Source organism: Micropterus salmoides, unplaced genomic scaffold, assembly GCF_014851395.1.
Source record: "Micropterus salmoides isolate LMB-PRFRI ecotype aquatic unplaced genomic scaffold, ASM1485139v1 Ms_hic_scaffold_20, whole genome shotgun sequence".
NCBI lineage: Eukaryota > Metazoa > Chordata > Actinopteri > Centrarchiformes > Centrarchidae > Micropterus > Micropterus salmoides.
The window spans coordinates 8,851,232-8,912,179 of NW_024041151.1; the positions used below are offsets into that span (position 1 = coordinate 8,851,232).

Genomic DNA, 60,948 nt, shown 5'->3' on the forward strand with positions numbered 1-60,948 from the left:
GTAAAACCCCAAAAAGTGAATTGATTCTCAAAAAAGAAACTGCAAAACAACGTTCAATCAATATTTATGCTATCCCATTTGTTTTTGCAATAAATATTCTATTATTATGCTCATATTTGCTCAAGGCTTTCCATTCAAGTGATGACTTTAATATAGAGTTTGTAAGGGCACGAGGAAACCCGCGGGTATCATGGAGTAACGTTAAGTTACACTTGCATGCAGCATGTTAAGTTAACCACAACGTGCCTTACTCTAACATTACACTGTTACCTGCTGAAATGTCATGGTTCCTACATGTTAACATATAATTTAGATAAATAATGAAGACATGTCAAACAAAGACACAGATATGTACAAGACCAAAGTAAATGTCTTTTCGGTTCCAGTGTTCTTAAAGTCTCGCCCGTTGCTAGCTGAAAGGCCGAAGTTGTAACTTATCCCTCGTTTAAAAATGGCGGATGTGTTTATCGCGAGATCTGGCAACTGATGTATCCTAACTTTGAGGTCTCGCGTTGCCAGTAGTCACGTCTCAGTAGGGCTACAGCTGCCATCTAGCGGTTGAAAATAATAATTGCATTTTGTTTTAAATTAAAGTGAAAGATAATGTAGTGAACGTCACTTGACTTGGACTTGTTGGTCCTTGACTTGAGACTTGACTCGGACTTGCCATCATGATCGGTCTGGACTTGGGACTCGACTTGGGACTTGAGTGCTAAGACTTGAGACTTGACTCGGACTTGTAAAACGATGACTTGGTCTCACCTCTGGTAATTCTGTATTGCATCTCTAGCTTCTTTTTTACTTTTTAGATTTGCAAAGTGACTGAAATATTGTTTTTCCTTGTTGATATTGCAGCTTTCACTTGTGTTACTTAATTTTCACTTAGCAAGCAATTTAATTGGCTTCTTTACAAAACGCTCACATAAACAGTCCTTTATAGATATTTTTACCCAATCCTCAAGAGCTCCCCATTGACCCCAGGGCCCTGGGCACATGCTTAATTTGCCCATGAGGTATTCCCTCTATGTAAACCTTTCATCCCACTAAAAGTTGCACATTAATTGAAAAATACGTTTTTCAGGCGTTTCCACGTGTTCATGGAGCATTTGCTAAAGTGCACATTTTGGCTACCCACACACATGAATGGGATGACAATACTTTACTGATACAGCTCTTCGAAACTTTTAAAATTTTATTTGACCTACAAAAACACAAATTCTGATAATATAAAGTCTGTGGGGTGTTTGTGATATTCAGAAAAAGTGTCATCATTGTACAATTGTTTCTTTGTAATGCTAGTGTTCGTGAACTAAATGTTTTTGTGCCAGTGTACTTGAAATTCTGACAGTGGGCACTGCACCAAAGTTGGCTCACAGCCTTGCTCTGTTCCCGGGGGCTATGGTAACATACAGTTGAACACAGGAGCTCCCTTTCACACAGACTCTTGTGCTACCTTCTTATTTTTCTCTGGGCTCTTGTCATTTGATTGTCTCAAGTTTTGCAAATCAACAAAACAATGGCCTTTCTTTCAATGCCAAAGACAAACCTAGTTCATCAAATAATATCTGGCATCTTCTAGCTCCACATCCTATTCCATTCTATCTCAGCTACTCTGTTTCTGTCTGCCTCCTGAACTCCACTGCACCAAACTTCCCCTCTCATCAGGATTGTGAAGAAGATGTTTGTATTCACCACTGGATTCTCTCAATGGGGTTCATTTTGATTTTCCTGTTCGCTCATCACCATCACATTCTGTATCTTCTGTGATGATTGCAATGCTGATGACACCCAACTCTAGCCTTCTTTTCCTTTTTAAAACACTGCTCACCGTGCACATCATGCTTCTGTGGTCGACATCCCCAGCTGGAAGTCTGCCTTCCAACTCAAGCTCAATCTTGACATTACTGAGTGGCAATTCCTCTGTAGATAAACATGCCCTCTGCTCTTACTCACCATTCACATCACCACGATGTCTCCTGTCAAGACTAACAAGTGTGTCTGGTGGTGTGCCTTGACAACTGTCAGGGGCCAAGAAATTAGGTTTGAGGAGTTTCTGGTAGGGTAAAAACAAAGATGTCATTTGTCTAGAAGAATCAGTAGTCAGTATTTCATCCAGGATTTTCAGTCAAACTATTTGAAGTTGGTTTCACTCACTTTTATTGTTGATGAAACCAACATGTCTTAAAATCAAGTATTCAAGCACATGAGTTAGCATGTTCCATTATGTTGGATGTAAACATCATCGCAAACATCCCAAAAAGGGAGAGACTAGTGTGTTTGAACTTACTTCTAAAAAATAAATGATTGGCCAAAGTATGGCCATATGTTGTGAAATATTATACTATTTACTTCACTTGAAATATTGACATGATATTTTAATATTATTATATTAATTTTTTTTTTTTTTTGTCAAGTCAAATCAATCTTATTTATATAGCACATTTAAAAATACAGGAGTTGACCCAAAGTGCTTTCCAAGAACACAACACACACAAATCCAATATAAACGAAGAACAAAGAGTATTAAGCCTTAAAGGCAACACAAGTATATACATTGTGTATCCAAATACACAATAAAACACTAGTACACAAATACACATCAATAACAGGAATATGGAGTACTCGGTAAAAATTAAATTCAAAGAAGCTAAAATGAAATGAATAAGAACAACGTCAGATTAAAATGGTGAGAGAGAACCATTAAAAATAAGGGACAGAATCAGGTAAAAGCCAGAGAAAAAAGGTACATCTAAATTAGATTTGGAGTTATAAATGGTGTGGCAGGACTTGATGTCAGACGGAAAACTATTCCAAAGCTTGAAAAAAAAAATCACTGTTGGAAGAATCAACTGGGGCAATTGATTCTTCCAACAGTGATTTTTTTTCAGTGGTTTTTATAAGGTACAGGATATGCTTGATGTTCAGGAACACATTACTAACATTTTCACAATTAAGTAATTTATAAATCTTTTATGTATCTGCTCGATGTACAGATTCAATGCAATTCTAGAATAAAAGACAAGAAGAAGAAATAATATGAGGTGTTAAAGATAATAAGTATGTGCTTGTATGTGCTTTCTGAGTGTATTTGTTTATACATTTTCTCCTAAATGTTCTTCTGTGTGTGTTACATGTTGTCAAGAACACACACCTTCCTGTATATGTGGTGTGAGTATCGATGTCCCATCAGTCCTTGAACACTGACCCAATGTCCTGTACATGAATTGGCCATTTCTCCAGGCTCTGACAGCTGGGGAGCAGGCGTATAGCTGTCTGCGCCGGTAGACAGCTGCTCCTTTCCCTCGTCCTACCCTCTAACAGTAGAGCCCTGTGCTGCATCCACCTCTCCTGAATGTCAGCACTCATGTAACTACCTCGCACTCACATCACAAGCTCTGTGCATTTCTCTTCAGCCCCTCCACTCACACTCTTTCACCCAGAAGACAGGCCTGTTTATCTGTCGCACATTTGCACCTCTCCTTTGTTTATGTTTCCCATCGTCTCTACTTTCTACGGCTGGCAGGTTATAAACTTCCCTACTGCAGATTGAGAACTTTGCTGTATGGTAAACATCTTGCCAGATTCCCACATATGCAGACATGAGTCATAATTCATCACCTTATATTATATACTAAAACATCACTCTCAAAAAACAACCAAGTCTTTCATACTGTAACTATTGATTTGAAACCCTTGCTTTCCTAAAGTTATAAGTGAAGAAAAATATGTAGAGATACAGAATTTGTCTTTAAAGATACAATGAAAGCATTTGTGTTATTTGGTGGGTGTGATAGTCTAACCTCATAGTTAGGAATGCAGCCTGTGTGTATTTTTGTTATGAAGGAAAATTATCTTGTGGGCGTAAATAAGCACCTTGGACATGGTTGAACTTGCGCTCAGAAGAATGACACCATGTCAAGTCCAGTCGAGGTATGCAGAGGAATGCTTATGCAGGAGGCACCTCAACTAAGTTAGGCTCCCACATCCTGACACGGAGGAAGGGTTGATCCTGTCGGCTTGTCTTCACAGGAGAAGGCTGGATGAGCTTCAGTCACACTCTGCTTGCAACATGACTGATCTCAGAGGGCAGAGGGCAGCGCTGTAAAGGCTCTGAGTGGAATAAAGATGCATCAACGCAGCAGTGTGGATTGATTTATCCTTCTGCATTAATAAGGAACAGTGAAAGAAGCAGGATAAAAGAAAATGGAAATATCAATCAGGCATAATAGAAACAAATGAATCCCGTCACATTAAAGGTGTTTTTTCAATTATAGCAAATGATCAATTAATGTATAGTAAAGTCACTGATTAATACATACCTCCATATATAATAAGTAAGACATGACTGCATGTTTAACGGATTAGATATATGTCTCTTGGCAAAATATGTCTGATGTTGCTGTAGGATGGCACAAAAGCTAATCCAATTAAACATTGCCAAACATATTTGCTTTTATGCATGAGCATGTCTTTCATCTTTTCATTTCATTATTGGATGTTACATGCCTCTTTATAACATGGTGTGTCACAGAACTGTGCAGATATTTCTCAATTTCTCACCACAGATATTTGGTTTGATTTCACTAATCAACAAAAATCTGCTGCAATGCAGACACAACCTACACCCAGGTTTACTTTGCACTAAGGTTGATATTAAAAGCTTATACAGCCAATTTCTCCTATCCAGACTTGAAACTTTCAAACGGAGATTGTGAAGCACTGCTTTACAGCCTGATGTTAGGCTACTGTCCAAATATGATCTGAAAGCTCATTCTTTTGTTTTTAATTGCTTTATTTGGAATTGGAATGCTGCAGTGCTGTCTGTTGCTGTGAGTTTGCTAGGATTTTTATCAATGTTAGCATCGTGCCTCTAGGCATGGTTCGAATTACGTGGGGGATTGGGGGGGTCTGACCCCCCTGGTTAAGACTTTAACCACCCCAAAAGAGACAAAACCAACAGTTCAAGGGGGTCTTTCTTACCTGTGTTTGTAACTATTACAATATATTTCCCATACTCATGCCTTATATTCAAGAATCTTGAAATACGATTTCTGACCGTGCCATTTTCTAATATTGACATTAGTTGAACGTCTTGTCTGTCTGCATCACAGCTGCGCCAGTCCAGTGCAACACACGCTAATGGAGACGCAGCAGGCTAATGTCAGTAGTTAACTATCTAGCTGCTTTAATACACTTAACTTTCCTACCTTACTTAAAATGAGCTATCTGATGTTAGCTAGCTGAGAGCGCACCCTATCATTTCATTATGTAATTTCATATTTTATGTAATAGTCAGCTAACACTGGTGTTTAGGCATGATCAGTGGGTTTTGGGGATTAGTTATTGTAGAGATACATCAATATAGAGTTAATTTTTTCATTTGAAGCCTTTTGTGAGTCCTTTCACAATAAACATGGCATTTGTTTAACTCGCTTTATTGGATGCAGATTATATCATTCACAGTCAACATGAGCAAGAGGAAAGGAGATTTTTGCTAAAAACAGTAAGTTGAAACTGTAAATTTGGGAATTTAGGAATTAGAGATAATAATGCAGACTTTATTATGTGTCTTTAGTTCTGTATCAACACTGTGTGGGTTTGTTTTGAGCGGTCATGATGGTCTGCTGTTGTATGTCTGACTTGCTGGCAGTTTTTCTCTAGAATACTTGGTGACCTCTGACTACAAATGTTGTTGTGTGGTAAGGGGCACCCATGAACTGGTGTAATGAATTTAATTTATCATCATCTACAGTCTGATGACATTAGTTAAATAAGGAAGATATTGTAAGCATTGTAAGATTTTAGTTCACTGAAGCCTGCGCCTGTGCTGTACTGGGTTTTCTTTTGGACCTGGAAAAAACGTTGGGGGAGCCTCAAAAGGAGTGGACTGAGGCTGGAGTTACTGCATCAAGAGCCACCACACACAGACGGGTCCTGGACATGGGCTTCAAATGTCGTATTCCTCTTGTCAAGCCGCTCCTGAACAACAAACAACGTCAGAAGCGTCTTACCTGGGCTAAAGAAAAAAAGAACTGGTCTGTTTCTCAGTGGTCCAAAGTCCTCTTTTCTGATGAGCAAATTTTTGCATCTCATTTGGAAACCAAGGTCCCAGAGTCTGGAGGAAGAATGGAGAGGCACACAATCCAAGATGCTTGAAGTCCAGTGTGAAGTTTCCACAGTCTGTGTTGGTTTGGGGAGCCATGTCATCTGCTGGTGTTGGTCCACTGTGCTTTATTAAGTCCAGAGTCAGCGCAGCCATCTACCAGGACATTTTAGAGCACTTTATGCTTCCTTTAGCAGACGAGCTTTATGGAGATGCTGACTTCATTTTCCAGCAGGGCTTGGCACCTGCCCACACTGCCAAAAGTACCAAAACCTGGTTCAATGACCATGGGATTACTGTGCTTGATTGGCCAGCAAACTCGCCTGACCTGAACCCCATAGAGAATCTATGAGGCATTGCCAAGAGAAATATGAAAGACATGAGACCGAACAATGCAGAAGAGCTGAAGGCCGCTATTGAAGCATCCTGGTCTTCCATAACGCCTCAGCAGTGCCACAGGCTGATAGCATCCATGCCACGTCGCATTGAGGCAGTAATTCATGCAAAAGGGTCCCAAACCAAGTACTGAGTACATATGCATGATTATACTTTTCAGAGGGATCACATTTCTGCATTTAAAATCCTTTTTTTTTAATTGATTTTATGTAATATTCTAATCTTCTGAGATTTTGAATTTGGGGTTTTCATAAGCTGTACGCAATAATCATCGAAATTATATCAAATAAAGGCTTGAAATATCTCACTTTGCATGTAATGAGTCTATATAATATATTAGTTTCACCTTTTAAGTTGAATTACTGAAATAAATGATATGCTAATTTTTCAAGTTTCACCTGTATATCTAAAAAAACTGTTAGATGTTTTGCAAAGAAAGACATGCATGTCCGCCTCAGGATAAATTGTCATGACTTATGTTGATCCCTCTTCATTTCATGTGGCACCATCATCAGCTCAGTTTTTGGAGTTTGTCCAATACTAGTTCAAAACTAATGACAAAACTAATGACATTCCCACCAGCCTGCACCAGTACCAACTGTTCTTTGTGTACATACTGCAAATAGAAAGTGTTTGCATACTAATACACTAAACTAAGATGATGAACATGATAAACATTATACCTGCTATCTGCATGTTAGATTGTCATTGTAAGTGTGCTAGCATGTTGATTTAATGCAAAGCTCCTCTGTGCCTAACTACAGCCTCTCAGAGCCGCCAGCATGGCTGTAGATTTTAAACTGATAAAATGTAGATCTGTCAGCAATTAAGTATATATTACTGCTCCTGAATAATTAGGGCATTTAACACAGTTGGTAAATTATCAAATAAATAACACATAGTATTAGCAAACTTGAATTCACAGTTTTCTTGTGTTTCTGGCATTGTTGTCCCCTTGAACATATTCAAAACCCATAATCTTCTAAATCAGCAAAACACACATACATAATTTACATTGTCCCCTGCCCACACATAAAGAATGATTGAAGAAAAATGAGCACTCACAACATTAAAAATGCTTGTATGTCAGGCTGTGTCTTTAAACCTTGATCTCATATGCAAATCCTACCCAGAGGTCATGTGTCTTTCACGCATGTGACAGCATGTTTCCTCAATTAGAGCTACTTCGAATTCTTTAAAATGAAGATATCTTACGTATGTGTGTGGTTGTGTGTGCAAATATGTGTGAGACAGTGATTTCTTATTTTGTTCGGTGGCTTTGTGTGTGACAGTTTAGTGATTTGTTTGGTGCCAATAGCCCAGTACCAACTGGTTGATCCAGCTTTTTTAGATCTCTCATTAACAGGAAGTGCTTTTATGTGAGCATGACACACTGCCACAGTACTGGCTTATCCCTTTCAAGTGTGCACTAAAACCTTCATGTGTAAATGTCTGCATTGGTGTGAAAAAAACACACAGGTCATCATAATTGTGTGCAAGATTTCCAAGATGATCGTGATTTATTGTGGAGGCCATTTGACTGCACATCCCCCACTCTTTAATTTTTCTTTTTGCACTCTCTCTTACCCTGCATGGCCCTAACTCTCACGTGTGAATTTGGAATGTAAATGATCACTCCCGTGAGTCAAAAGGAAATCGTCATCATTTTCATGCAATTCTCAATATGCAAATTTCAAGGCAAATATCAGGATCTTCCAGCCAGCAGACACACAATTAAGCAACTTAGATTCCTCAATGGACTTGGCAGTGGAAAAAGATGATAATTAATTTTTTTTAATTTCTGAGAATGGATCTTCTCATACAGTTAGTAATATACAGTAAGTTTTAATGAAGCACATAATGTACTTGTAACTATAAAACATTCTTTGTTTTTGCCTCCTGAGAGTGAGAAATGAGAACTCATTTTTATGGTACTGCAGCCGAAGGAGAAAGGATTGAATGCTTGTGTTTGCTGTCACTTGTGTTTATGTGCTGGTGTGAAGAATGTCTTGCTCCCTGGTCAGTGTAAGTCTCAGGTGCAGGGAGGTATGTGGTTATGTGTTTATGGAGCTTCCTGCTGAGTAGATTGGGGTAATTACACATCTAAAGCCCCTCATATAACAACACGCTCTTTGTCCTGCCAACAGGGTGCCTAGCTGGGGATGGGGTCATGAAGTGCACTCAGACAACAACAGTCCATGGATCAGATTTAAAAGTCTGCCATTAGATTCAAGACACACAAACAGAACAAACACCATGTGAGTAAACATAAAAAATGTGTGGAGGTGCTTTATGTGTACATAGTGATGCGGGTAAAAGTTATTTTTTGTTTGGTCGGTAAAACTAAGTTTAAGAACCAGTTCCCTCTTCTCAGTTTTTCTTCCACAGGGTAGGAGTACTATCTTAAAAGGGTGATTTCAGATCAGTCGATCCATTGTAAATTTTCCATTAATGCATAACATTGTCTTTGCTTTCTGTCCTGGAGCCCGCCAGTGGGTGGCATTCGAAGAGCAAATGTCAGAGATGGGGGTTGTATTCAAAACAGGAAAGTAAAAACATTGAGGAATTCACTGAAAATGAATGATTTTAGTTTACATTCCCCAAAGACTTTACTTTTTTTTTTCTAAAAGGTCAGGTTAGCACTGTAGAAGGACATGTCACGAAGTAGCACTTCAGTTTTTCCCACCATAACAAAACACACTGTCAGTGCTTGGTTGAAATAGACACTCAGCCTACATCCTGACATCAGCTATAGCACCCACCAACAAAGCAGAAGCACAAACCCACATGGAATCACATCGCTAAGTCTGATGATTTGCATTTGTGAAATTTCATGAAAACACAGCAAATGCATTACTGTACTGAATCCATTTCAATCAGGAGAGACGAGTTTGCAGATGATAATAACTCACTGCTGTCTGTTATTCAAGATTACATTTCAAGATTACATTATATTTTATTATGGCCCATTTAGGTTGCTTACTAATGAATGTCATGTCACTTGCTTTATGCTTTCAGTACACACTATAATGGCATCGATAATACTGTCTATCTATGGAAAATGTTTGACAGTGACCCTACATCAAAAATAATTACTGCACCCAGAAAACTGCCTCACCAGTACTACTATTAGCATCCATTCACAACCAGAAAAACAGGAATTATACTACAGGGTGATGCTTTAATATCTGCTGTGGTACATAGCCAGATAACTGTTGGGAAATAGAATTGAAATAAGGCTGAAGGAATATAAATATAATACAACTGTTGGCTGAAAATGTAGTCATTGAATGACACAGGGCAACAAAGACGAAGACGCAACAATGTTATCCAGGCAATATGAACATTTCCTGCCGGCTTGTAGCCCTCTGATAGTGAGGGGATGAAGTGTAAAAAAGACTTAATCTGACACAATGCCTCCTTAACTATAACAGTGAGCTGATGCAGCTTTAAAGCACCTTCACCCTCCATATCATCTCCCTGAAGTGCAACAAAGACCAGCGCTTCCTGCACAAAAAGCTTTACCCTCTGCCATCATGGAGAATGCGCAATGCAGTGCATTTTGTGCATCCTTAGCTCTGCATTCATCTATACACAAGCGTATTTCATTGATTGTCTCTGCATGTGAAATGTGAAAATGTACATCGCATACAGTATGCATTAGTGGGTCTGCAAAGGGCCATGTATAGAAAGCATGTAGGCGTCAGCAAACAAAAGTATTCGATTTGCAGATGGATGCATGGAGAGTGCCTGTGAAAATGTGACTCCAATTTTGGTGATTTTCATGTTTTCACTTCAATCGAAGAATTACATGCTCCTCTGCGGCTTTAGAAACCTCTACCACATTTGGTCTTATGAAACCCTTTGAAATCCCACTGGATAAACTGGAAAATATGCTTGGTGTTCATGCTTAAAACATGACAATTTTTCCTTACTCCTGAAATGTTTGATTTTTGGAGAGTTTTCCCTCAACAGCAGTGTAATGTGCTATTCCAAGCTCTTTAAAATTGGATGAAGGACATGTATGAACTGATAGTTACTGTTAGAACATATTTACAGACAGAGACAAATGTGGCACGCACAGAGAAATGAGACAGAACATGACTTTCTGTTTAATACTGTACGTACAAGTTTAAACAGAAAAAAAATCAGAAATTAGATTTGTGAGAAAATAAAACAGTTGAGGATATTTGTTTAATGATTGCAGGCATCCTGTTTCACCACCCTTCCAGCTGTCCAGTGCATGGGTTGTTATGACAAGAAACATGTAGAGTTACGTCAGCAGTCCAAACTCGATACCATCATGGTACCTCTAATGGAAACACAATGATGCCCTTGCAATCTACTACACAGCTCCAAGGTCTCAGGTTTTAGGGTCAGTAGGTGAAAATGGTCCTGATAGGTTTTGCAGAAATGTAAGAGCTGATGAGAGTAGATGAAAATAAGAGGAGAGCAAAAGCAATAAGAAAGTAGAAAAGAAAAGAAAAGAAAATGGGGCGATGGCGTTTACTGATGTGGAAGGAGCGATCTTCGTATTCATTACCCCCCACTTCTGGGCAGGTGGCTCTCACAATAAGACCCGCTGAGTGAAGTACTTGTGTGAGATTAATAGTTGTGATAAGGCTGTAATGAAAGACCGAAGGGGGAGCAATAAAAAGGGGGGGGGGGGGGGGGGGGGGTGATGCACTACGAGAGAGAGGGGACAGGAGAAAAGGGGCAGACATTAAGAGGGAAACCCACCTGGCCGCCCGCCAGCAGGATGTCAGCGGTCTTTAGATTAGTGGCTATACATTACCCCAGCCTATTAAAATATTACGCACACTGATTGATGCTGACAGCCTGACCAGAGGGTGGTGACTGTGTGGGCAAATGTGTCTGTCTTCATTTAGGCCCCGGTGCCTCCAAATCCCGTGTCTATTGCCAAAGTCCTGCACACAACATGACTGTGGATTTCTTGAGTGTTTCATAGACAGATGTTTATGAGAAGCACTCTTAAAATCAACAAAGAGAAATTACATGACTGGCGTGCTTCCCTTCCCTACAAAGGAGATTAATTTCTTTGTGGCAATCAATTTGCAAGCACATCGTCCTGCTTAATCACTGCGGTTCCTCTTGCTGTTAGGAGCTGAAGTCCTCGGGGATGCTGGCACTGCAGCAACTCCAATGACACATGACCGTCCTCTCTTATAATAAACTCTAGGGATGCCCTCCATCCACCACCACCGTTATACTTACACACACCCGTTTGAACTTGAAAGCTCTGTTGGCCAGATCAGTATAATTACAGGCAGCCAGGCAGGCAGCGTGGTAATTGAATGCACAGCAAGTTGAGAAATGGTGATGGACAGATTCCCATTAAGTAAATCCACTATATTGCAGTTCTCCCTAAGGCAAGTTATGTTCAAACAGAGCCAAATCCACCTACAGAGTAGTTTGACGCCCACACTGACAAAGTAAACCAAAAGAGTGACAGTATCACTCAGAGCAAGTTTCCAGTAAGAGTGGCCGGCATCATCCTTTCTGTATCCTTCATCCTTGATCAGACAGATGTCCCCTGCATTAGGTGAATTTCTGCTGAGGGGGTATGTGCTTGTGAGTGTGCCTTAGTACCGAGAAAGTTGAGGCTGAAGGAAGCAGTGCCCTCCATTAAACACAGACACCATCTTCAGCGCACCCCTTCACTCTGAACACTTTAACATGTCACCGTTTGATGAGATGTGCTTGTTTGAACCTCCGACCTTGTCCTGTGCGAATCCATTCCAGCTGAGTGACCCCGCTCAAGGCTAGGTGGTTCAAGGGAAGGCGTGCAGCACATAGAAGGTGCTGTCACATCGGCTGTGAAGGGCATCTCATTTACCGCTCCACTGTAGATTAAATTCTGGGGCCTGTCATGTACAATGGCTGTATTATAATCTAGACAGAACGTTGATTAATGTGAGACGAGACCAATGGAGAAGAAAGCCCAATTTGATTAAAGATCCAGTGGGGGTAGACAAAATAATGCACACCACAAAAGTGGGTCATATGTCAAATACAATCAGATTTGTCAACATCTTCTATATGTGATATCTCTGTTTTATCTTGAACTGTTGTTCCAGTTTTACAATGCAGTTGTGTTGCCTGCCTGTGAAAAAAAAACAAGTTTCAGGGACAATGTCCTCACCAGAAAAACAACAATATTGGTTGTTAAGTCGATCACTAGGAATGACAAAGGTGCTGTGGTGTAGTTTTAGTGTCATAAACTTAACCAAACTTTAACAATTATGGTGGCAAATAAGAACATGTCTTAAATAAATGCTGGATCAGAAAATGATCAAATAAGTTGTTTTCGAAGACAACAGCCTCTTTAGTTGTTTACGTTGGTGGACCTTTTGGTTTCAAGACGGTTTTGTAGCTGACATGCTTCTGACTTACTTTCGTCCGCTGATTAACTTACCTCAGTGTCCCTTTTCTTGAGGTGTTACAGCACATTATTTTCTCCAGCCTGCGTTAGTCATATGTGGTTATCAGGAAGGTCGGTATCTAAAAAAAAACCTCAATGGTTTTGTTTGTTCATATATGAATATGTGTGTGGTTAAATATACAGAATGTGTCGGTCTACACACTTGTGTTGAAACCCACCTGTGGAGCCTGTCTGAAACTGTATTCCAGTGTGTGACAATAGTAAGGTGATAGTAGTGAGTCTCTCCTGTTTCCCTGTGGGTCCCATTTGAAGCGACATCATTAAACTCTTGAGCAGCCACAACAGAAGCTCAACATAACAAAATATACATTAATTTGATAAGTTTAGCATGTATTTTTCCTCATCCTTATTTTGAGTATTGTTCTGCAAGTTGTCACTCATCCCTTCCATCGGTAACTTAACACTCATCTAATTATGTTAAAAGCAGCTGCTATATTCACAGTAACAGAAATCAGTCACTATTCCAGTTAGAGATTACTGATTAGTATTGTGAGCCGCAGAAATTGAAGTTTCATATGTGTGTCTGCAAGTTTATTATGTATATCTGTGTTTGTGTGACTGTGTGAGTATCCATGTTTGTGTATGTGTGTGTTCCTGTAGAACAGATGCTGTTTCCTCAGACTGCCTTGTGTGTCCTATGGGAGTCCTTCATGTTTATTTCAGCAGTTCTAGTATTGCAGAAGTATCACCTTACATAGTCCTTGGGACACAAGAGTCTTACACTTACTTCACTGTGTTTTTCATTGTGTGAACACAAACAGAAGCACGAGACATTGTGCACAACAGGCAATGATGGAAAGTAACTAAGTATAATTTTCAGGTAGTTGTACTGTACTTGAGCATTTTTTTCTCTGCTATTTTATACTTCGATTCTATTACATTTCATAACTTTAGTTACTAGTTAGAGATTCAGATTAATGATAAAATATTAATCCCTGGGGGGAATTTCACAAGCTGCCCAGCAGTAAATAAAGTAATTAAAAGGAGACCTCCTTTACTAGCTTATTATTAAATGAACCATTCTACATTATGAGTACTTTGAGTGTGTATCAGAGTGTTTCTACATTGTAGCATTCCTACTTTTACTTAAGTAAAAGATCTAAGTACATTTTCCCACTTAGTGTAAGAGATCACTTTTGGCACAAGAAATGGAAAAATGCCTGCAGTGGTTCTTGATGACTGGCCTTTGCTGAATGTTGACATGTTTTTTTAAATCGTGCAAGATGTGAATCAGGTGGACCTTGGAAGAAAGGGCTCTAAACAAAAACACAGATGAAACCTAAATTCCAAGCATAGCTCAGTCATTTGCTCATGAGTCACCACAGTGGGTGCGCACACATTAAAGGCTACAGTTAAATCCCTCCTTGCCATTCAAGAGTCTGAGCTACTGTCACGACTCACAGGGAAAAGGGACACGCTGAATTTTAGCTTCAATGTAGAAACTGCATTTAATTCAGAATGTCTGTCTCATCATCTTAAATCATGACATAGGGCCCTAAAGAACTTGCCTGATTGAAATACTGCTGAGGTTTCAGCACAAAGTTAATTCTATAGTTACATAATGCTGGAGATACTGCAGGAAATCTTTTATTCACAGAGAAGATGACAAAGAGCATTTAAAGACTATACAGGTGATTTTGCAAGTTCAAGCTGTTCCGTACACTTTAACTTCAAACTGAAATTTGCTTTTTGTAATTAAATATAACCGGTTCATCGTCAGCTCCTGCACAGGACATTGCTACGTTGTTATTGAGGGGTTCTAGGAAGGTTTAAGCTGGCTGTCTTTCATGGGTCCAGTTGTCGACACAACAACACAACAAATGACCAGACTGTAAAAACTTACATCAGAAGTCTTTTAATCTCAGCACTCCGTTCATCACCCCCCACAGAGAAACACTGAATGTCATCACCCACCCCCACACAGATATAGCACCAAATTACAGTATCAACATTGTCAGTCGGAACCAAAACATTCACTCCCCTGAAATACTCTGGTGTAAGAGGCGCTTCTTTTACAATTACAAATGACAGAGACGCCATTCTCCCTATTATAAGTCAGTGTACCATCATTATGATTTTGAAGCTGTTAATATTTTAATATAAAAGTACTACATAACGTTGCTTTAATCAATTTCTCATTATGTTTTTCACAGTGTCCTAGTTTGCCTTCTGGGTTATTGAGAACGTAGTTCATGAATGGTCCGCTTTTCTGCAGCCTGCTGCTTTGCAAATCTCAGGTGCCAGAGTGTCCTTGAACACATCAACAAGGAGAGTGTTTTTTTAAATGGCACCTGCTTGCAACTTCATTAAAAAACAGAGTGTTGACTTTGATAGATTACCTATACTACAAGCAGAGTTCAAGGAGGTGCAGGTTGTTTTTCATAAAAAGTATGATGTGGAAAGGTTCTGCAATTACTATCACGTATCATTTACTGTCGTTAAGCTGTTTATTTACTTGTGATGTGATGACCTGTGACCTCTGTCATTTGTGGCAGTCCAGGTATGGTACATTATCACCTTGTGCAGTTTTAGCTAGTAGACTTTATCTTAAGAAGTCAGTCCCGCAGAATTAAGGAAATGACATTCAGTTTCAATTTTCGTAAAATGTTACACCACTTACGTAAGTTCTTGTACCATCTCACCCACTCTTTACATGTCGGCTATGAGACTATATTGCTTCAGCCTGGATTTACTTTAGTGATATTTCATGTTTGAGCTGTCTCTGTGAGGCCACTGTGCATCTGCTCTGTCTGTGTTTACCCAGATATAGAAGAGAGCTACGGTTAACTATCTGGAGACATCTGCTCCATTTCCAGCCAACTCAATCAGGTCAGAAGGAGTTTGCACTCCAAACTTGCGGGGGCCCTCAGATAGCAGATCAACTTCTACACTATACCTGAGGGACAGACAGGAGGAATTCACCCGAATTCAGACGACTCTAATTATAGTTTTTTTCCCTGAGTGGAATGCGGACGATGTGACCAAGTGTGCTGCTACGTATACTTTTGGTGACCAAAAAAATTAACATGGGTGAGCGGGAGACTCGAGGAGAGGGAGTGACAGAGGCAGGAAATGAAGGAGGGACTAAACTGACATAGATGAATGTGGGAAGCCTCCATTCATCTCTTATCCTTTCACTTACACATCCACTTGAAGACAAAGATAGAGAGAGGAACAAAGGAGATACGATTTGCCTTGAGTTTGGGAAAGCAACAAGTAACAACACCATATACACCATAAAGCATTTATTTTCATTAGCTTTGTTTGTTCACTTAAAATCACCAGACTGTCTACAATGACACCAGAGACAGCTGTTCGCAACCCGCCTCCTACCAGCTGTCATTGTTGGTGTCTTTATATCACGACCCCAATGTTTTTCTAAGATCTCAGATCAGATCTCTTTCATAATAATGATTTTAGTTATATGGGTCATTTTGGAAAGCAGAAAAACATCATCAAAGTCATCCTGGCACCAGATCAGAAAGTTTCATTTTTTCAAGCAATCCCTTCATATGGAGACTACAATGTTAAAAACAGGAGACAAAATCCACAGTCTGTCACTATCTTTGGAAGATACCTTCGAACTATGAATTTTATCCACCATTTCTTACAGTGTAGTGACTCTTCAAAGAAAGATTGTTGTGTGGCCAGTATGGACAGTACGAACGATTACAGGACCCATAATTCTTTCCATGTACAAACGAGTATATAAGTGTTATATTAAACCAGCCATAATGGGGGTTTTTTGCCACTTGGGGCAGCGGAAAATAGTTGTGCATTGACATACTTTTTAAGCTGATATGGCAAACTTTGCTTATTTACCCATCCAGCAGAGCAACATTATAATTCATTTAGGAGTCGTGTTACTGGCCATCTTTCAGGTCTGTTTTTCTTCTCTACCAACTCCTGAGAGAAATATCTGGCTCTTTAGCAGCTAAATGCTCCACCATGTTCACCAGCTAGACGGTGGGTTTCTCAGAGCTTGTTTACTGAAAACAGCTGCCTGTAGAGTGACAGCGAACCAAAACAGTAAAGTTGTGGACTTGACAACAGTGAGCTGAAACTCACAGCAAAGCAAGGAAGGTAGGTCATCATTGCCTCTTTGACCGCTTTCGCTTTGTCACATTGCTTTCTCATTGTCAGTTGATACACTGTAATAGTAAAAATATTGATTATATCCACTGTAAGATAGACTTGAAATAATGTGAACGAGTTTTTTACTTTGCTGTTCAGGAATGGCATTGATTAAACCCTTCCAGTTTATATTCTTTATAAACCAGCAGTAAACTCGGGCTTTGATTAGGTTTTGATTCTTCCTGCGTGTGAAGACTAGATGCAGCTGCTGCAGACGTGAAAGAGTAAAAGCTACATGATCTTTTTCTATACACTTTTTCTCTCTCTATGTATAACACAACACCTACACACCAACATCAGGCCCGCTGTACAGCTCAGCTTGTTTACTGATAGTAAGATGTTACAGAGAACATTACTGGGTCTCCTCTTATCTACCTCTGCTTTATTAGTATTCAGCCAACGCCTCAGTCTGGGAAGACCAAAGTGAAAGGATTATGTTGGAGCTTATTAGATTGAATCAGACTTAACAGGTTGTGTTTTGCCGGTGTCTTTGAAGACACAATACATCCTCAAAGATTCCCTGGCAAAGATAAGGCTGTTTTTTGCCTACTAAATTATCAATAACCTTTCATATCTGATCTCCTTCCAAAATGGTTGTTTGTTTTTTTAACAACACAGGCTCTGTTCTCTAACCTCACTCAACATTTCACATTTCACACACATTTCAAACACCACTCTCAGCCATAGTGACTTTCTTCCCATCAATAACAAAGCATTTTTTGTTGTGTTCCTGCTCTCTCTGCAGCTCTGTGGGTGTATGACTCTCTAGTGGCAATGGTTTATGTGGCCACAGTCTTCTCCTAAATGATATGAGGCCTGCCTTCTACAGGAGAGGCAGATAAGAGCTTAATGCATTACCCTGCAGGGCAACGTCCAGCGCTGGTCTCATAAATCACATCATGGTTATACGTGAGACTATGTGTTTGTGGTGGTGGTGAGTGTGTGTTGGGAGATGGAGGTTTGGTGTGATCACAAAACACACACAACACATTCACATGCGTGACGATATATATCGCAAAACACAGATGACGCTGTTTGTTGATGGTGAATTGATTTTTTTCCCCGCAGCTTTCTTCATCACAGTGGCATTGATGTGATTTGTTTTACCTCTGCAGTACACACTGAAACACATTGTCGGCAATGAATTAAAACAAAATATAACCTCTTATATAAATGCCCATGATGGTTGTCAGACCATCAATTATCACAGATTTCTACTGAGAAAAATATTTGTGTGGCCACAAATGGTCACAGAATCCATAGAAGACAGAGGCAAACACTGACGACAGGGCTGAAATCGTGGCCAGAAAAGAAATGAGCTAAGTGACAACAAGGGGGCTGACAAGCATCATCTCTGTCTTTGCCTAAAGATTTGTAAAGCAAAATGTCATTCAGAGTACAGAAATCATGACAGCAATGTTCAGACCAACTTCAGTCCTACATGAAAAAAACAGCAAGCACATTCCTTTTAGATTACTTTGTTATTTTTACTGTTTATCTTGAAATCTGCCATGATTAAAGATAAAATTATTGCTGTTTTGCAAGTATAAAATCTTGTCTTCAGAGTATACTTATACTATGTTGTTATAATGGCATTATTACACTTACAATTACATCAGTAATCTATATAAGTGAAAATCTGCTTGGTTGGCAGATCTGATCAGCTCTTGCTTTGTCTTTTCAGCTGGTTATCAGTAAAGACTCTTCTTGCCTATTGTTTGAACCGCTTTACCACTTATGACTTCCATAAGGATGTAGTTTCTATACTGTATGAATGTGGAGTAAAGTGTTATGACACAAAGAGTGACTCAATCCACTTAATCAATCTTTTTTTGTTTTCTGGTGCGGTTACCTTCTGGCCACGCCAAAGAGTCTCCTTCCCCTGTCCTGTCCAATAAGAGTCAGCGACCTTGGTGATCCTTTGAGGCAGACATCATCGTTCATGATTGTTTTAGTTCCGCCATCTCTGTCGAACGATCCTGTGTTGAAGTCCAGTATGACTGGGTAGACTTACAACTTCATCATGTTTGATTAAGTCAAGTGTCTCCACCCTGGCTGCATGCCAGCAGAGGTCAGGCTGGGCGGCCTGCCTATGAAAACACAACAGTCTCTCCTCCTCTCTCAGTTACTCTAACAAAGAAGAGAACTACAGGGAGAGGAGGGTGTGTTTAACTAGCGTGTGGAGTTTTCAAAGATAAGTATCTCTAAAAGAGGCCCATGCTCAATTCAAGTAGGATTGGCTAACCACTTTCATGTATGTGTGTGTAAGTTTCACTGTGTGTGTGTGTGTGTGTGTGTGTGTGTGTGTGTGTGTGAATAAAGATTTACCAGAGTCTGTCGGAACTGTCATAACCATGTCAGTCTGGGTTGAATCCATCTGCAATCCCTATCGCCAGCTCCACCCTGTCTATAAGGAGTGATCTCACCTTCCAGATGGCTGGTTGTTCTCACAGTGCCTGTCTTGGGCTCAATCCCAGCCCACAGTCAACACTTTTTCTATGAAGTTTGCATGAAGATCAAGGCAACACCCTGAAAAATATTGTATATTATTCAAAGGTCTTATTCTGAGTACTTAATCTGAGTTAAGCTAATAGTGCTTTTTTTTAGCCTATAGTTAATTTATAGTCATAAAATATCCACCAGAGGGACATCTGTACAAAAGCTATACTATCAGTGAGGATGAATTGAAAAAAAGAAATAACATTTTTAGTTTGGAAATCTTCTATCTTTTTAGAATTTAATAGATTATACATTCTGAATTATTAAAAATGTCATTACAGAAAAGTCCTTCTTGTTGCTTGCATTTGGTGGTAATAAGAATGACATGTTTTCAGTAAGCTACCACACACCTTTACTATAGTAATCGTGTTAATTCAGGTTACTATGGAAATCAGATTGCAGTATTTTGAATCCTATAAATGTGTTCACTATCACCTTAATCTTGGTATCTTTTTCAGATACATTGTTCATTTGAAAACAGGAGCTGGCTCACACTTTATCTCAAAGCATCATGACATTGTTCAAGTGAGGAGATATTCATCTTGAGCTTTTTATAGCAAGATGAGGTTTCAATCAGCAACTGTGAAGTGTGAGCATCCGCTATCTGCCTTGCTCGACTTCACACAGTTCCTCATGAGAAGAAATTTTTAAAAAATGCCTTAGACAACCCCTATCTATCCCCAAAAAAACATTCGGTCATAACCTTTTCACATGAGTTGTTCCTGTTTTAATCATGTGTTCATGCCACTCATTCCATTCAAACCCATAAGTATAAAGTAAACACAGTTTGCAACCTGCAACCAAAAATCAGTTTTCCCACAATGGTTAACATGATGAGGCGAGTGTCATGCAACCACACAGCTGCCTGGCAGCCGCCTGATAAGGTGTCTGTGTTTGTGAGCATGGGAGAAAAAGCTCTTATCTGTTCACCTTTCCATTGCAGGCAGCTGTGTTTCTGCACCTTCAGATTGTTTGTGGAGAAAGTCAATTTTAAACAAGGAAGTGATATGTTAACAAAAAAGTCAGACAGCCCGGCATTATCAGTTTTCCATAGGAGAGTCAACACTGTAGGCACACATGATTGTCTCTCACACCTACACCCTGAAAGAGCTATGTTTATTATATTCTGCATCCATTAAGTGGTTTAAGCTCTGCACACTTGTCACACAGTCAATTTCTAATGAATTCTCTGTGTGAGAAATGGAGGCAATAAACGGGAAGTAAATGAGAAGAGGACACTGTGCTGTGTGCAGCCTAAGGCGTAATTAAAGCAGGGATATGTTTAATGTATTTTCCCCTGGCCATGACCAAAGTCCCCTCTCTGTATCATTTTTATGGCATGATCCTTCTTGGGTGCCACTGCTCGGCCAAAGGAGAATTCAACTCAGCAACACCCAAGCTGAGGGATTACATAGGTTCATGTTCTCTCTCTCTCACCTCAGATTTCCATCACGGCTCTCTCTGTCACCATGCGACAGTATTCCTCTTTTCTCACCATCCCTCCTCTCTCACCTTGTCATCTCCTTCTCTTTCTCTCTACTTTGATTCAGCTCATGTAACTCATTCATGCATTTTTGTTGCACTCTCACAGGATTTTTAACACAGGGAGCATGGACAGAATGGTAAGAATAAGCAAACACAGGCTATAGTATTTCATTAGCTCACTTTTCTTTCTACCAAAAAAGTATAAAACCAAAATTTGCAGTTGTTACTGGGCAGACTTTATCTTCAGTCTTTTATAAAGACGTCAGTAACTAACATTAGCATTAGCAGTAAAGTGTGGAAAAACAATGGTTCCCTGATTTCAGACAGAAGCAGACAAAAGCTGATTTTTACGAATTTTGCCAGCATGAAATTAATTAGCTATTTGCGTGAGCGCCATTAGTTGGAAAATGCTGTCTCATTTTGTTTTAACATAACCGTGTTTGGTTGCTTGCATACTCAATGTCGATGTGTTTGACAACCATAAGGCTAAAACCTCGGGTGATGACTTTGGCTGGGGTTGCTAACTTTGGGAACCCCAAATCCGATGAAGAGCAGGACTGCTAATATTAGCCTATTAGTTTAGTCAACATATTATATGCTAACTCTTGGCCTTGGACTTCGCACTGGATTAGGTTAAAGAGGTAAGATAGCTGAACATGCTAACGCAACCTTATGGAAGAGAAGACGAAAACAGTGACTGTTTCTCAATCTGCGTTCTTGTCTGTACTTTTGTTCTAGTGAACTTGTGAAACGTCATCAGTCGCAGCCAAAGTACTGTTCCAATTCAAAAGTCTGCATCTAGCCAAGTACAGTCAAATACCTGGATGTGTTCTCGCTCCGCCCGTTTTACCGAGCCTGCATCAGTGGTGACTGGTGTGGACTTCGGATAGCCAGGTATCCCATAATGCATTTCACCTCACAACTGTAAGTTATAATACTTCTGTTCTTGTGTCACATATAGTAGTTTTAAGAGTTTTTTTATGAAGGAATATAGTTGTTTAAACTCCAAATATGTGGTTGATTTGTCAAAACAGAGCTGATTTAAAAATTTGCCACGACGTTTTCGGAGATGTGAGGTCCCGCCGGCTAACGGGTCCGGCTGTCATGAAGTCTGCTGCTGTTCCAATTGCTGAATGACGGACTGCGTGCCCCCATTCCTGGGAGTTTGTACTCCCAAGCCGAACTTGCCAAGTCCAAGCTTTAAAGTACACAAGTCCGAACTTGGCAAACTCGATATTGAGAAACAGCCAGTGTTTAGTCCTTTCCTTATACATTTGCTTTTGTATTTTTAATTTTGGGAAGGCAAAAGAAAAAGATACACTCCAAACTCTTTAAAAGCCAAGTATTGCCCCTATAGCTTCAACATGGGGAAAAATCCAAAGACTGTTCAAGGAGTTGATTAAGGAATGTTCAGTTAACAAGATTTAGGCGTCCGCTCCTTCCTGGTATTACATTTTTATCTGTTTAATTTAAATGCATGATGTAGAATTATACCATTTCTTCAAGTCATTTGTCCAGTGCAACCAATTTCATTACAGAGTGCCTTTTTTGTTTGAGGATGAAATTAACATTTCCTGTCCTGCTCATTCATTATATTTCCATTGTCATCTTGCCTTCTCACAATGTTCCCTCTCTGGATATGTCCTTTTGCCATTAAAGTCATTGCACTGAATGGGTTTGATTCATAGTGCATAGTGACAGAAGCAGTACTGTATTCCTGTGGGGCTGAAAATATCATGTTCTTCCTCTATCTTCTCTCCATTCTCAATCTTGGGATGTGTTAACACTGAGAGGTAGCACCTTCTATGTGAGGTGAGAGCTCTTGGTCATTATAATAAACAGGTTTTGATTGACAATGTCTTTATAAAACCACCACCATAGAAAGTCATGGTGATATATTCAGCTTTCTCATATTATGAGTATCTTATAATAGATGTTATATTTCAGTTGTACAAATTTTTAGTCTTTTGTTGATATTAAAATTTTAGATAAGAAATGCATGCTTGTCAAATGATAAAGCATTATCTGACTAACATTGCAACTGATGATATGCAGTTACACTTGAAGTTAGAGTCACCCGTTTCTTAATTGGTTCATTCACCACATACTGTAATAAAATGTTGATTGTCCTTTAAGCTTTGTCTAGAGAGAAGTCTAAGCCTATACCTAGATGATTTTCTGTCCGGCTGTCTGGTTGATATATGAAGTGTCACCAGTAGGACTCGGCCGCTCCAATCAAGCCCCAAGCGCTGCAGAGGCCCACTAAATCACCTTGCTGCCCTGTCCTCAAACAAAGGAGGAAGTTGCTGTGTCTTCCTACACGTGCAATTAAATTGATTTTTTTGGTGAAATTCAACAAAAAGAATGTAGGCAGTCACTGGACACATGCATAGTGTTGAATGATGGCACCAAAGTTGACCAGCTTGTTGCAGCTGAAACATAATAAGTTGAGAGCCACTGGGTTACTGTAGGGGTTGGGACTTGGAGAGAGGTGCTCTCATTATGTCAAGCTATACAGATGAAGAGCTGCTGTTACAGTCACTCTAAGGGGTTGCAGCAAAGAGCTGATCCACATAGCCTTGGACGCCAGATGAATCCCTCAGTGTGATTAACAGTGAGAAACACCTGGAGTCCTTAATTGTCCCTGTGAGCAGTTTTACTCTGGGTTTGAGGGTTGTCTGGGATTATATAAAAAAAGCAACAAAAACTCCAGTCAAAGACATACTTTCTGAAAACAGATTTCAAGCTGCACGGCAGTGAAAAGAACTGAGTCACAGAAATGCACCATTGTTATTTCCCTCATCCCTGTGAACATACTCATTAATGTTTATGCATTTATTTATACACAGTTTTAATCTCAACCCTTCCTACTAGAAATCATATTTATATATTACTTTATATTCTGTGGCGATGTGCTACATTTTTGTACCACATGAAAGTCATAGAGGGGTGGTCGGGGTGTATAGTTGATGCATGAAAGGCACAGGACTTTGATACTGTAGACAGATTTTCGCATCCTGACTCCCGCATGTGTTTAGATTGAGGCAACAAAAGCATGTGTTTTGCAGATACGGGCAGTACAAACATTTTGCAACAAACAACATTACGTTTCTCTCAAAATGTTGCTGTTGCAAAAGTATATAAAGTACAAAGTAAAGTATTAGCATTATTTCTATGAGATAGGGTTGCTCATCTTGTACTTCTGCACAATTTTTGTAAAACTGCTTGCAACTTGCAATACATCACTATGGTTTGGTAGTGCAGCTTGTAGACTGCATTAGATGGAGAATCACTGATATCCAGATCCAAATTGCTTGGAGAAGTGTACAATAAAACACCATTTCTCGATCAGATTCCAACTCTTCTAACGGGGGCCAGACAAAATGTGATCTACTTGGAAAAAATGGTTTCAAGCAGCGTAACTTCCAAGTCAAGAATGAATCCCATTGTTTATGCTGGGGGAGTTCTGGCTTAAATGATGAATTAGCAATGCTTAATTGGACTGTGTTATCTCAGATGGGTTTCATGAAGTGAGAATAAACACAAGTTAAAACTTAATGGAGTGCAAAGACGGAAGAGCTCTCTTTTTCTCTCTTAAACAACACAGACACACTTGCAAAACATGCCCATATTGAATGTGAAGGGTCATAAGTTTGTTTATTTTTGTAATTTTCTAATAATGTAATGCTAACTCTCTTCTCTGTTTAACACTGGGCATGTTGTTCCCGCTTGCACAGGCTGTTTGGGTGGTTGTCAGGAACAATGCAAGGCAAAATATGAAACTTTAAATCTTAAAGTGCTGCATTGTTTCCCAGACCATAAAATACTTTAAATTAAGTTGCTTTTTTGCTGTTGAAAGGTGTAACAAAAGAGTTCTAAAACCTAAATTCTACAGGATGCAAATAATAATGCACACAGACAAACGCAAACACACATAGGTGACACAGAGTATGTGTGTACACATACCTGTGCCTTTGAATCCTGAGGAGAACAAAACAACCCAAATTAAACACAAGTGAAGGAAGCTGACATGTTTCTGCAGAGATTTGCAAAAGAATGCTAAAAATGTACTTTCCTACAAAAAGTCTAAAACCAATTAGGTGCCACAGACTCATATGTCTGATTGACTGCATATTTGTCACACCTGCTGAGTCAAAGGCTCACATAAAAATGGGAAAAAGCAGAGAGACTTGCTGACAAAAGTCACCATTTTGAATAAGACAATACACATTTTTCACAACATTTAATTAAAAAAGTTTCACTTTTTTCATCATCACGCATTATTAATTGTGGTGGCGGTGAGGAGGCAAAACTAAATTTGAGTCCCAGTAGAAGATAACATGTGGCTGGAGAAGCTTAATAATGTCTTCACCTTCAATTCTGGGAGAGCTGATGTTGACACGATTGCAACGGCAGTGATTGTGGCATTACAATGTGGTGTTTGGAAATCATTACCATAATGGTCTCATTTGCAATGATGGATTGCATTTGCCAAGGTAGTAATAAGTCTCAGCAAGCTGTTGCAAGCTGAAATATTTTGGAAACAAAATGAGCCTGTGGATTTAAACTTTTCATGAGCATTAAATGGAAATTGTGTTTTTATCTAAACTTTAAACCTCTCTCTTATTTTCATACTTTTGTTTATGATAAAATTCTGCTCGCCAAGTTTTGCTGAGATCTGTGGAGAAGAGAAGTGAGCACACCTATAATGTTAGTTATGATCACTCACTGCACAGAAAAACTGTGTATGCTAGTTTTGCTGCCACCGCTTTGTTTGATCCAGACTGATACATCACACAGTATATCTCAACAGCTAGCAATGGAATTTATTACAGGTATTCATCGTGCCCAGAGGATTTATCTAACTGACTTTGGGGTTACCCTGGCTTTCTCTTTAGCACCACCGTGAGGTTTACATTTGTTTGTTTTGATCAAAACATCTCAAATATTGGACAATTGAAATTTGGTACACACATTCATGTCCGCGACAAGATGATTGTAATCACACTGGTGAGTCCTTAAGTTTTCATCTAGCGTCATTATCAGGTTTATGCTTTGGTTTATAACTAAATAACTGAGACATTAATGGCATTTCCATCAGGCTCAGCTATACTTTATGTCCAGAACTAATTAGAAAATGTTAACATGTTAACACTATGAGCTAAGAAGGAGAACATAATAAACATACTTCGACACATCTGTATGTTAGCGTAAGCATGTTTGCATGCTGAAATTAGCATTTAGCTCAAAGCACAGCAGTGCCTCAGTACAGCCTCACAGAGCCACTCACTTGGCTGTAGGCTCATAGTTTTGTTTTCATCAAAATTTCATTTATGTTACTTGCCTTGTTAGACTTCATTCAACCGATATCACCGCATCTCATCATGAAGTTAATCACTGAAATGTTATCATAATTAATAGAAATGATGGCCAAATAAAACAAAAATTAGACACAGAATGTAAATAATAATGTAATAATAATGATAATTAGTTAATGGTGATGGCTGATATGAGAAACTTCCGCTTTTGCAGACTACTAAGCCCAATTAGCTGATAACAGAGTGACAATTATTACAGTTCTATAGGAGTTCTATGAGAAAGTGCACCTGTTGATTTAACTGGAGAAGCTAAGTCTGTGAAAGAGTAGTGCACACAAATGATATACTTTCATAGATACACAAACCCACATGAGCTATATACTTGGCGGAAGCACAGGGACCAGCCTGTTAAGGTTTTTCCAGTCACGTATTTGTTGGGCAGGCAGACAGTTGGAGAGTGGATGGGCAGGATGGAGGGTTTTGGGCTCCAGCTGGGAAGATTTTCTCTTCTGCAAGAACAATACAGTGAGCTGAGAGCAGGAAACCAGAAGACTTTGTCTAATGCTCACATTATTATGAGGCCAAACCTACTTCAAGGTTTTGAGAACAGGTTGTTTTACTTGTCCCCTCTCTGTCTCACATAAATGCATCTAGTTCCTTGTAACTTTGGCTTGTGGCACTCGTTTGGAGAAGTGTGTGACCTCATTCTTGGGGTGCCCTGATTAGTTTGATGCAGCTTCACTTCACAGAGTAAAACTTTCAGTTATGTTTGGTTTTCTTTCATCTCACAAGCAGTCTGCACCTTTGAGTCCAAAGTGGGAAATGAAAACACTCAGGTAGAAAATATCTACATGTAAAACACATATTTGTGGAAACAGTCCCCTACACTTTTCAGCTTCATGCCCTGATCATAAAGAAAAAGGTGTGCACTAACAGTTGTTAGCCACTACTTCCGTGTGTATGTTGTGTGCCAATAAGAAGCCTCAGCTCTGGTATATGTTGACAGTAGTGTTACAACACCAGTAGATCACAAGCTCATGTGTGGAGATGACAAAACAAACTGATGTGTTTTAACACTGTTTTAATCTTGATGGTGTCATGAAAATCTGATCATTTCAGAAACACAATGCAGCGATTTATGTATTTTGCCTTTGCATACAGATCTTGTACATCCCTGTTATTCTCAGCAGCCAGTTTTCCTTCAGAAGTCCCAGAAAGGATTTCCTTCCCTGTGGAACAAATTTTGTGAGGAAACCTAAACTGGGTTGACAGACAAGAGCTGCCCTGGGTCACACCAGAGTATATTAGTAGTTCATGCCAGTCAGGGCGAAATACGATCGCCATATCATCTGACACCGCAGAGTTTACAGGCCGGTAGTTGTGAATCACAGGACGAATTTACACAAAGGTCAACTCCTGTTCAGCAGAGTTGTTGCCCCGATCATAACGTTGGACAAGCAGTTGATCATCTTACTGCAGTGACAACACAGGACAAACATACTTATGGGCCCAAATGAACCCTGATCCTGAACTTACAGGTTCTGCATTTGGTGTAGGGTTGCTTCACAGTGTTTATGTGCTCACCACGCTCATCCTGTTTCAACACGGGAACATTAAAGTTTCATGTTGTATGTATTATTTGTGGTTTTGTTCTCATTGTTTCCATTTCCAAGCTGATAGCTGGCCTGAGTGACAGATAAGCCTTTACAGGTCAAAAGCAAGATTTACAATAACTTATTCATGATTTATCTCTAGGACGGGTCAGTTAAGAATCGATTACTTTGGCAGACCGCTAAAGTAAAAGAAAATGCAAGAAAAACTTGGCTGGCCAGAGATAGCCTGAACAAGTCTCTGTCGCTTTCTTTTCCTCTCCCACATTAGTTTGATCCACAATACTGACACACAAAAAACTCAGGAGTCATCCATCAGCTTTATACCAGCTCACAGACAGAAAGGAGCACACCAAATATTAATGCCTACAACTGCTCCTTGTGTGCAACAGAACTCTGACATATACAGTGCAGTGAATTATTGAAAGTTTTCAGCAACTACACATTCAAAACCACTGACGCACACCCACAGCGGTGGATGGGTAGGTTAGGTAATCTGACCTGTAGTCTCACTCTGTGCAGTTTTACCTCAAAATAATGTGTCATGTAGTTTATAAATGAAACAATCCCTGTGCAATAACCCTGTAACACAAAACCCTCCACTATTATATTATAGATTATATTCTTGATGTTTAAAATGCACAATGTTTTAAACATGTACCATGCATTGTTACTGTCAATATAAATCCTACACGCTATATATATTGCATACAAACATATTGCGGGTGGTATGTGTCACACCCATTATAGTTCAATACATACTGGGACATCATAACAACAAAAGCTGGACAATTTTCTACAGTGTTTCTACATGTAACAGTGATTTAAAAGTTTTACGCATCACTGTGGACAAGGTATCAAACCAGCCTGGCAGGATTTAATTGTTCATATGCAAGAGGATGATTTACAGAGATAATAAAGAACAATGGCCCTTTCTGGTGTACATATGTGTGAAAAAAACCGACACCACATTCCGCCCCATTACAGACACAGAGACTAAAGGAGAAAGAAGATTGAAAGCAAGTAAGAGGCGGCATGAAAACACAAGTAAGAATATAGGTTTCACACCTTAAATGATACTCCTCCTTTCAGGGTTTTCTAAATTGCAAAAGCTACTCCAGCGTACCATCCCACTGTGTTGTTCCCAGTCAGTCATCCAAATGGGCGCATAGCAGGGAACTAACAAGTAAATGACAGTCTGCCCGGGTGACACCAGCAGCAACAAAGTCAAGGGGTTGAATAGGTTAGGGGTGTATCAGTGAGAGAAGAGGTGAGAGAACACTGGGGTCTGAGCACGGTGAACAAACACTCAACCTCTTCCAATTAAGAGGCAGCAGGTGCCAGAGGCTCTCATTGACGAAGTTGGCTTCGTCACCTTGCACAATAACACACACAAAGCCCCTGTGAGAAATCAACACGTCTGCATTTGTCTGCACAGTTACAGCACATTTTTTTTACATGTTGATTTTTATGAATGAGCCATATTGTTGGGGGTGTCTAGGCCAATCAAAAATGTCATGGCAGAGTGTGTGATAAGCATCATACAGTTTGTCTGTTCTGCGGGAGATTAATCAGGGGAGGTGGGGTATGTTTGGGTGCCTTTAGAGGACGGCCCCAGGCCCTTTCCCAAAACATATGTGAGTGATTATGACAGATGGGGCCCTGGACAGGGGCTGGGGGAGGGCAATGCAGGGCTGCAGTGTTCAGAGGGGATGCTTGAAATGTGACTCTTAGTGTTTTTTAACTGATGTATTGGTGTGACTAATTCAGCTCTGGGAGTCTGTTATTCTGACAATACATCAGCTCTTACAGTGTATTTCTTTCTAGCCGCCCCCATACAATCCTTTTTTTTTTTTGACTCTGCTTTATAGTCTTATACATCTGGGCATGCATGCAAGAGACTGTGAGCAATGATTTTCCAGTGATATTAGTGCGTGCAACCATAATCCCACTAAAATAGACACTGTATTTTTAGTCAGTCAACCATCTGGTTGTTATCAGATCATTATTCTCCATCTTTTTTAATTATCTGGAGCAAATAGCAGCACAGAAACTTTCTCATTACTAAATGAAGTGCATATAGTCAATATTACCCAATAAGTTTTTAAAGTAGTCAGAATAACTATTAACTATTATTGCTATTTTATGTTGAAATCAAATATATATTTTGAACACTTATTGCATACATACAAATTCAAATCTTGACCTTATAAAGCTGATTGCATTTCAGCATAAAATGTTAATATAAACACTTACGTTTTTTTATGTTCACAAAATCAACATTTGGAAGTTAATGTTACACGGGATGTTAATGTAACAGCATACAGATTATCACCGTGCCAGTCCTTATTGGGAAAAGTGTTGGTTTTCTCAACGGCCACACTCAAAGGTCACAGCCAGATGAGGTCTTTTACTGTAGATTGCAACTCAAAAGAAAAGAAACACTAACATTTTTGCAGTTTGCAAGATGCTGATACTTTTGTTTTACTTTTATGGGAATTTGTGGGCATTACTGACACAAATTTTAAGTTATTCTCTAGACATTTGACAAAGCAATCCCAACTCAAGGTCCACCTAGGGTTTTAGCGTATGGATTTTGTTTGTCATGGAGATGGATCTGTCGACATGCAATTAGTAGCTGTTGTAATTACATCCATAACACGTTTATTTTTTTGTTTTGTGTTGAATTCCCACACTGATATTTGCTTTTGTTACTGTTGATATTTGATGTTAATGATAAAGCAAATCTTGAATTTTCTCACAGCAGACAATAAATAGTGGAGATTCAATTTCACACAGACATAATGTTGAGGTTTTATATGTCTTGATGAATGTTCAATTAATGAGTTGAGAACATTTCTCAATTCTCGTCTGTGTAGTCTCATGACAGTTATTTTATAAACTGAAGAAATCCCTTACATGTTTATGAAGTATTGAATCTACAATGTTGTTGATTGATTCTTTATCCAACAAGAGATGCCCCAGCTACAGATACCATCAAAAGGATAAAAACACAATTTCCATTGTGGTCATTTTTAGGAAGGCAAATTGGTAGGAGCATCATGAAGAGGCAACCAGTAAGTTATTAGCATCTTCCAGGGATACATCGTTTCTCTTTTAAAAGAAAATTTTAAAAAATCAGTAACTATACAATATACAATAATACTAGTCCTTACACATTGCTATACCATACAATACTATTTCTGCCACAACATTACTATACATTATATAAGAAAGTTCACATAATATTTACTTAAATTGAATAGGCCTGTACAATGCAAAATTAACACTGAGATTTAAAATAACAGCATATTGACAATATTTCATTATATTTATTGTATAATTGTTATTGTGAGCGAAATCGGCCTCTCAGCTATTTTGTTAGTGAGGACTTTAAAGAGTTGATCATCTTAATGCTCATCGGTAGCCCATTCCACATAATGGCAGGAAAGTGTCCTTCACACCTTCCTGTATTCAGCTGCTAATGGGAACCAAATAAATTGGATTATTTGTTTCTCTTATAATACTAAGCTTTAACTAACCAGCAGCATTTTTCCTTCTGCCATCAGTTTGATGAATCCTGCACTATAGTGTTATGTTCGGATGAGACGTTAAACCGAGGTCCTGACTCATTGTGGTCATTAAAGATCCCATGGCACATGTCGCAAACAGTAGGGTGTTCCCTGGTGTCATGGCAAAATTCCCAACCTGGCTTTCACCATCTGGCCATCTAATCATCCCGATAGTAATTGGCTCAATGTTTCCAATGTTTCACTCATTGGTGGTGGTTGAGGTGAGTCCCCCCACACTTCACTGTGAAGCGCTTTGAGTTTCAATGATAAAGCGCTATATAAATGTAATGCATTATTATTGTTATTATTATATTAGCAAAGTTTTCATAACACTGCCATTTAATAGTTTTTGCTTGTACTGTACATCTCCTGCTACTGAGGCATTGCATTCCATCTAGTATGTCTTTCATGACTGATGAAATTTGTACCATTTATTTTACATCCCCTTTTAACTGTGAGCAGGAATTAGTAATCGTTTCTAGACCAAACAAGGCCAATAAGCTACAAATGACAAAAAGCTGCGCTTCCCACAGTGCTGCAGTGTGAGTCATTTATCCCATTATTTCCCCTCAGCAGAAGACTACCAGTAATGAGTAAACAAGGCATTATGTTTTTAAGTCTTTTTCTCAAAGGCTTGAGACCATGGCACAGCAGAATGATGCAAAAACAACCGACAACGAACAGTACTTATTGTTATTCACCATAAAGTTTTATTTCTGGCTATTGCAGAAGTTGCTCTCTATTCAAATGTGGTGAGAATGGTTCACAGCTTGGGGAAATGCAGTGGAAATCTCATTACAGTGTACACATGCTGGAAAAAATGTTAGCTCCAGGGCAAATTAAACGGCGTCTCCTGAATCGCAATAGGCTTGTTAGTATTTTAGTGTGGAAATGTAGCACAGGGGGAGAGAAATAGGCTGGCTAACAGTTCTGCCACTACCTGACTGCTGTAACAAGCGGGGTTAAACTGTAACCTGTGGCCTGCTGTGAGCCTCTCAGTAGCAGCTACACAAGCTGATTTGCATGAGATGTGACTGCTGGAATTTCCATCTTTGAACGAGGCAGTAGCCCGAAGCACGGTGGCAGGTGTGTGCGCATGTCTAAGTACTACTTAACATAATAAAAAAAAAAACATTGATTGATATTTGGGTCTATTCACATTCCAGTGTCATGTACCAACATCCCTGTGATATGCCCACCATGTTCAGACAAATCAAATAAATGTGACACATTTTGAACTGTTTCACCAAATAGACCATTTGTTATTGAGTGCTAATGGAAACAGTAAAGTGACTGGGTTGAGAGTGTGGAGGACAATAACAGTAATGTCTTCCAATCAACAAGAACAAACTCCAACAACACAAATTACCATATAATTTAATCAGCATCAGTTTGACACACTCTCAAAAACAGGTTAACAAAAAATTAAGAAAATACTGGTGGTAAGGAGACTTAAAGGGGCTATATGTAAGTTTTTGATTTTAATAAATCAAATTGTCATTTCCTTATTGTCAATGGGCTCAAAACTCACTTAGAAATGAAGGACACGCCTGTTTTCTCCGTTGCTTGCATCAGCCACTATTCTGCTTTTAATGTGAGGTCTCTGGGTTGGATTCAGCCCTGTGCACGCTCCCAAGCCTCTCGTACTACAGCGACAACACTGCAGCTAACGACATGCAGTCCACTAACACCATAAAACAACTGGCTCACAGCAAAACACAGGCTCCACGTAAGGACACAAAACAACAATAAAGGTTTATGTGCTGAAGCCCATCAGACCAAACAGGTTCAGATGATGTTGAGTAAGAACAAAGTGAGCATCAGTAAAGCTGGAGAAACACAGAGAAAGTCACGCCATCTCGTCCGGCTAACACCGAGCAGTCGCTAATGTTATCCGGTGCAAAATTATATAATGTTAGCTTTCCACATTACTTACTTACACAACTAATGCGACCCATGTTACTTTCCTGTGTACCACAGATATTATGTCAAAGTGTCAAAGCCTGCAAGAAATGATGTAATGGTAAAAAGCAAATGTGGAACGATTTGTTTACTATCTTATAGTGATACAGCCACGAGCAGCCAGCTAACGTTACATTAGTTCGGACCTGCCGCTTCGTAACGTTCAGTTTAGATTTATTGCCTTTTACCAATACACTCGTACACAGCTTCTCCACCTCTCAGTCGCTGTAACTAACATGACCCACATAATATACAACCCAGAGGAAGAGCCATCCACTGATACTACAGCAAATATACTTACTACGGTCTTATTATTATAAAGTGTGACACAATCTCGTTAAAATATTCAGTCCAGCTCACTACCCGTTTCGTTATTATCCAATATATTTAGCTGTGCTGACATTGCTGAGCCTCCGGTGACAGATACACAGACAGTAAAGATAGTTACTGAAAGCAGCACGCGAGCTAACGATGTAGCACATCGGCTAAATGCAGTAAATGTATCGTGGTCATGTAACGAGCATGGATTAGTTCAACCTGCAGCTGATGAAACTGTTTTGTTCGGCCATTGAAAACGTTGCAGTAGGGGTTGCCAAAAGAAAAAAAGTACGGGGTGTGGACAAAATAAGACAAACACCTTATGAAAAAGTACAGATTATCGTGGTTTTCAGAGTAATGTCGGCAGAGACACTAAATACTTTAAACTACTATATATTGTTTTAATGAGTAATCCATTTGTAATTTGTGCACAAATGATTTGGAGCTCTGTTAGTTGATTTGAAGTCTACCAATTGTCTTAGTAGTCTAGTGTTGCTGATTGCTGTGTGTCTTTCATATTGTATCTGACAAAGCTGTAGTTTAAAAAATTATTAAAACAGATAAATGAGCCAAAGTGTTGCAGTGGGTGACATATTACTTCATTAAGATGAACATGGGCACTATAATTTCTTTTTAATCAATCCCACCTAAACCATTCTGATGCTGTAAATACTCACAACAACAACAAATGTGTATCAGTCCGCATTTAAAAAAATAGTTCCCAACACTGTTTACTGCTGTTCGAGCAACGTTTGCTATAAACGATAGTGCCCAGCTATTTCATGAAATTACTGAGGCTTCTTTAAAATTGAAAGTCTATATTTGTGCCCTGCTTTTAAGGCTTTCTGTCTTCAACAGGGAAGAATGGACTTGGGGCTAACTATTTCCATGAGGCACATTATTTCTCTAATCTATCTACTGGCAAAGAAACTGTTATGTGTATACAATATGTTAAATTGTCACATTAAGAGGAGGTGCAGTTGTTTGTATAATAAAGGGCGTCACTTTGTGTTGGAAAGTGGTGGGGACATGTCCCTAGCGTGTCCCCAGTGTAAGTGACACCTATGTGTATAATTATTTACTGTAATTGGAACCATGTTTTTGTGGCAATGGCAACGGTGATGGAGCAGTGGATACAACACATACTTTTGGTGTCAGGCACCCGGGTTCAGTTCCCACTGTGACACATCCACCAATGTGTCCCTTAGCAAGACACTTAACCCCTCCAGACTAGTTCAACCTCTGACACATACAGCAATTGTAAATTGCTTTGGATAAAAGCATCAGCTGAATGAATAAATGTATATACTCAATTTCAAGTTTTTTAATTGGTCATGGTTCATACTTAAATAAAGCTGCAAAGTAGTTCAATATATGGGTGCTGCAGATTCTGTATTAATATCAGTATCTCTCTAGGTCGCTGGAGCTAAACAGAAAAACACCTAGTGATTTCTAGGTCAATTAACATTCCAGTGTCATTTCACAGAGAGTGACCGAAAGCCCCAGGGGCATTCTGGGATAACAGATGCTCACAACACACAGCCATACCGTATCAAACAGGCGTCACAAGCTGAAGATAAAACCCACAGGAATGTCAGCCTTCAGGCTTTGGCTTCAGGACATTTAATGACACTGAAAAAAAGTTTAATTATTTCTAAGGTCGGAAAAGAGAGAAAAAAAACACAGTACATGACCTGCCTCAGGAAACAGAAATCTGTGTATTGAACAGTGACCTTGAGTGATCTCCGAGGTAGTGAACTTACTCCATCCCAAATGGAACAACGCCAGGGCAGAGTCATCCGCGCTGGAACAATGGCCAAAGTGGGCTCATTTGGACTGGACGGGGGCCAAAGTGGTGCCTCCATCATCAGGTCAGCATTACTTAAACCTGGCTAATGGACATGACAGGAGATGAAAGGAGAACAGGATAAAAATCTATTATTATGAAAGATTCTTAAAGTAACATGAAAACAGATGATCTTTTTGTGAATATTTAAATATACAATTATTTATTTCATGGATAATCTCTGTTATTTTTCAATTAATCTTTGAACATGCAAGTTTGCTTTTGTCCATGGAAATAGTAGTTTGACTCACACACTTACATTTAAAAAAGTATAACTCAAGGTCCACTTACAGTAGAAGCTTTTTCTGGAACTTTCAATCACATCTCATGCGAGGCAGGTGGCACACTCTCAGTTGTCATGGAAACAAACCTCCATTTTACCGACTGACCCATAGGAGATGTGGTTTATAGCCCTGGAAAAACTAGTTTGGGCTTTTTTGTGTGTGTGATTTTTTTATAATAACATTTTCAATTAATGAAATTTCAGAAAATAGTGAAAAATGCCTGTCATAGTTGTAATGTTTCTGGTAATGTTTTATTTTGTCTGACTAACAGTCCGACATCCAAAGATATTAATCTTAAAATATTAGAAAACAGAGACAAAGCAGTACATTTTCCATACAAGTTTTAAGTATGTTGGCATTTTTGCTATATAAATGATTTAAAATTGTTATTGCTTGATTGTTTCAGCACTAATGGTTTTATTATGATGGAATTAATTGGATGAACTTGTCAGTGTAAAAAATAAAAATGCTGCCAATCAGTATTTCAGTAAGCTACTGGCCCCAGGCTACATTAACCGCTACGACCAAATCGTAGACTGAATTATCTGCGACTGAGTTGCATTGTGGGTAATGTAGGTGCCAGGTTTTAACAAGGAAGAAGAATGCATGGAATGAAAAAGATATATCTGGTTCCGGTAGATCAATTTTGATAAATAAAAAAATGCCCATCGTGACTCCAACAATGTTTTAGAATTGCAATGCTAAATCGGTGGAGTACTTTTCCTTCTTGTCCCGCATGGTATGTAGGACATTTCTGTAGTTCAATACCAGACGGTGGGCATATTGTGAGGTAAAGTCAATAGTTCGCTGTGGGAGAGGGTGGTGTGCAGCATTTTAGGAAGAAAAACTGTTTCAGCTGATTAGTCATGAGGGAGGAGTGGGGTTGAATGAGCTCCCTGCATGTGATCTGATGGATGGAGAATGTCTGCAGCTGCTCTCACACAAAAGTAAAGAAGAGTTGAAAGGTGAAAAGTGGGTGAGTGTCTCTTGGGATGTAAATGCAGAAAGAGATACTATGTCAGAGTTTGAGATGGATTAGGTAATCGTGGATAGTGAAACAAAGACAATTGCTCATTATGTTTAATCCATATTTTGTTTGTGAGACTGGAAAAGTACAACTGTTAAATGCTAAACAGTGAGCACAGGTGTGCAGCAAGATAAAATGTAAAACAAACCAAAAACTGTTGACAAGATGATTTGCGAATTGGCCAACACATTCAGTAACTGCTAAGGAGATTTTCTCATATGCTTTAAAATGTGTGCTACCTCCCAGCCTTTCACCATTTCATATAAGATGCTCTAGTTTCTAACTGCTGAGGATTAATGGGTGTGAAACTTTCAGATAGGGTGAGAACTGCAGGGTAAGGTGTTATACAGGGGATTTTCTCACAGTGCAGCCACACACAAAAAAATACTTAAATTACTTACATTCCCTTGATTCCCACTGCAACTAACACATGAGGCAGTGAAAACAATGTACTTTCTTACCAGAGGGAATTCAACTTAAGGCTTTGTCATATAAGACTATCATAGTTAGCGTAGAATATTTAAAGCAATAATTTGAGATATTTGGGAAATACGCTTATTCACTTTCTTGCAGAGAGTGCAAGCTCTTCTTGCTATCAGGAGGTTGCCTGTCTGTGTCTGTGTCTGCACGGAAGAACTGTATGATCAAGGCTTATGACCGCAACTTTTTGCACAGATTAAACAAGTTATAAAGGAATTAGTGACTTTAGAGTAGCTGGTGAATTTTGTTACCCTATGACCGAGCCATGCTAGCTGTTTCCCCATTTCCAGTGTAAATACTAAGCTAAGCTAATCAGCTGCTCGCTCTGGCTTCATATTTAGTGTACGGATATGAAAGTGGTATCAGTCTTCTTATCCAATCTTTAAATAATACAAAGTTATAGTGTTTAAAATATGCCTCCAACAGTGGCCTGTTAAACACAAGTTGCACTTCATTCCATGAGCTTCCTACAATTTCTTCAACAGGCTTCAAACAGGAAGATAGCAGAGTTGGGAAATATAATGTTGGGAGGACAGAGAGAAATGACAAGCAGGAAGGTGGAAAGAGCTCTGGAGAAGAGATAGTTGTGGGAAAAGAGCAAAATAAGGTAGAATAAAAAGACATTATTTCAAGCACATTAACCTTGTTAAGCTGCAGTATATCATGCTAAAACTCCCTCAGATCTGCAGCTTATTAGCCATTAGCACTGAGGCCCATGTGTGTTATCACTTTCCAACACACTCTGACCAAGGTTATTTCCATGCATGTTTATGGGAGTGCACATTCCAGCAATTTCAACACACAAGATTAAACACAGTCTACTTTTAACTTGGAAATATATGACAGTAGTCAGAAAGTAACACCCGAAGGTGCTGTGCTTATGAGATAAGAGAAATAAAAAGCTCTTATCAATTAGCACCTGCACTATGGCTGCTGATTCAGCCTGTGTGTGCTTGGTCTCAGATAGGCAGTACTATCAACTTTTGAGGGGTTGGTTTAATCTCAATCTTTGGGTGAAAGAGCAGTTTTATAATTTATAAACATTTGACTTTACATGCAGAATTTAAAATACTGCTTTTTTTATACACATATTAATATGTGAGAGTTAAATGACTTTATAATACCACTTTCATGTCTATATGGTAAATATAATAATAATAATAATAATAATAATAATAAATTGAATTTGTATAGCGCTTTTCACGAACTCAAAGTCGCTTGAAAATATGAAAATATGATTGTAAGCTACAGGTTTTATGGAGGGTAATGTGCCAGACTATTTCTTGACTGTTTAATCTCTGTCCCTGGGCAGGTGGACAGGTCTGTCAACAGCATGAGCATCATGTAAACACTTGATGTATTGCACTCTCCTTTCCCAATATCATCACATATGAGTCTCACCTCTCCCTGTTGGCCTTTTCTAATTCAGAATAATTTTTCTGCTCATGATCTGACCCATTGCTGTGACTGCCTCGGGAAACCACTGAAAGACTATTGCCTGTGACTTTGTCAAAGGGAAAACTCATTTTGTACCATCATTGAAATTGTCTGTCATTTCATTCTATCTTGTCTAAGTTTTTAGATGGTGAATGAAGAAAAGAAGAATATTCTCATCATTCCCCCCAAAATAGACTCTCTTCCTATTTGCTTTTCTCTACATAAAGATTTGCAGGCTTATATAGAGAACACAGAGTCATGCCCACAGAGAGTGGTGCCAGCATCCACTGCTGTCTGCCTCCCCGCAGAATCTGCAGCTAAATCCTCCCACTAATCTCCAATTAAAATGGTGATAATAGGTGTTTGCCCAACTCAGTGCCCACCACTGCACCCCTACTCCATCCTCCCTCCTCACAACCACCCATCAAATCTGTCACGAGGGACTCAAACACACACACACATACCCAAACCCCATCAGACTCTTTCCAAAGAGCCCAAAGGATTGACCTAGATTGAGCCCACTTCACAAACTAATTTCTGCAAACACAAAGGAGGATTAGCAGAGATTAAGATGACAAGGTCTGAGGATTGAGAAGTAGCTGGCATAGGCCAATTATAATTACTGCCCTAATAAATGGTGGACTGTGGCTAAACCAGTCAATACCTTAAAGGATATACATGATATGAAAGCTTACTGTGCAGTTTGTTCGGCCATTGCTGACTGACTGACCAGTAACTTTCATTCAAAGCACCGCACATACCAGCCATTAAAATCCATTGCAATATACTAAATATAATGTAATATATATACGGATACTAAATAGACAGAGATTTCTCTTCAGATTGAATTTCCTTATTCAAATTTTCAACAGAGCTTTGTTCTTTCATGAAGTTTCCTTATTGTGGGTCAGTTTCTTGCATTGTTGTGGTAGTCCTTTCAGACTCTATGCAGGTTGCTTGCAAAGAGTAGCTTGCAGCGCTTAACCAGTAATTTCCCCTAACATATTCCACATGTGCATCTGCTTTGTTGGAATAAACATCTGCTCCACCAGTGTGATTCATTAAAATGTTTCATGAATACATTTTAGGATATTCCCAGTATTCATGTTGAAAAGTGAGATCAGGAAATCTAATGAAAATGGAGAATTCAGGCCTTCCAGGATCACTTGAATGGTTTGAATTTCTGTAATGTGCCGTGCATCTAAGAGCATCGTGTTGCTGCTGGTTTACTCTGAAAAGAAGACTTTTTCATCTAAATCCGTATTTCACCAGCGATGAGAGCCCAAATATAAACCCCCGGCTCTATCTCCTTTACTCAGTTCAGATGAAGTAAAACAGAGAGGGAAACATCTGCACAGAGAACCAAAGTTTGATGTGGTCGCTAAAGCCATCAGCAAATCCACGTGACAAAGCTCCTCTGAAATGTCAGCCACTTTTCATCATTTTTGATGCAGAGCTTTGGGTGTTTTGAAAACTTTTCACAGCACATTGGGGACTGGGTGTCTGAGTGGCTGCGGCTAGCTGAGTGCATCTGTGGGTGTTTGGATGTGTGTTCAAGCGCATGTGTGGTTTGCTGTGTTTATGTGCGTGAGTGTGTGTGTGTGGTCCGGTGCAGAACAAAAGCGGACACTCATCAGCTGAGTTGGCGTGCGCATAACACATTCGGAGCAGGAAAGAGAGGCAGGCTTTCATCTCCGCTCATGCTTGCTGAGACCCCAATGGGGACCACATGCCATGAGTCAGGCAAGGAATCCTTTTGTGTGATTAATACTAAAAGTTTAGGGGTCCCCCGCTGTTAGGGCCTGAGATACAGCTTCAGAGCTCCCGTCAGGGGGTCAGCGGAAGCCAATGAAATCTCTCTAAGGCACAGATAACAGCCTGCCACGGGGGAAGGCAGGCAAAGGATAAAACAGTCAAAATCCTAACCAGCTGTCAGACGTCCTGCATTACTCTGCTAATTACAAACTCAGTGGACTTCCTGACCCCCCAACCCCCACCCACTGCTGTCCCAGCCTCACCTCTGTTCCATCTTTAAGGCCGGCGTTTAGTTAAGAAGTCTCTCCTAATTGATGAAAGAGAGCGAGAAATGCAACTTCAAACCACAGTCTGACTTCAAGTGCTTATAAAAATGCCTGAGAAATTGGAGTTCTGCACAGACCTCACGCTCATTCATTAACTGTGGCTCGGCTACCTTACATCAGCACACATTCATTTATCAACTTAATTGCGAGCATGCCTCAGTAAACACAGGCTTTCCATTCCTTCAGCTATGTTCTTCTTTATTGTTTTCTTGATGTGTTTTCTTACTCAGTGAGGTTGTTTTGGTTTGCAGATTAAGGTCTTAACCTAGAATTGTTTGCCTGTCAGAGTGAGGACTCAGCTGACCTTTTTCTGACAGGTAGTTTCAGGGGATCAGGGAGGTTCACTCTGCTGAGCTTGATGGATTGTAAAGAGTTTGGATCATCGCGTTCTGCTGAAAGATTCTCATTATTTGTAGGATATTTGAAAGATTGAAGCGATCCAGGCTTTATGTTAATTAGTTAAGTAACTAACTACATTTACTCAAGAATGGTATTTAAGTGCAATTTTTAGATACTTGTACTGTACTTGAGTATTTCCATTCTGTGCTTGTTTTATATACTCCACTATATTTCAGAGGGAAATATTGTACATTATACACCACATTACTCTGACAGCTATTACTATTTACTCTTCAGATTTTATATGAAAAACATATTTCAACTATATGATTTCCCAAACTTTTGGCTCATAACCCCTCACAAAAAAGCTGTCTAGTTGTCTACTCATAGACATTTCCGATGTCTATGAGTAGTTAGCAGCTGCTCCAAAGAGAGACTTCTCTGAGAGTTTAATTTTAATAACTGTTTGAGGCAAAAAGGTAAAATTATCCAATAAAAAACATTCAAAGAGAAAAGATTTTAAATTGAATGCAAGTTTGAGTAGCAGAACTTCCTTCTTTCTCCTCTTTCTCCCCTTCCCTCTCCCATTAATCATCTTACTACCCCCCAGATATATCGTGTGACCCCTTGGAGGTGGCTTGACCCCTAGGTTAAGAACCACTGGGACTAATCCGCTGAATAGTTCACAAAGTATTTAAAACTAGCTCCACCTCAACCACCTACAGTAGTAAAATGCTGCTCAAGCATTGATGCATCAGTATTAACAATCTAAATCTATCTAATAATATGTCACTCACAGGGGCCATTTGTGTTGTACTTTTGATACTTTAATTACATTTTGCTGCAATATAATGCTGCTCTAGTGTTACTTAAGTGGGATTTTGAATGCAGAACGTTGCACTGAATACTTCTTCTACCTCTGATTATTCTTGAAGGATTTGTAAAAGCATACATGTTTTCAGAATGATGTAACTCAACACTGACGTACTATCATACTAGTTCCCTCTGTTTGAAAAGGGCAGCTGACGAGGAATTAAAAAGAAGATAACAGTGCACACTATACACCCGCCGTACTCTCTTGTGAATTCCCTTCCTTAATTAGAAGGCTGGAGTTAATTGATTGTTTTGGCTTCCAATTCACGTCAAGAGAGAATAATGTTTACTGTTTAAAAGACTTCTCCCAAGCTATGCTACTTTAAAGTGAAGTGAGTTTTCCCCATCATCCCACCTAAACCGCCATGCCCTCCTCCTCCTCCTCCCTCTTTCTCAACCTCAAACCACACCCCAGTGAAAATCCATATAACAGCAGAAATTGCAGGGCAAATGCCTTTGAGCCACACTGATTAAAAGACCCAACAACCTCATTTCAAAGAGAACGTAAACAATGTTATGAGCACACCGCCTGCAGTGACTCACCCCAAACTGTTATTACATCTACCTTATGAAGCCGTGCAGCGTTTCATCTTTCTGTGGTTTTCAGCAATGAGATAAGCTTGAGATCGCTGAGGTAAGCTAAGTGGCCTTAAAAGCATCCCTAAGCGGTTAATAAGTATGTACTAATGACCCCCAAACACATCTTATCAACATGAAAAGGCCTGATAAAGCTGTAGGATATCTAAAGGGTGAAGTAGTGTTTTAATTCACAGGCTCATAAATCTGCAGCTGTCATAGAAAAAATTAGAGTAGGTTTTCAGGATGGTTGCAACATGCGGGTATTGATCCAGCTGATCCAAAGAAACAGTCTCGTAAACGTTGTGCCTGCGAAACATCAGCATATTAGTGTTGTCATGAGCATGTTAGCATGCCGACCTCAGTATCTAGCTCGCTGTCGCTTTGAGTACAGATTCACAGAGCAGAGCACAGCAACTCTTACTTGGAATCCACATCAAAAGTGAGAATTGAGTAATGCTTTTGAGACAGCTAGCCAAATTGTCTTCACCAGGCTGACTGACAGTAGAAAAAACAGTCTCCACAGGGAGAAATCAGTATTGGATATTTGTTGATTCATTTTATCGAGTCAATTTGCCAGTAATGTTAACAACATCATTTCATTATGTTGATTAAAAAACAGATTCCTGGTGGCACAAAACATATCTACATAACATTTGCTGCTGAAAATTTGTTGTAGCCTATAAAAACTAATTTCCATGAGACAGGGTTGTTCTTCAGTTAGATAAGATGATTGATACCACTCATGTTTGTACAGTAAATATGAAGCTACAGCAAGTAGCTTAGCTTAGTGGAAACAGTTAGCCTGGCTTTGTCCAATATTCGGTATAAAAAAAACAAATACAAAAAACGGTACCTCCCTAATGAAGATATTTAGTTGTAGCTTCATATTTATTCCATACCATACAGACATCTTCACATTTAATGCCCAGCAAGACAGCAAATATGCATATTTCCCAAATTGTCAAACTATTCCTTTAAGTCTGAGTTTCTTTCCTTTAAAAGCATGTGGTGTTCTTCTCAAAGCACTCGAGAGTCAAGTAGTCAAGGTCAGTCACGTATTTGTTGCTCCCCAGTGTTCTATTAATTACAACGCTTTTCCAAATGTCCTCATCTGATGGGAAATCACTTCAGGTGATGTTCAAGCAGTAAATTAGCTTGTGGCTGCAAAGCAACCCAATCAGCAGGGTATCTTTCCTGGGATAGCCACAGAGTTTAAAGATGGGGTCAGCAGGATTACCCAGGGAGGAGGCTAAAAGTAATGACACAAGTGAGAGACAAAGGCACAGGCAAAAGGTGAAAAGAGAGAGAAGAGAGGAGCCATTGTGCATCTGAGCAGACCTCCTCAGACTTAATTACCTCTCATCCATTTTCATTCAACCTTATAGTCACGATAACGCAAGAGGACGGACGCATGCTGTGGAGGATAAACAGAGGACTAATGAAGTCATGCACAAAATGAACTGAAACAAAGCTTATTTAAAAACATTAGGGGAGATAGAGGAGACATTTGAGCCACTGGAAACAAACAACAGTAAGAATTCCACCTTCCACACCCAGGAAACATCTCTGCAGCCAGACATCTATGGAAGCTAAGATAAGGGAGGGTTTTGAAAATCTTGTGTGACCTGAGCCTCGTGTAGCTCTTTCTTTAGCAGTCCAGCAGATGCTGTTTTTTCCTCAGTATGTTATCTCCTGAGTCGGCTTTGTGGTTCAGATAAGCAGGATCAGCTGCAGGGCTTTTGAAAGGACAGCAAACTTTCTTTAAAGTGGGCATTTTAAAGCAGGTAACACATAGTTTCTAACACGTTTATTCACTTAAAACAGTTCAATATTGCCATGATACTTCAATCTCAGAAGATAACTACTTATGTTATACCTTATATTATAAGGTAGAGCTGGTGTTATGAGAAATGTGCTTCAGCCAAAAAAGGACGTAGCATCAAAAACTGACAGGACAGTTCACCTCTGATTTAAAAAGTTAACTTTTCCATAAGAAGTTTTTGCTGTAAATTCCATTTCAGGACATCTGACTGCAACACACTGGCCCCGACACAGTCCCCTTGCCTGAGGCGGATTGGTCCTCAGCTGCCTGCCTGAATGCTGATGTAACTCAGAGGTCAGAGTGAGCACAGCCCAGTGGACAGCTCTCATTTTGAAAACATCCCTGACATGATCACAGGGTCTGTGCGTGTGTCTGGTTTAAACCAGCTCCACCCTGCATAGCATGAATAATTTTTTGTGGAATGCGAAAGCTCAGCAGTTCAGCAGGCTTCTTCGGCTTTGTATCAACCTACCTGCACCACCAACCAGCTGATGAAATCTTCAGAAATCCTGTCAAATCTGTATGATTTGTGTGCAGTCTAGCAACAAAATATTTCAATATTTTCGCTCTGCACAATCAACACAAGTAGCCAAGTGCCCAACTATATATTCAGCAGCTTGAGCACATATCGCTTGACAAAGTGCATTGTATATGTTCTAAGTTAAGATAGCTTAATTTATTAAAGTAACAGTTATTCAAAAATTCAAAATTCTTCTTATTGTCAGCATATCCATGAAAAAAACGAAATTAAAGATGGATTGATCCTGCCAACAAGTACTGTCTGTTCCACATTTTGAGGATAAAGTCATTTTACAAGAAACATTTCTTATATTTTGAGAAAAAAGTTATATAGTATAGTAATATCACAAGAAAGCGGCATTATGAGAATAAAAAATATTGTATATGATTCAGCTGGGTAGATTGGAATACATGTTTTAGCGTATCTTTAGGGCAGTTAGTCACCTCTATGTCCCCCTTTGCTTGGAGATATATAATGCAAAAAATTTTACTACAACAGTTTCCATAGTACACTGTTGTAGTATAAAACATTATGTAGTAATCCACCATTTTTCATATTCAGTAGGAACCAATGGGCTTGAGTGCCACTGTCAGAAAAGAGAAGTCACTGAGTATTGGGTTTGGTCTTTTCATAGGATTTGACAATAAGAAAAACATAGAACAACATCAGACTAATTCTAAACAATTTTCTGAAAATGATCACCTTAAATGTTATTGAGTAGTGAGTAATTTAGTTCATCTTAGTATACATTGCATACATAGCAATTAATGCTTGGACTACTTTTTTCTGTATTTTCCTAGATACCTTTATTTCTTCTAATTCTAAACATTATAAATAAACATAACTAGACATCTGCTGACACTAACATGTAAGTTTAGTGTAAGGACCTGCACCACTAAGTTTTAAATGTATTGGGAAACGTCTCTGTCTGTATGTGCACGTGTGTGTGAGTGTGCACTTGAATGACTGAGTCGTGCCTGTGTTGCCAGGCGACGGTGACATGTAGGTGCATTGTTTTTATCACACTCGGCCACACATACAGACTGCCCACACACAAAATACTAGACTTTAGTCTGTTCAGCCAAGCTCTGCATAAGCTAACAGCACCCAAAGGATTCACAGTGTTGAAGGGTTGAGCCATCAGTAGTATGTTCTGGGGGGGATAAGACCTGCTTCCTGGCGGACAGGAAATTCAACTTCCTGTCTTGATTAATGATCACACAGGGGCACTGAGGGGCCACCCACACACAGAGCTCACACATTTCACCTTGAATGTCAACCCTTTTTTTCTTAGCTGGTTCTCAGCCAGAGAGTGCTTGAGAAAATCTTGCAACTAAGTTATCTTGAAATAAAGTAGATAAGATTTTTTACGGCTCATTACAACAGGTCCGCACATATTGTGATTGTCAAGAAAGAATGCTTGTTTATTTCTCAGGCTTCCCCCTCCCCCCAGTGTAGGGGTGCATTTTGTTTGAGAATGCATGAGGGTCAGGATCCAGTAAAACTGGTGTTTCTCAACCTCATGACAACGGTCAGGAGTCATGTCAGGGAGAAGAATGTAAACAGTGAACAGAGCTGGACTCCTCAGAGCTGGAGGAATGCGACGAGTGGCAGGGGGCTCTGCAGTTACTCACTAATAGGATGTTAGACTTGTTACAAACCAGGGAACGCAGGAGGACTCCTAACTGGCGAGCCGCTTTGCAGTGCATTTCACTGATGAAAAGTGTGAGAGGGGGCGTAGGAAGTGAGAGGGGAGACAGGCCATGGAGGAAGGGAGGAGGAAAACAGAGAGAGGTGCTTTTTAAGATTTCATGTTCTCCTCCAGCCCCCACAGTTTGCAGATAAAGGTTGCCGTTGCCAAGGTGACTTGACAGTGAAAGGGAAAGTATCTGGCTCTGTGTTGCCTGTTCTTCTGCAGGAAGCTTAGAAGCCAGAGGCATAGATAAGATGATTTCACTCCCTCCTCCACAGAACAAAAGCTGTACGCATGATATACTGCCTTAAATACCTCAGGACACTTTGGCTGCCGTATTCCCTCCAAAGCTGCCTAAATATGCGAAACATGCAGTAATGAGAAAGCTCCCTATGCTGTGCTGAAGCTGCTTTTCCTTTTTTAAATCTGCACTAATACATTAATACATGCAGCCAGACAAACTATCTGCATCCTGAAAACAAAGACACACAGTGCTTTACAGTCAAGAGGAAAAAACTCTTAATGTTTATTAGCCATGAATTTCACATTGTGAAAAAAATCACATGTACAAAATGATGCCATAAAAAATAGAAATTAAACTCTTACATGACAAACAAAAAATGAAACTGATGCACACTGACAGTGTTTTCTGTCTAATTTACATCATTATGTGAAACAAGACACTGTGCTCCAATCTGAGCCAGCTGGATTTCCAGATAAAACAGAGGACAAGAGGAGGGCAAGAGTAGAAATGGGAAATGCCACTCAGCAATTAGGTGCAAATTGAAGGGGCATTCATTGCTTGCTGTTGCCAGGGAAACTTGGGATCTGTGTGAAAGAAACACTCTTATGTGATTGGTAGGGCCAGGGGCTCTGTGTTCAGTGGTCGGAGGAGGTCAACACTATGGAGCCATAAGGGTCTCCACAGAAGTCCTGCAATTGCAAATAAAGGGATAAACTTTTGTGTGCCTTTAGGAGCTGAGCAGGAATCTACAGAGCTGTTTACCGACTGATCCACACAGATTTGATTTTTTTCATGAATCCATGAGGAGGACATTTGGAAAAAATATATAGATATTCCACCAAAACATTAACTCTTACATTGAAATTCAATGATTCCATTAATATTCAACTGCAAAACGTCAATGCTCAGGTCACCTAGACAGACATACAGACAAAAACACTGATTAAAGTTACCAAGTATTTCATATGCAAGTGTTTAAGACATTCTCTCTTTTTGTTCTTTAGGAACTTGCAATGTTTGTTTTTTTTTGTGTGTGTGTGTGTGTGCATCATTGACATTATGGTGAAAAGCACTGCGGTGTCTGCCCTTATCAATTACTGGATTCAACTCTTTCTCAACCTAATGGTGAAGAAGACTGTGGGTTAACACCCCAAAGAGCCATGTTAGCACATGTGACAGTCTCTGCAGCTGTCCCAAGAACAGCTGCAGAGACTGTTGCATTCTTAACCATGTCAGGGTTACTCTGTGATGTTCCCTGATATTTACTGGGTCACTTACTGCATCATTCCAGCAGCCTTATCGGTTTTATGGTTCCTATCTTGTTTTGTTGAATACAATTTCGGCACCAACAAGATGATTTAAGGTTTGGTTATTTAAGGACTCAGGTTAGAGCTTAAAGAGAATATATCAGAAGTCAAATTGATATTTCTTTCAACCCCCGGTAAGTCTTCAGTCTTATTTCAACAGCGACCCCCATTCTTCCACTTCCATCAATATTCTGACATAAATGAAATCCCTGTAAGAGGCACACCTCCATCTCTTTTAAAAGTACAAGCTCCTCCTGGGAAAGACTGAATTGTGCAAAATGCAGCCCAACTGAGATCCAATAAAACACAACACCTGGCCATGCACGACATAACCCAAACATACATTCACATAAGAATGCAGGCGGCAGAGAAGAAATAAATAGGATTAAACATATTGACATAATCATTGTCACATAAATTAAGACTACATTGCAGCAAGTTTAAAAAGAAATTGATTAATTCTCAGTTTAGGTTAAGGTGACGATATTTCTGTGACCACAGAGAAGAGTTCATGCCGGTTTTACTGAATCACTATGAGTGGACATGCTCTAAAAAAGGCTATGACTCAGCAAGCGAGCCGCTGCTTTTATCAGAATAACAGAAGCACAGCCGGACTTTTACAGCATTAAGAGGACAGTTTAATGTGACAGTGCTGAATCCAAACACTGAATACCACCCTGTGTACAGTGGGTTAGTTATCCTGCGCTTAGCCAGCTTTAATGCGTAGCTGCAAAACAGCAAACACGTAAGGTCGTGACCCCGAGGCACCTCGATCCCCTTGGCCACGCATAGACCCCTTCCACCTCCTCAACCTCAGCTGGTGTTTGTCATCAACACCTCATGGATTTTAGTGACAGCAAACTGCCAAAGCCTTCATAGGAGGAACACTCAAAGGTTTGTTTCTGTGTTAGAGCTGTTAGAAGCATGTCTTAGAAAGAAGGGGGAAAAGGATAAGGGGTCAAACAAAAAGAGCTTATTAGAGGAAAGAAGAGGGAGATTTGCTCCTTCACTGTGCCTTTCATAAATCAGCTATACTCAGTCAAACTGAGTTGCTTTCTGTTCTATAGCACACCAATCACTGCATTCTCCCTCATTCAATCTAAATAGAACATCCACCATGCTATACATTGCAGTCTCCGTGAAAAGAGTTTTTTTTTTCTTTTTTGTCATAGAGAAAAACATCAATACATATCCTCACAAGCCAGTCATGACTAAATGGGAAAAATGCAGATAGTGTGATATGTTTGCAGCCCTAATATGGCAGCATGAAAGCCTGATATGCCGGATGTACATGAGGCGAGTTTGTGCCTCATACAACAAGCAGCAGTTTGTTTGGTTTGTTTGCGTGAGCTACTGCACTGTATGTCTCCGCTTCCTTCTCAAAAACGAGACATGACATCATTCCAGTAAAGTGTCCAGCTGTACATGCTTCTGGTTCTGCATCTTTGCAGCATCAAGATGAATGCGGGTGTCTGTACATCACTGCTCAGTGTCTCTTTTAGAGGAGGATGATGTGTGCTTCTTCACAGTTGGAGTCCAGTAGATGATGCAAAACGGGAAAATCTGAGGGAGAGAAAAGAATAACCGGTTAAAAAGGCTAATCAGATGTATGAAGATGCCTGAAAGCAAACAATGCTCAACAGCTTAAAGGTGACGTTTTAATTATTCAAAGTACAAATGAAGAGTGCTGCAGATTCAACTCTTTAAAGGCCCTTATATGTTGTGTTGATGACTTGGACTGCATTTTATTCACTACTATAGTGCTTTATGTCTCCACTCTCTGTCTCCTGCTACAATAATACGTTTGGAATATCCATCTACTGTGTTTCCTCAGTACAGTGTTCTTAGCTCCCCCTCAGCCCACTACACTTTTCACATCTGAGTGTGTTGTGATCTCAGAGTTTCACTTCGACCGTTCCATTTTTAAAGCTTTTACCTAATCTTACCTTGGCACAGGTGGCTACAAGCTTGGCAGCCAAGTGTCTAATGTGAATGTAATCATCACCAGCTATCTCTGTTTGGAGGTGGGTTTTTCCCTTGGTGTTATGTGAATAAGTGAACCCTAAAGAATTAGGATGAATCGTCTCCCCGTTAAGAAATACACTGTGCACATTTACGCACGAGGTACAGCAGCATAACGACATTGATTATTTGAATTTTGGATTCCAGTTTTTGTATGTATGTATGTAGCATTTAGAGAAATACATTTATGAATTTGTTAATCAAAGTATTATGAACAGCAGATCTAGGCTAACTTTTCTTCTTCACTGCCACTAGTGTATTTAAACTACACGCTCACACAGTTGAATTTTCTGTGTAGATAACTTAAACATATCAGCATCAAGGAAGTCAGTCAGAAATAATGTGTTATTTGATTTTGTCAGCATCCACCTCTACTAAAGGTTTCTAGGGGAAGGAAATCTAAAAAGGAGGAATCTAAGTTAGAATTTTTCCTTAGGGAAAAACTGAAAGAGAACTTCCTTTTTTCTCTCACAGCTACAATCTTCTTCTGTGAGGTCTAACATACTTCCTCTCCATTTCATTCCTAAACAGTCAGCCTCCTTTTCCATTCCTCCATATTTCATCTTTTCACTGCATTCAGTGAGTAGACTGTCAGTCACCAAAAACAAATTCAATATTAAATTAGTGGCAGGATTATATTCTTCACTGAGCATTGTGTTACATTGGTTTGGAGATAGATAAAACCTTAAGGCTAGTCCCTTCCGCTTCAGAAATGAGTCACTGAAAAGAAAAGGAATAATACGTTTTAAAAATTTTTCATCCCGTGGAGAGGAGGAACAACACAGTATTGCAGCAGTGAAGCAGCTCTGAGCTGCTTCCTGGCATTATCAAATTGGAGACTGTGCTGTGCTGGACAGCAGGGGAGTCACTCTACTTCTCGCCTTCGCTTTCTCAAGAGCTGAGGGCCCAAAGCCATTTCACTATATATAACAAAATTCAATGGACTGCCTTCATGGGTATGTGTGGGGGCATCAGTGTGGGGTTCAGGGATTGTGTGAATGGATTATGCGATGTGATCGTGAGCCTGCAGCATGCAGAAAGATCAGGTTTGCCAGCTGACTACCCATGCTCCACATACGTCTGGCCTGTTTATCATCAGGGCAGGAGAGCAGGGTTAGAATGAAGCTACAAAGACATAGATGGAGGCAGGAGGAACTGTCGAGTTGAACAGTACATTTTCAGAGCGAGACTATTACTATCAAGGAGCGCTGACTCTCCCTCCTCACTTCCCCTGCTGCCAATTCTCTCAGTCACCTCTACTTGTAACAGTTGATGAATAGTTTCCGACACTGCGTGAGTCGCCGGCTGCCTCCCTCTCAGCCAGTATAAAGTCCGTAACCTCATCAAAAGAAGGTGACTGAGAGTGGATTAGCCACACCAGGGTGTAGCCTGCTGGTGTGTGGCTTGTCTAATTGGCAGACCCCCTTTTCCCTCTTAGAGAGATTTCCCCCACAGGAGCAATAAAAGTATCCTATTCTCTTTCAATTACCCTCTCTGTCCTTCGGCCCATCCCCACAGCCACATAACTCACTTAACTAACGCACATAAACCCCTATCAATCCCCCCACCGTTCCAGTCTTCCTTCTCTAGTGCTCCTTCCTCTCTTCTTCCGAGAAGACTCTACCTATCCAAGATGAGAATCTTTTTGTTGCATTTGTGTATTCATTTATAGTTAATATTCATAATGATTTACTGTTATGTGAAGGTTACTTGTGGAAATGTTATTTACAGTAAGTGTCATTTTTGATGGTTTAATATCAGCCAACATATTGTTAGATACGTTGTAAAACTGGGAAGTACTGATATTGATATCTGCCTTTAAACCCATATTGCTTGGGCTCTAATTAATTTAAGAATAAATAAATACATAGATAAGTAAATACATAAAAAATTCAACTGAATTTCAATGTTTTACAAATGATTAAAGGAAAAGAAAGTGGCACCACCGTCAAACTCTTCAAAGAGTACTCCACGGACTTAGCATTCCCCTCCTATGACATTGTCAGACTCACTATGGACTGTGAGACCTCTAACGAGGCAAAACATCTAACTAGAGATTTTTTTCAATTCTTCTTCCTTGTCACAACCTGACGTCTACATTTCCCACAATGCAACTCAACCGCCTACAGTTCAGCCGGAAATTCTGGTGTGTGTTATGCTAGTAGCAGCTAATGTAGCCTCGAGTTTCTAGCCTCAAGCAGAGATTAGGAGCGGGCTACAGATGGCTGCTGAGCTTACTTCTATCTCACTCCAAACCACCAGATGTTTTTTCTTTTTCAAACTTGTAGATTTTAGCCCCAACCAAAGCTGGACGGAAATTTATCACATTTTGCGCAGCTCCCTCTGGAGCCACAAAAGCCTTTATACAACTTTTTTTCACATAATTTAGATCTCCACAAGACCTGTAAACAGACTTTGATGTTTAAAGTCGGTGGAGTTCCCCTTTCAGACAAACAAAGAGACATGAGAGGTCAAACTTACCTCATGGAAAGGGTGTAGGTAGAGGGTTTGGGGCTCAAGCAGGCAAATGTTTCCAGGTGCTGACGAAAGCAGTGGGAATGAGCGAGTATGGCACAGTAGTGATGCTGTTCCAAGAATCCAGCGTGGGGTCATAGCAGTCCAGAGTTTTACACCGCTGTGTGCCAAAGTACCCGCCCACCACATACAGTTTGTTCCCTGATGCCACAGCCTGGCAGCTCATCCGCTTGGCTGTCACGTCGCCCACTTTAGTCCATTGGTAGCTCTCACTGCTGAACTTATAAGCCGAGCACGCTGAGAACTCTGTGTCCCCACCCATGACAAAGATCTGGTTCCCCAGCACAGCAGCGGCTGTGTAGCGCCACGGCTGTGGGCAGGAGGCTGGCACAGTCCATCGGTTCTCCTGTGGATCGTAGCACTGCACTTTGGGCAGCTTGTCATGGGTGACGCTGGTTCCTCCAAAGGCAAAGAGCTTGAGCTTGACACTGACCACTGCTGCATTGCTCACACCCTCTCTCAAAGGAGCGACCATGGTCCACTTGTTTGCCGCGGGGTCAAACTGCTCCACCTGTTTGAGTGATACAGACGGAGAGGCCGGGAGGCAGCCGGTCGCTGCGGTGTGACCTCCTACCACGTAGAGGCAGTGTTTCAGCTCTGCAGAGCCATGGCCAAACCTGGCAATGAGCATTGGTGCCGCCTTTGACCATTCCTCATGGACGGTGTCATAGACCCACACATCTTTGGAAACGCCATTCTCTGAGCCTCTCCCACCAGTGATGTACACCTTACAGCCGATGGCGCAGGCGCTGAACTCTTTCCTTGGGCTGGGGATGTCAGCTTTGGGGATGATCTCTTTGGCTTTCTGGTCTACCAGGTACAACTTGTCACACATGAAAGTCTGCCCTCCCAGAAGAAAGAGGGCATGGCTGGTTTTTCTTGGCCGAGCACACGGGCTGTTAACGACGCCATCATTCTGCAGGATCTTCAGCTTACACCGGATAGCTTCATCCACCAGCTCCTTGCTCTTGGCCTGGGCGTTGATCAGCTCTTCTGTAGATACATTCTCCATGAGAAAGATGGCAGGCAGCAGGGCCAGGCGGACTGTTCTCAGGAGCTCCGGGAGGCTACAGTGTCTCTTTTCCAGGTCATAGTTGATCCAGTTAAGGGCAGCTTCATAAACCAGTCTCTCATCTTCTGTCTCCAGCTCCTCATGTGACAAAAGCTGCACCACCATATCTTTGGGCAGTTGGAGGAAGTCCTCTGTCTTGCAAATAGCGGGAAAGTTGCTGAGGCACATGCCCCAGGAGAGCTCTGACAGCTTGGTGCACTGATGAGCGTCAGACAGCAACAGCATGCCAAGGCAGTTGGATGGGTGAAGGTTCCTCTCTAGGAATTCAGCGCAGGCATCCCGGATGTCCTGAAACTCTAGCATGTCCCCAGCCTCCAACAGTGACTCTGCATTCTCCTCGTTGATGACCACACGTGAAGAGTATGCGTAATCCAGCAGGAGTTCTAAAACCTCCGGGTGGATGGAGTCACGGAAGTCGACCTCGCTGGCCTGGCTCTCCCTCAGCCCACCACTGAACATGGCTTCAAAGTAGCGGCTGCAGGCAGCCAGCACAGCACGGTGGCAGGGGAAGGAGCGGTTACCAGCATGAAGCAGGACGTCTGTGAACAGCCTTTGCTGCCGCAGTGAGTTAAGGTGCATGAGGACACTGTCAGCATAAGAGGACTTGTGGAACAGGTAGATGTTCATAGAGCCGGTGCTAGCTCGTGATTTTCGGTTCTCATGGACGCACACGGACATTTTCATTGAATCCTGAAAAAGAAAAGACAAGAAAAATCTCTAGTTAAAACATTTGATATTTAAGGTCCAATATACAAGGTTTTACAGTGTTTTTCTAAGGTAATGGTTGGTATGGGTCACAGTGCGGGTTGTAGCTTTTTAGTTAGGTATGTAGTTGTTCTTTCAATTTACATCTATGAAGTAAACATATAAATGGTTGATATATTCAAAATATATTTATTTTGCTCTGAAAGTCAAGGTGTTTTTGGTCTCTCTATGAAGAGAGTTCACAATCATCTTAAAACATTTGCCTTGAAATTGCTACCATCATAAAGCTGAGACAGCGATCAGAAGAGACATTCTCACTATGACTCAAAGTAAATATAATAATAAAAATAATTTGAAAACTCAATAAAAAGATACGTTTGATGTGCAAGTAAGATAACAAGAGAAATTTCCTCTGTTAAAGAAATCACCCACATTCATTTTATCTGCTAAAAATCCTCTTTACAACAGTATCGACCTGAGTATCATAATTATGAGTTTCCCATAAAGAGGAGGCAAGCTTTTAGTAATAATATGGGAGTATGTTGCTGGCAAAACAGAGCAAAAATAAATTGATCCTTATTTATAGATAATTATCTTCTATCAATTGATCTCCACTCTTCCATACTCCTCGTCCACCATCGATCTGTTCATCCAAGTATTCTTTCCATCACTGATTAGTACAGAGATTTCCCACGAGATATTAACTTTTTAACAATTTACAATGTAACATGTATGTAAAAGAAAGTTTCATTATTTATCCAGGTATTCAGCTGATGTATGTATCTTTTACTATTTCTAAAAGAAAGAATGAACAGGTGTTTTTGATCTACATCTTTCATCTATCATACATTTATAATTGTCTTCTAATACTTTTTACCATGCCCACAATTTTCGAAGTTTGATGCAAAATACGCCTGAGACACTTGTGGAATGTAATCACTATAAATCAGGCTAAAAGTTATTTATCAGAGAGACTAGACTGTTTGTCTTTAAGATTACTCATGAAAAAGCAGACTGCTACAGGCCTGATTTTCCTGAATAAATAGTATTCTGAGCCTTTTGTATTGTATTGTATGTGCACACACTGCGATGTCAGTGTTGAAATATTACATTTTGCAGACCTAATATCATATGATGAATGATGTGTATTCTTTGGAGAGTATTACAGTCGATTTAGCAAGAGATCCAGGGATTGCAAGTTGCAAAATAGCATACGTCTGGGAGTTATGAAGGTCAAGTAAAGAACACTTGTCTTCTTGCAGAGACTAGGAGCCTTTCCCACTTTCAATTCCAAGTAGTACTAATCCTTCCTCTTTTAGAGATATCGTGATTTACAAGTAAAAGTCCCTTTGCAGAGGGCTTTAAGAAAAGAGGAAAGAAAGAGACAGCAGGACTCTTTTAAGCCTCAGAGAAATGCGCAGAATTTACTCCACTCAGAAAGTTACAGCTCCCATCTCCAGTGTCCTTGCCGTGTCCTCGCTAAGGGCTCACTTTCATTCCACCCAGTTTCTAAACATGTCAAGTGCCTCCTGCACTCTGTTTCCAGAGTCCATGTCTGACCTAGTGAATCCACAGCTGTCAGATGCTGCCTTTGTTTCTCTGTTAGCCAGAAAATGTTTTACAAACCTACAGGTGGTGATTTGCAACAGACAGATGTTGGCAAAATATCAATTCAAGACAGACAAAGTTCAAAGGTTTCCAGGTGTCACAAATTATTCCTCTACAACCCAGTAGAGAAGACAGTTCCCATTTTCCTTAAGTTGCATCATCTGCTCCAAAATCCTCAGAATGCTGTCTCATGAACAGACAGTCAGGTGTGAACCCTGCACAAATTAAACCAGTCGGGGCTTCTGGTGTCACTCACACCTTTGGCTTCAACAGGACTGCATTGTTCCTTGTCATAAGTTATGGGGAAATTATTAAATTCCAGTTAAACAAACTCTCCAAACCAGCGGCTCTTTGTAATGTTCTTTATTCAAACTACCCAGGTTGACATTTTGATGCAGCTGTCAATGGGGAAAACACAACCTGCAGCATGTGTTAGCATAATATATTTAAATGACATGCATTACATTCCAACCTAAGCCTTCAAAACTGGAGCTATTGCTGAAACCAGGAAGCCAGCGAGCATGAGAAATAACCTGTGAACTGCATAGATAGGACAGAAAGTACAAATGTGACTGCTTTCATTAATTCTAATCACTTTAGTAACCTCCATATAAAACCACCATCAGGTAAAAAAAAATATATGTCCAATTTGCTCAACTGTACTTTGTGTTTAGCACAAGATAATGAATGTTAGCATGTTAACATGCTAAACTTAGATGATAAACATAGTAAACATTATACTTGCCTAACATAATGATATTAGCATTGACATTTTGAGCTTGTTAGCATGGTGATGTTAGCCTTTAGATCAAAGCACCGGTGTGCTGAAATACAGTCGCGCAGAGCAGCTAGCATGGCTGTCTTGTTATTCTACTCTCAATGACTTACCAACAAAAAATCTGGTTTAATGTTGAAATTAAATAACTCATACAAATGTGACATGCTTGAATGAACCAAAAGAATAAGCAACCTTTAAACATAAAGGGAATAAAACAATGGTAAATGTCTCACTGGGGCTCTCACAGCTTTCAAGCACACACTCTCTTAATAAGGAATGTGTTCCATTTTAAAGTCTTCTCTTTAAAATGTGGGACAATTAGTTTAAAATAATGCATTGCTTTCCAAGTCATATTTCATAATAAAAATAGGGGGAAGAATTTTTTTTCACAACTTAATGAAATACAAAACCAACCGCAACCGTGGTTCAACAGGATGTATTGCATTCCAGCAAAATGGCCTCTGGCTCAGTTATAATGAGAATATCTTAGCCTGCTCGCTCACCTGCATGTCACCTCCTACACACACACACACACACACACACACACACTGATACCGCAGCTTTTGTTTTCTAATGGAAAGCTGTAAGTGTCTTGATTTGAATAAGTGGTCCTAATAAATCAGGCTCTAAATTGAAGAGGTGTTGCATATACTAATAATTAGCATCTTAATAAATATAACCTTGAGTAGTCCAGGTCTTTATAGCACAGTAGCTGACAGGCAGATAAGCACTTCTGATTAGTCCAAAAGGCAGATAAGCACTTTTGATTAGTCCAACAGGACTAATCAAAAATTGTGATTATTTCAATTAATAAAGTAGCTATGGCAATGTTATGCTCATAGGAGAGATAGTTAAGATACAATAATTTTTTTTAAAGTATACTTTTTTTCATCACTAATGATAGTTACCTGAAATTACCAAACAACCTGTTGTTTCTGTGCCAGTGTTCTAACTTCCACAGTGTAATCGTTTCCTTTCTGAAATGACTCAAAGATCTATTATCTCATCTTGATAATGGCGGAGCAAGACATGGTCTCAAGAAATGCCAATATTTGGGTCTGTTGTTAAGAGTTAAGAGTTCGAGTCATGTATTTTTGCTCAACTCATTTGTATCTACTTATCTACTCAACCATTTAATCTTGTAATCATTTTGACTTTGATGATGTAGTACATGCTGAAATTATGATAATCAGGAATATTACTGCTTTAACATTCCTGGTTTATTCTCCTACCACGATCCAAAGAAACAAAGTTTTCCACGGATAAATGAGCTCACTCATACATAACGTCACTGCAGGAGAGCTGAACAAAGAGAAGAGCAGTAAACCTCATACTTGTGCTATTTGCATATTAAAGGATAAAGCCTGGATTACCAACCAGGCCTGCAGGTTCTGAAACTCCTGTGTTTATATATTTATCATTTAAGTCGGAATGTCCTTTGTTGCAAATTTGCTTGTCCCCAACATCTGTCCAACGAGGATGTTTAATTATTGTATACCAGAATCTAATAACTCTGATGGTTTCAGAGTTTAATACGATATTTTCTTACATGGATTCTTGTACATAATATATTCTACCTGTCTTTGACCTTAACCACCAGTTTAGACTATTGGCTGTATGTAAAAATGTTACCTGTCTTACTCCCACAGATGCCTCTGGACATTAAACCAACACTTGTAAACACAGGTGATTGGGAAAATCTGATTACTGCAACCCATATAACCTCTCAAATCAGATTACTACTTAAATGTGGTTGTTCACAGATAAGCACGTATAAACATCCTGACAAGTTGCCGTGAGATTCCCGAGGACTGTCTGGCATGTCTCGGGTTTCAAAACGTTCTTTGTTGAAACAATTGATTAATCGATCTTCAGAAATGAATAGGCAACTTAATAAATAATTCATGAGTCGTTGTTCACACAAAAATGCAGAACATTCTCTGATTCCAGCTTCTCAAATGTGAGGATTTGCTGCTTTTCTTTGTTACATATCATTGCAGCCTGACTGCTTTTAGGTTTTGGACTGTTGATCCGACAAAACAAGAACTTTGAAGCTGTAACCGTGGGCATGGGGAAGTTGTAATATATATATAATATTTTAGACTTGATTAACCGATTTATCAAAGAAATATCGCCAGATTAATTGATAATGAAAATTAGTTGCAGCATTAAAACAAATGACTATTAATAACATTATTTACAACCAGTGCCCATGGTAATATTACTTGTCCTTGGTCTATGATGTATTTCACATGCTATTTTCTGATACAGTAGTATAGGTCATTTCATTCACACCAACATGCCCTGAGAGAAAGAAAATACACCAGCAGTGTGAGAGTTAGCAGTTGGCTGGATGTCAGTGAGAGTTGTCCTCCTCATCCCCTCACAGAAAACAGATCCAGGGGCACATAACCGGAAAGCACATACATGCCACACTCACAAAGGGCACAGTAAAAAGGCTTGCACATGCAGCCTCTGGACTCTATCAGAGGCCTGGCTGGTTGCAGTCTGTTTAAATCATTGCCAGGTGTTCACAGTCAACCATGGACTCAGGAAGAGGGATTGGAGGGGGGGGGGGGACACTTCAAAAGTAAACACCAAGCTTACGTGGGCCAGTTCTGTACATCTGCCACTTGGGGGGAGATGAAAAAAGATGCAAAACAAGAGAAGAAGCCAGCAGCTATTGATCTGCATGTCTGCATCAATCTTAATCTCTAAACGGAATCAAATTTATAGTCTCAAACCAGCTGTCCACACACATTGAACGAGGTTAACCGTGTTTTAACGAAAGCTCCGCCACTTAGAAAGTACCGTTTGTTAATTTATAACACCAAGATGTGCATGTCACACCTGATGTAGCCTTTAAAACATGAAAAGCATCTCGAGCGCGCATGAGTATGCAGGAGCAAGACGCCTAAGGGAGCACAAAGGACTGCGAAGAGGTCCGTAGCGTACTTCAGGAAAATAAAGAAATAGGACAATAAATGTGCTGGGTAAATGACAGCAATAACGAAATACTGACATAAGCAACGGATGTCAACAACAGTCTTTTGTTCATCAGCGTGTTTTCTGTTGCGCTTACTCTGCCACAGCCCGGAGTTTTCCATCATCAGGTGATCAGAAAGGGATGCAGCAGTTTTGGTAATAGTTGTATTATAAAAACCTGTTAATAAGCTATAATATTCAGTAGTGGGTGTGATTTATTGTCAGATTTAGGCCTACCTCTTTGGGTGAAAGCAGGAGTTCAATTGTGCCGGCAGTATCCCTCGAACATGCCGCTTCTGAAAGAGCCACGATGCAAGCCTTGCGCTCGGGGAGTGTAACAACTGCTTGGTTATTTCCGAAATGCTGGCGGATGCTCGGTCAGGATGAGGCTGCTTTGTTCAGATAATGCACTACACTGGGTTGTCTACAAATTCCAAAAGTTATATTTATATATGGGCTATAAATATCGAAATAGACGGGCTTTAATGTAAAGAATGAGGCGAGATGTTTGGCGGCTTTCCTCATCTGCTGCTGCTCTGCTCCTGTGTGGCGGTCCTCTTCCTGCGCTCCCAGTCCTCTGTCACTAAAATCAATGGGTGTGTTTACACAGAGAGGGGGAGGACCATCTCCTCGCGCAGGAAATGAAGTGAGAGAGGGGATAAGCAAAAAGATGTGGGGAACAATTGATCTCTCAAAGCAGAGAGTCCCAATTATAAGTAGCCTAGTTACTTTTTAGCGGTGGGGCAAAAAGTAATCAGATCTGTTCCTTAGGAAACAGTAGGCTACTAATGCAACAATGTAAAATACCCTACTCCATTATAAATTAAATTCCTGCATTCAATTTCCTAAAA

General features: G+C 39.9%; 1 protein-coding gene and 1 long non-coding RNA gene across 2 annotated transcripts; both read right to left on the reverse strand.

Moving 5' to 3' along the window:
- Nucleotides 1-11,289: 11,289 nt before the first annotated feature.
- On the reverse strand, nucleotides 11,290-13,243 carry LOC119915159. Its single transcript, XR_005446902.1, has 3 exons — nucleotides 13,121-13,243; nucleotides 12,936-13,021; nucleotides 11,290-12,623 (listed from the first exon to the last, which is right to left on the reverse strand). It is a non-coding gene; the product is annotated as an uncharacterized LOC119915159 (long non-coding RNA).
- A 34,093-nt stretch (nucleotides 13,244-47,336) lies between these two features.
- Nucleotides 47,337-60,663, reverse strand: enc1 (ectodermal-neural cortex 1). The gene is made up of 3 exons (XM_038733733.1): nucleotides 60,335-60,663; nucleotides 52,896-54,711; nucleotides 47,337-49,955 (listed from the first exon to the last, which is right to left on the reverse strand). Exon 2 carries the CDS (start codon nucleotides 54,703-54,705, stop codon nucleotides 52,930-52,932), a length of 1,776 nt encoding a protein of 591 aa, XP_038589661.1. The 5' UTR covers nucleotides 54,706-54,711; nucleotides 60,335-60,663; the 3' UTR covers nucleotides 47,337-49,955; nucleotides 52,896-52,929.
- Nucleotides 60,664-60,948: the final 285 nt, after the last annotated feature.

Excerpts from the sequence above, each read along its gene's own strand:
- enc1 (XM_038733733.1), bottom strand. The coding sequence starts at position 54,705 with ATGAAAATGTCCGTGTGCGTCCATGAGAACCGAAAATCACGAGCTAGC.